This window comes from Coregonus lavaretus, assembly GCF_964263955.1.
Source record: "Coregonus lavaretus genome assembly, chromosome: 9".
Lineage (NCBI taxonomy): Eukaryota > Metazoa > Chordata > Actinopteri > Salmoniformes > Salmonidae > Coregonus > Coregonus lavaretus.
Genome location: NC_139996.1, coordinates 43,853,450 through 43,925,538, shown reverse-complemented (window position 1 = coordinate 43,925,538; position 72,089 = coordinate 43,853,450). Strand labels below are relative to the sequence as shown.

The 72,089-nt window shown below is 42.3% G+C and overlaps 2 protein-coding genes across 2 annotated transcripts; both read right to left on the bottom strand.

The window, feature by feature from the left end:
- Positions 1-24,195: 24,195 nt before the first annotated feature.
- On the bottom strand, positions 24,196-34,017 carry spam1 (sperm adhesion molecule 1; the record flags this gene model as incomplete). The annotated part of the gene is made up of 3 exons (XM_084169051.1): positions 24,196-24,525; positions 32,767-32,856; positions 33,085-34,017. 3 exons carry the CDS (start codon positions 34,015-34,017, stop codon positions 24,196-24,198), a joined length of 1,353 nt encoding a protein of 450 aa, XP_084025177.1.
- An 8,633-nt stretch (positions 34,018-42,650) lies between these two features.
- On the bottom strand, positions 42,651-54,523 carry LOC311135151 (hyaluronidase-4-like). The gene is made up of 4 exons (XM_084169049.1): positions 54,418-54,523; positions 45,771-46,767; positions 45,216-45,305; positions 42,651-44,536 (listed from the first exon to the last, which is right to left on the bottom strand). The coding sequence occupies exons 2-4, from the start codon at positions 46,758-46,760 to the stop codon at positions 44,075-44,077; spliced, it is 1,542 nt and encodes a 513-aa protein (XP_084025175.1). The 5' UTR covers positions 46,761-46,767; positions 54,418-54,523; the 3' UTR covers positions 42,651-44,074.
- Between the last annotated feature and the right edge of the window lie 17,566 nt (positions 54,524-72,089).

Sequence of the window (72,089 nt, the reverse complement as noted above, 5' to 3'; positions counted from 1 at the left end):
CTCAGTCTCCTCCTGTACTCCCTGTTCACTCATGACTGCATGGCCAGGCACGACTCCAACACCATCATTAAGTTAGCCGATGACACAACAGTGGTAGGCTTGATCACCGACAATGACGAGACAGCCTATAGGGAGGAGTTCAGAGACCTGGCCGTGTGGTGCCAGGACAACAACCTCTCTCTCAACGTGATCAAGACAAAAGAGATGATTGTGGGCTACAGGAAAAAGAAGAGGACTGAGCACGTCCCCATTCTCATCGACGGGGCTGTAGTGGAGCAGGTTGTGAGCTTCAAGTTCCTTGGTGTCCACATCACCAAAAAACTAACATGGTCCAAGCACACCAAGACAGTTGTGAAGAGGGCACGACAAAACCTATTCCCCCTAAGGAGACTGAAAAGACTTGGCATGGGTCCTTAGATCCTCAAAAGGTTCTACAGCTGCACCATCGAGAGCATCCTGACTGGTTGCATCACTGTCTGGTATTGCAACTGCTCAGCCTCCGACCGCAAGGCACCACAGAGGGTAGTGCGTACGGCCCAGTACATCACTGGGGCCAAGCTTCCTGCCATCCAGGACCTCTATACCAGGCGGTGTCAGAGAAAGGCCCTAAAAATTGTCAAAGACTCCAGCCACCCTAATCATAGACGGTTCTCTCTGCTACCGCACGGCAAGCGGTACCAGAGCACCCGTATACGGGACACCGATCCCGTAGAGGTTAATGAATATTTGATTTATTTGATTTATTGTGTGACATTATTGGGGTCTTTTTATTTTGGTTTTAAGATGCTGTACACAAATGACATTTTCAGAAGTTTCTATTGTCAGAGTTTTGGGTGCACACATAAACATTCTCTTGATTAGAAGAAATGTACTGAAAAACCCTATGTAAACCTGATACAAAAAAATGTTTGAAATGTTTGAAATATCTTTACATAATGTCTGAGGTAGAGTAAAACAAACACTCACTTAATAGGCTTGTCTGACCTCTGACCTCTGTTCTGACTTCCTGGTGAGGCCTGATCACCATCACTAGAAAGACTGGAGACATTGGGTGAGATTTAAATGTGCTATGTAAACACTAATAATTAGAAGAAGTTTATAATTTATGAATAGTCCCATGTGTGATTCGGACCACAAGAAGATTGAGAGCACTGCCCCTGAATGAGGGACAACTTTCTCAGACTTTAGTTACATAGGATCTACTTTTTCCACCCTCTTCCTAACGCGGTCTACCCCAATATTAAATAACATTTAACCTTATTGATTGGATGATTTGCACTGCATGCTGTCAGCAAGCATTATTTTTGAAAAAATCAAACAATGTTTCTGCTGCCTCTAAAAAGGCCTATTTTACAATTTGAGCTGGGCCTTGTAAAGATCAATTGTTGGGCAGCTAGTTGAGACTTAAACTCTTTTACTTTTCTCTTACGTAGTTCACTTTTAGCTGGAAAGTCACTTTCATATTTCTTGTGAACAGTTTTGAAATGCCTCTCGACATTTCCCTTCTTCGTTTGAATGGCAGATCAGACACACACATTTAGAATTTGTTGTGGTGAAAAGATAATCTTCCTCCCGCTCACTGTGAAAGTGGTAGATTTTCGGTTTCTTGCTGCTTGGTCCAGCAAAACATAACCGCAACTTCATCGAAAAAAAACATAGTAAAAAAACAACTACCAATGGAACAACAAATCATATTATGTTACAGGTCTCACAAGTGTGGAAATGTAAATGTACCAACTGCAAACGGTTGCTATGGTAGCGACAGTTTGGAAAACAAATGTAGCAACTACAGTGCCGCAGGTTGGTCCAATTTGATGTCAATCAAGCCGTTTTTTTTATATTTTGGCTGTGCAGTAATATTTGAGAAAGAAGCTAACCTGTAAGCAAAGCATACGGTGCTTCAGAACTGTGGACCTCATTATTTTTAAACAGACTCGATGGTAACGCTGTGAATTGCCAAAATATATATTTTTAGTGTGCACATTTTGAAAACTTTTATGCGGTCTACTAGAAAAGACGTCCTGGGCACCAATGCCTTATGCGATACAATTATTTCCTTATGGAGTTATCAAGAGTTGTAATTCTAATTTTATTTGTTATTCTAATTTGTTCATTTTTTATTTAACAGGCATTGTTGTTGTTTTTTTAGACGAATGAATCACGATGTAAATCATGTGTGCAAAGGGGGAATTACCAGTCCCCTGGGGCCCTTTGGAAAATACGCAAATTGGTTTTCTTCACATGCCTGCCTGTAAAAGGAACAAATATTTGTTGGTAATAGTTGACAGTCACTCCAAACGGATTGAAGTTTTCTGTTGTTGTTTTCTTTTCTTTTCTTTTGTTATTGCTTCAATAACAAATCTCACCAGATTGGGTCTGCTGGTATGTTGGGATTTCTCCCCAAGGGTTAGCCCTCTAACTCCCTGACCTGTAACTCTGCAGTGAGATCGCCAAGATGATAGGGGAGTACAGTGAGGGGAAAAAAGTATTTGATCCCCTGCTGATTTTGTACGTTTGCCCACTGACAAAGACATGATCAGTCTATAATTTTAATGGTAGGTTTATTTGAACAGTGAGAGACAGAATAACAACAAAATAATGATTTGCATTTTAATGAGTGAAATAAGTACTTGACCCCCTCTCAATGAGAAAGATTTCTGGCTCCCAGCTGTCTTTTATACAGGTAACGAGCTGAGATTAGGAGCACACTCTTAAAGGGAGTGCTCTTAATCTCAGTTTGTCACCTGTATAAAAGACACCTGTCCATATAAGCAATCAATCAATCAGATTCCAAACTCTCCACAATGGCCAAGACCAAAGAGCTCTCCAAGGATGTCAGGGACATGATTGTAGACCTACACAAGGCTGGAATGGGCTACAAGACCATCGCAAAGCAGCTTGGTGAGAAGGTGACAACAGTTGGTGCGATTATTCGCAAATGGAAGAAACACAAAAGACCTGTCAATCTCCCTCGGCCTGAGGCTCCGTGCAAGATCTCACCTCGTGGAGTGGCAATGATCATGAGAACGGTGAGGAATCAGCCCAGAACTACACAGGAGGATCTTGTCAATGATCTCAAGGCAGCTGGGACCATAGTCACCAAGAAAACAATTGGTAACACACTACGCCGTGAAGGACTGAAATCCTGCAGCGCCCGCAAGGTCCCCATGCTCAAGAAAGCACATATACAGTTTGCCAATGAACATCTGAATGATTCAGAGGAGAACTGGGTGAAAGTGTGTGGTCAGATGAGACCAAAATCGAGCTCTTTGGCATCCACTCAACTCGTGGTGGTTGGAAGAGGAGGAATGCTGCCTATGACCCCAAGAACACCCTCCCCACCGTCAAACATGGAGGTGGAAACATTATGGTTTGGGGGTGTTTTTCTGCTAAGGGGACAGGACAACTTCACCACATCAAAAGGACGATGGACGGTGCCATGTACCGTCAAATCTTGGGTCGTGGATGGGTATTCCAGCATGACAATGACCCAAAACACACGGCCAAGGCAACAAAGGAGTGGCTCAAGAAGAAGCAGATTAAGGTCCTGGAGTGGCCTAGCCAGTCTCCAGACCTTAATCCCATTGAAAATCTGTGGAGGGAGCTGAAGGTTCGAGTTGCCAAACGTCAGCCTCGAAACCTTAATGACTTGGAGAAGATCTGCAAAGAGGAGTGGAACAAAATCCCTCCTGAGATGTGTGCAAACCTGGTGGCCAACTACAAGAAACGTCTGACTCTGTGATTGCCAACAAGGGTTTTGCCACCAAGTATTAAGTCATGTTTTGCAGAGGGGTAAAATACTTATTTCCCTCATTAAAATGCAAATCAATTCATAACATTTTTGACATGTGTTTTTCTGGATTTTTTTGTTGTTATTCTGTCTCTCACTGTTCAAATAAACCTACCATTAAAATTATAGACTGAACATGTCTTTGTCAGTGGGCAAACTTACAGAATCAGCAGGGGATCAAATACTTTTTTCTCTCACTTAAAATCTATGGCTAGGCCTGAAAATGGTTTTCTAGCAATGATCAACAACCAATTTGACAGAGCTTGAAGAATTTTGAAAAGAATAACGTGCAAATGTTGCACAATCCAGGTGTGGAAAGCTCCCAGAAAGACTCACAGCTGTAATTGCTGCCAAAGGTGCTTGTACAAAGTAGTGACTCAGGGGTTTGAATGCTTATGTAAATGAGATATTTCTGTATTTCATGTTCAATAAATTAGCAATACATTTTCACTTTGTCATTATTGGGTATTGTGTGTAGATGGGTGAGAGAAAAATATATATTTAATCCATTTTGAATTTAGGCTATATTACAACAAAATATGGAATAAGTCAAGGGGTAAAAATACTTTCCGAAGGCACTGTATATGCCTAGAATTATGCTTTGTTAATGTCAGTATTGCCTTGTAACTTAAATTGTATGCTTTGTATGTGAATCCATTTATTTAAAAAAGTTATTAAATAATACTTGCTTTGATATTTGCTTATCATGACCATTCCTTGATCTTAGTCACCTAAATGCATAGTACTTTATTGCACAGGGTTTTACTATAATGTTAAATGGAGTCAGATAAACATTTTAATAGGCTAATTGCATAGTCTTATCCTGAGTCGCATGTGAGGTATATATAATATGCATACAGTGCCTTCAGAAAGTATTCATACCCTTGATTTATTCCACATTTTGTTGTGTATAGCCTGAATTCAAAATAGATTAAACAGATTATTTTTCTCACCCATCTATGCACAATCATTACCAAAGGATCCAATCATTCTGGACCCCATTTTATTTTATATGCATCTTATAACAAGCCTATGTAATAACAAGTGCACATACCCACGCACGCACACACACAAACACATAACTTCTGGCCCTATAATGGAAAATCCAATAAATCATGTTCCATGTAAACACAATCCAAGCACTTTATCTCACTGCCCTTTACTTTTCACAGGAGTCCTGCTTCGCTGCCAGACACCACCTGGAGAACATCATGAATCCGTACATCTTGAATATTTCCACAGCAATACAGCTGTGCAGCAAAGTATTGTGTCAGGCGAATGGCCACTGCATAAGAAAGCACTGGGACAGAGACTAGTATCTACACCTTGACCCAGATACCTTCCAGATCAAGAGATACAAAACAGGCAAACTGGCAGTGAAGGGTAAAATGTCCAATATGAGATTAACTGGGTTGCTGACAGATGTGACTGTTTGTGCTACTCTGAGGAACCATGACTCTGAACTCCATCCCCAACTTTGTCCAAAGCAGTGGAACTCCCAAATAATTCCAACCGCTTCTCATTCTGGCTTCTATTGCCTTCAGTAATCAAGGTTTATCACAGGAGGCTGGTGAGGGGAGGATGGCTAATAATGGCTGGAATGGAGTGAATGGATTAGTATCAAACATATGGAAACCATGTGTTTGATACATTCCATTAATTCCGTTCCAGCCATTACTATAAGCCTTTTTTCCCCAATGAAGGTGCCACCAGCCGCCTGTGATGTACATGTATTGTGGACAAAAGGAGGTGCTGTGTTGTGCTGTCACTTGGATTTTCCAGAGCTTCTTGGGTTTATGTTTGGGATGCAAGTTTGGGTTGCTACTGTAGGTATGTGTCAATATTTTTGAATATACCAAAGGGTTATGTAAAAGACATGAACACACTGTACTTCAAGCTGGTGAAAATGCAAAAACATAACTGAAACTGCTGTGAAAAGTGTGAATATATTTGATGGTGATGTAAAAGTACAGGTGATGGTGAAAGACCATTTCAAAATGAAGACAAGAGCACAACAAGTGTGAATGGATATATGGACTAATAACTTAAGGTTACTTGCATAAGCCCAGTTCTCAGATAATATGAGTGAGATGTATCAGTATAGAGATTTGCTTGGGGGATCTACTACGAAGAACCCAATCTCACAACGTTTGTCGGAGATAGACAGGTTCGAGTGGTGAATGAGGTGAGCGCCTTCCTCCTTATAAGGCGCCACTCACCCACCCTCTGGTCATTCTCAAGCATGCCTCTATTCCTTGCGCTCTTACGAGCAGGGAAGTGCGGTGATATATCTCACTCATATTATCAGAGAACAGAGGTTACACAAGTAACCTTAAGTTCTCTTTCAAATACTTGTTTCAATGTATCACTATGGGAATATGGCCAACTCCTGTATCGCAGACATGCTCTCCGAAGCCAGGGTAGTCCCAACAGCATCACCACTCAGAGGCTCCGACACTGAGGACAGTATGCGCCAACCAAGGTTTAGTGGCATCTAGTCGCTAAAACCACAAACGTATGAGGGATGGCCCAACATGCCGCATCGCACATCTCTTTGGTATTTTGGTATTTTATTAGGATCCCCATTAGCTGTTGTGAAAGTAGCAGCTACTCTTCCTGGGGTCCACACAAAACATGAAACATGACATAATACAGAACATCAATAGACAAGAACAGCTCAAGGACAGAACTACATAAATTAAAAAATGGCACACGTAGCCTACATATCAATGCATACACACAAACTATCTAGGTCAAATAGGGGAATAGGGAAGAGGCGTTGTGCTGTGAGGTGTTGCTTTATCTGTTTTTTGAAACCAGGTTTGCTGTTAATTTGAGCAATATGAGATGGAAGGGAGTTCCATGAAATAATGGCTCTATATAATACTGTATGCTTTCTTGAATTTGTTCTGTATTTGGGGACTGTGAAAAGATCCCTGGTGGCATGTCTGGTTGGGTACAGTTGAAGTTGGAAGTTTACATAAACAAGTTTTAATGACTCCAACCTAAGTCTTTCAACCACTCCACAAATGTCTTGTTAACAAACTATAATTTTGGCAAGTCGGTTAGGACATCTACTTTGTGCATGACACAAGTAATTTTTCCAACAATTGTTTAAAGACAGATTATTTCACTTATAATTCACTGTATCACAATTCCAATGGGTCAGAGGTTTACATACACTAAGTTGACTGTGCCTTTAAACAGCTTGGAAAATTCAAGAAAATGATGTCATGGCTTTAGAAGCTTCTGATAGGCTAATTGACATCATTTTAATTAATTGGAGGTGTACCTGTGGATGTACAGTGAGGGAAAAAAGTATTTGATCCCCTGCTGATTTTGTACGTTTGCCCACTGACAAAGAAATGATCAGTCTATAATTTTAATGGTAGGTTTACTTGAACAGTGAGAGACAGAATAACAACAAATATATCCAGAAAAACGCATGTCAAAAATGTTATAAATTGATTTGCATTTTAATGAGGGAAATAAGTATTTGAACCCTCTGCAAAACATGATTTAGTACTTGGTGGCAAAACCCTTGTTGGCAATCACAGAGGTAAGACGTTTCTTGTAGTTGGCCACCAGGTTTGCACACATCTCAGTAGGGATTTTGTCCCACTCCTCTTTAAAGATCTTCTCCAAGTCATTCAGGTTTCGAGGCTGACGTTTTGCAACTCGAACCTTCAGCTCCCTCCACAGATTTTCTATGGGATTAAGGTCTGGAGACTGGCTAGGCCACTCCAGGACCTTAATGTGCTTCTTCTTGAGCCACTCCTTTGTTGCCTTGGCCGTGTGTTTTGGGTCATTGTCATGCTGGAATACCCACCCACGACCCATTTTCAATGCCCTGGCTGAGGGAAGGAGGTTCTCACCCAAGATTTGACGGTACATGGCCCCGTCCATCGTCCCTTTGATGCGGTGAAGTTGTCCTGTCCCCTTAGCAGAAAAACACCCCCAAAGCATAATGTTTCCACCTCCATGTTTGACGGTGGGGATGGTGTTCTTGGGGTCATAGGCAGCATTCCTCCTCCTCCAAACACGGTGAGTTGAGTTGATGCCAAAGAGCTCCATTTTGGTCTCATCAGACCACAACACTTTCACCCAGTTCTCCTCTGAATCATTCAGATGTTCATTAGCAAACTTCAGACGGGCATGTATATGTGCCTTCATGAGCAGGGGGACCTTGCGGGCGCTGCAGGAATTCAGTCCTTCACGGTGTAGTGTGTTACCAATTGTTGTCTTGGTGACTATGGTCCCAGCTGCCTTGAGATCATTGACAAGATCTTCCTGTTTAGGTTTGGGCTGATTCTGCGTTTTTCTGGATTTTGTTGTTGTTATTCTATCTCTCACTGTTCAAATAAACCTACCATTAAAATTATAGACTGATCATTTCTTTGTCAGTGGGCAAACTTACATAATCAGCAGGGGATCAAATACTTTTTTCCCTCACTGTATTTCAATGCCTACCTTCAAACTCATTGCCTCTTTGCTTGACATCATGGGAAAATCAAAAGAAATCAGCCAAGACCTCAGAACATTTTTTGTAGACCTCCATAAGTCTGGTTCATCCTTGGGAGCAATTTCCAAACACCTGAAGGTACCACATTTATCTGTACAAACAACAGTACGCAAGTATAAACAGCATGGGACCACGCAGCCTTCATACCGCTCAGGAAGGAGACGCGTTCTGTCTCCTAGAGATGAACGTACTTTGGTGCGAAAAGTGCAAATCAATCCCAGAACAACAGCAAATGACCTTGTGAAGATGCTGGAGGAAACAGGTACAAAAGTATCTATATCCACAGTAAAATGAGTCCTATAATTGACAGAACCTGAAAGGCTGCTCAGCAAGGAAGAAGCCACTGCTCCAAAACCGCCATAAAAAAGCCAGACCATGGTTTGCAACTGCACTTGGGGACAAAGATCGTACTTTTTGGAGAAATGTCCTCTGGTCTGATGAAACAAAAATAGAACTTTGGCCATAATGACCATCGTTATGTTTTGGAGGAAAAAGGGGGTTGCTTGCAAGCCGAAGAACACCATCCCAACCGTGAAGCACAGGGGTGGCAGCATCATGCTGTGGGGGTGCTTTGCTGCAGGAGGGGCTGGTGCACTTCACAAAATAGATGGCATCATGAGGAAGGGAAATTATGTGGATATATTGAAGCAACATCTCAAGACATCAGTCAGGAAGTTAAAGCTTGGTCGCAAATGGGTCTTCCAAATAGACAATGACCCCAAGCATACTTCCGAAGTTGTTGCAAAATGACTTAAGGACAACAAAGTCAAGGTATTGGAGTGGCCATCACAATGCCCTGACCTCGATCCTATAGAACATTTGTGTGCAGAACTGAAAAAGTGTGTGCGAGCAAGGAGGCCTACAAACCTGATTCAGTTACACCAGCTCTGTCAGGAGGAATGGGCCAAAATTCACCCAACTTATTGTGGGAAGCTTGTGGAAGGCTACCCGAAACGTTTGACCCAAGTTAAACAATTTAAAGGCAATGCTACCAAATACTAATTGAGTGTATGTACATTTCTGACCCACTGGGAATGTGATTAAATAAATAAAAGCTGAAATAAATCATTCTCTCTACTATTATTCTGACATTTCACATTCTTAAAATAAAGTGGTGATCCTAACTGATCTAAGACAAGGAATTTTTACTAGGATTAAATGTCAGGAATTGTGAAAGACTGAGTTTAAATGTATTTGGCTAAGGTGTATGTAAACTTCTGACTTCAACTGTAAGTTTGTGTGTCTGAGCTGTGTGTAAGTTGACTATGCAAACAATTAGGAATTTAACACATTAATGTTTCTTATAAAAAGAAAAAGTGATGCAGTCAGTCTCTCCTCAGCTCTTAGCCAAGAGAGATTGGCATGCATAGTATTTATGTTAGCCCTCTGATTACAATGAAGAGCAATACATGTTGTTCTGTTCTGGACCAGCTGCAGCTTAACTAGGTCTTTCTTTGCAGCAGTCGACCTCACGACTGGACAATAATCAAGATAAGACAAAAGTAGAGCCTGCAGGACTTGCTTTTTGGAGTGCGGTGTCATAAAAGCAGAGCAACTCTTTATTGCGGACAAACCTCTCCCCATCTTTAGAACCATTAAAACTATATGTTTTTACCATGACAGTTTACAATCTAAGGTAACAACAAGTAATTTTGGCTCCTCAACCTTTTCAACAACCACGCCATTCATTACCAGATTCAGCTAAGGTTTAGAACTTAGGGAATGATTTGTACCAAATACAATGCTCTTCCTTTTAGAGATGCTCAGGACCAGTTTATTACTGGCCACCCATTCCAAAACAGACTGCAACTCTTTAATGGTTTCAGTGACTTCATTAGCTGTGGTTGCTGATGAATATATGGTTGAATCATCAACATACATAGACACACATGCTTTGTTTAATTCCAGTGGCAGGTCATTGGTAAAAATAGAAAAGAGTAGAGGGCCTAGAGAGCTGCCCTGCAGTACACCACACGTTACATGTTTGACATTAGAGAAGCTTCATTAAAGAAAACCCTCTGAGTTCTATTAGATAGATAACTGCCATATCTTGGATTCAGAGTTTTCTCAACAACCGGTTATGGTCAATAATGTCAAAGGCTGCACTGAAATTTAACAGTACAGCTCCCACAATCTTCTTCTTATCAATTTATTTCAACCAATCATCAGACACATGTTGAGTGCCCTTCTCTATAAACATGCTGAAAGTCTGTTGTCAATTTGTTTACAGAGAAATAGCATTTTTTTCCAACAGTTTGCTAAGAGCTGGCAGCAAGTTGATAGGTCTGCTGTTAGAACCAGTAAAGGCCGCTTTACCACTCTTGGGTAGTGGAATGACTTTGGCTATCCTCCAGGCCTGAGGACAAAGACTTTCCTCTAGGCTCAGATTGAAGATTTGACAGATAGGAGTCAGCTACCATCCTCATTAGCTTTCCATCTAAGTTGTCAATGCCAGGAGGTTTGTCACCTCTCCCACACTAACTTTACAAAATTCTAACTTGCAATGCTTTTCTTTCATTATTAGTTATTTTTTTGCATGAGTACGATGGCTCACTGTTCATTGTTGGCACTATGCCAATGAAGTAATCATTAAAATAATTGGCAACATCAAATGGTTTTGTGATGAATAAGCCATCTGATTCGATGAAAGATGGAGTTGAATTTGTCTTTCTGCCCATAATGTCATTTAAAGGACTATTTTTTTTTTTTTTTACATCATTCTTTATATTATTGATATTGGCTTCAAGAATACCATTATTTTTTCATTTTGTCGAGTTTAGTCACATAATTTCTCAATTTGCAGTAAGTTAGCCAGTCATATGTGCAGACAGACTTATTAGCCACTCCTTTTGCCCCATCTCTTTTAATCATACAGTTTTTCAATTCCTTATCAATCCATGGCGCCTTAACAGTTCTAACAGTCAGTTTCTTAACAGCTGCATGTTTATCAATAATTAGAAGAAGCAATTTCATAAATTAATTGTCACGCCTACTCCCGCTCCCTCTCTCCAGCGCTCAACTTCGCCGGCCCTGGCAACCATTATTACGCACACCTGCTCCCCATCATTACACACACCTGGACTTCATCATCACCTTGATTACCTTCCCTTTATTTAGCCCTCAGTAGCCTCAGTCATCAGGCAGTATTGGTTTGTTTTCATCCTCAGTACACATCCCCTGTTTTGTTCATTTGCCTTGCTTCATTGTTATTAAACTCTCCTTCTGCACTTCCTTCGTGACTCCCTGTGTATACGTGACAGAATACTGCCTCGCATTATGAAAGCAGCAGAGGAAAAAAAACATCTTCCAGAAGGTCAAGGAACAGGGTCATCTACTCCAACACCATGACCAGCTGGCGCAACTGGATACGGCCATGGAGAAGGTCCTTCGCGTTCTCCACTGCCTCGACACCACCAGCGAGGCTCTCCATACCCCTATCAGAGGGCCTCCTATCACAGCGAGCCAGTCCCCCAGCCTATCCAGCCGTCCGCCCAGGTCAGCGATGCCCTACTGGCCCTTCCAGAGAAGTATGACGATACTCCATCAAAATGCTGTGGCTTCCTACTCCAGTGCTCCCTCTATTTCACCCATCAGACGGGAGCCCCCACCATCGAGAGGTCCAAGGTTGCCACGGTCATTTCCCTGCTGACTGGATGGGCGTTGGAGTGGGCTACGGCCGTCTGGGAGAGAGGAGCGGAGGAGCTGGGTTCCTATGAGAGGTTCAGGGCGGTCTTCGACCATCCTCCAAAAGGCTGAGAGGGAGGTGAGCGACCTCCAACTCCAGCAGGGTGCCCAAGGTTAAGGCAGGCAAAGAGTCGTAATCCAAATCAGAGTCAGGCAGGTACAGGACAGCAGGCAGGATCAGGGTCAGGACAGGCAGAAAGGTCAGAACTGGGAAGACTAGGAAAAACTAAAACTAGAGCACAGGGAACATGCTGGTAGGACTTGACAGAACAAGACGAACTGGCAACAGACAAACAGAAAAGGCAGGTATAAATACACAGAAGATAATGGGGACAAATGGGAGACACCTGGTGGGGGGTGGAGACAAGCACAAGACAGGTGAAACAGATCAGGGTGTGACACCTACAGTGTTTTACTATTGAAATTACAGAAAAGTCTTACAGTGCATGAACAAAGAGATGCCTTCTAGGACAGAGGCCTAGAAGCCTAGGAAATTAGAAAATATAATGCAACCGTTCTCCGATGGACAGGATAAAGGATTTAATTCAATTTATAACATCTGAAGGTGTAACTGTTCCAAACCAAAACCAACCACCATTGACGAATCAAACGATACCAAGTTTACAGTAACCTGATCACCCAGGCCCATTCTCCACAGGGTGTCACAGCGTCTAAAGGCTTTTGTGAGAGATGAAACCAATGTAAATAAGACAGAATTCCTGAGAGGACAATAAAACCCCTTTGCATAGAGTCATTTAGAGTTCAACCTGTACAGATACAAGTTACCACAGAGATCATACATCCATATAGATCGCTTCATAGTTCTATTCAGAGGACACGTTTTAGAAGCTACCAAACATGGCTGCTGCAGGATAATTCTATAACACATTCCAGTAATCAGTCCTCTGGATAATATAGAGAGAGAGAGATACATTTTGGCCCCTCAGAGGGGGGAAGGGCATACTGAATTGTGTTTTGTGTTTTGTTGAGCCATTTGCCATGCCGCCGGAAGTGACAGAGAGCACATACATTAGGACTGAGCCTACAGGGTTCAAGTCTGGAGACTGAGATGGCCATTGCAAAATGTTGATTTCGTGGTCAATTAACCATTTCTTTGTGGATTTTCATGTGTATTTGGGATTGTTGTCTTGCTGGAAGATTCACTTGTGGCCAAGTTTTAGCCTCCTAGCAGAGGCAACCAGGTTTTTGGCTAAAATGTCCTGGTACTTGGTAAAGTTCATGATGCCATTTACCTTAACTAGGGTACCAGGACCAGTGGAAGCTAATTAGCCCCATAACATCATAAATCCACCAGCATATTTTATAGTAGGGATGAGGTATTTTCTGCATTGTTCTTTCGAAGGCCAAACCCACTGCAGGTATGAGTGGCCAAAGACCTCTATTTTCGTGTCATATGACCATAGCACTGGTTTCAATCCAAGTGCCAAATGCTGTTGGCACTTGGCAAACTCCTGGCGGTGCTATGGTCAGGTGACATGAAAATAGAGCTCTTTGGCCACGCACACCAATGATGGGATTGGCCTTCAAAGTAACAATGCATATGCAGAAAATACCTCATTCCTACTATAAAATATGGTGGTGGACAATGATGTAATGCAGTTTCTCTGGAATCCAGCAAGGTCAGAGTTCACCCCCCTAAAATAGTTTTTTTTTTTTTATGCGTCAGCCAGACAGCCACTCACAAAGGTTAGGCTACCAATCTCTGTCCATGGCACTGAAATTGTGACATGTCTATGCGTCTGCCTATCGAATCAATGATAGGCTTTTTGTGATACCAGGGCATGTAGGCTATAGCTTTGCTTTAGCTAATGGATAAAAATGTTTATTGGTAGGCCTATTTGGTCGTAATTTTTGTTCATGTTAAGCCTATACATTTCACAAAGCTATACATGGTGTCGCTGGCTGGAGGCAATAATGTAATTACTTGTTCAGTAATTACAGTTTTTCTCGATTGCTAAGACACATTTCTTGAAAGCTGCTCTCCTTTTCTCTTAACTGTGAACACAAAACCCAATTTTCAAGCTACATTCACAAAACCTCAGACTCTTCTTGCAAAACCAAACTTTCACCTCAAAACAGTTCAATCTGTGCTCAAAACTGAACTATGTTGTCAAATCGTGCCCCGAGTCAATCAAAATTAAAAACACTACTGAACAGTCACTAAACACTATGTAGAAAAATAGAAAACACAATGCTCAGGACATGAAGCTGGAGAAATAAATGTTTATTGTTCACTGTAGGCTAAATGCATGTTGCAAAACAAAAAAATCCTGTGCATTTAGCACTTGTACAAAAAGACAAAACAGAAATATTGTGCATTTACATGTAGCACTTGTAAAAACAAACAGAAATCTTATGCGTTTGCCACAGTAAGCCCATGTAAAAATAAAGTACAAAAATATACAAATAAGTGCATGGGCGGTGTGTTCAATAGGGCGATATGGGCGACGCACTGCCAAACGGGAAAAGGAAGGGATTTTTTTTCTAATCAATTATATCATGGCAACAGTAGTTCAGTGTTCACGTCTGATCTGCCAGCCACTAAATGTCCAATCAGGCTAAAGTCGTGCTTCAAATGTCCCCGCCCGTTTTGGGGCGATTTCAGTCAGGTTGAAAATCGCCCAGAAGTCTCTCATAGCCTCTAATGTAAAATATTTTTTTTTCAAATTTCTGAGCTTTCAATACATTCTCTATGGGTGTCTGAGGGCTTGCACTTACGCGCTTTCGTCATACGTAACGTAACGTAACCATGAACGGCAGACAGCAACGCTTGGACAGCGACTGGTGTAACCGACATGCACCATCTTTCAGAAAAGATTAAGAAAAATGAGCTGTCAAAGACCCACATTGATAGCTGTTTGAGATTGTCTGCTTTGGTGAGAGTGAATATTGCCACTCAACTGGATGAGGGATACAGGCTAGCTGTCCGCCGCCACAACGATGAGGTTAGCAACAGCAGAGTCGTGAACACTGTCTACGAGAATCGAGACGACCTCATAGAATGTTTTGAAGCCATCCGGACGGGTTCATTGGGTTCATTTGACCAGCCCACCGTACCAGAAGCTACAGAATAAGGACATCGATGCTGTCTTTATCAAACGTGCCCTCGACAGCTTCGCAAGCAGTGTGCAGGCCATAAGGTAAGATAAAGATTAAACAATATCATTCGATCTTTCTCAAAGCAGAGCTTTATTTGAAAATGTATGCATGAAAGGAGACTGCATTTGTGTTTGAAATTACATTATTGTCATTATATATGGCCAGTGGTGTAATCTATCTTATTTTATATACTATGTGTACTGTACAGTGGTGCTCATAAGTGTATGAACACATTCTAAAGCTGACTAAAAAGAGGAATAAAAAAATAAAAAAATCATCTTTTGGAAATTGATCTTAATGACTTAATTAAAAAAGTTGGAAAATCCAACCTTTAAGGACACCAATTTTCTTTTATTTTTTATTCCTCTTTTTAGTCAACTTTAGCATGGGATCATAAGCTTATGAGCACCACTGTATACTGTGCTGAACATCCAGGCTATGTGAGACACAAAGGCTAACTTAAACACTAAAGACTTTATGCATCCCTGCCCATTTTAAGTGGAACTGAAGTATTTGTACTATACATGGATACATTGCATATACCTGTGCATCACATAGACAACAATACTGTACAAAGCCAACAAACACATTGGTCTGTTTGCCTTCAGGGACTCCTCTCAACAGCAGCTGCAAGAAGCAACAGGAGCCAAAAGACCCAGAACAGCTTTGAGAGAAGAGGAGAAGCAGAGGCTGTCTGAAGAGGTCTGCAACACCATCCTGGATCACACCAAAGAAAGGTTCTCTTTCTCTGGCCACCTTGTGAGTGCTACCTTACTGCAAGCAGACATGTTTGAAAGGTACTGCCATTCAAAAAAATAAAAAATCTGTTCATGTTCATTTTTACAAATCTATACAATTGGCCAGAATATGGTTGTTCATATTTACAAATCTATACAATTGGCCAGAATATGGTTGTTCATTTTTACAAAGCCATACATATTGTTTATGCAGTGTTGAGGAATGTGAAAGAACACCCTTGATTATTTTTACTGTGATAACTTATTTTGCTTTTGTAAGCCAACAATTTTGAGATCAGTCAATAAATGCTTCTGGTATTGACTTATATGCTGCCCCTGTCTTCATGTTGTTGCTGGACATATCTTTTTAAAAATGTGTGTAGGTCACCTAAATCATCAGAAAAATTGCCCCTCCTGAGAATTTTTTCAGGAGCCGCCACTGAATAAGTGCATTACTCAGCCACAGCATCATGTCTCCGTACTGGGTCAGGCCACAGGACTTCATCCACATCTCAGGCCACATTTTGTCTGGCCAGGCAACGGGGGAAAAAACCCCTGGCATGCCGTATCCAGGCTTGGCATGCCTCCACACCTATGTCACCACAGGCAAGTCCCATGGCTTGCAGGAGATTTACCCTGGTGTAAGGTTGGCGTTCATATACCTTCCACAGCCATGAGGAGAATAATTCCTCAATGGGGTTTAGGAAAGGGGAGTACGGTGGAAGGCAAAGATTGATAAAACCTTGGTTCATATTGTACCACTCTCTAACCTGGAGGGCTCTGTGAAAACTCACATTGTCCCAAACAACAACATAGATGGGATGCTCATCCTGCTGCCCTAACAAAGCATCTCGCATGTGATTGAGGAAAATGAGGAGCTGGTGAGTGTTGTAGGGCCCCAGGTTGGCATGATGGTGGACAACCCCATGATTGCTGATGGCAGCACATAATGTGACATTGCCACCACGCTGCCCAGGAACACCAATCACATTACGGCCTCTCCTTCTCCTTTTGGTGAGATTAAACCCAGCTTCATCCATGTAGATGTATTGATGGGGTCTTTCCATTGCATCCAGTTGAAAAACCCTCTGTAGAAATAGATATAGTTTTGTAAGTGATACGGAAAAAGTGATTTAGGCCACTACAGTAAATCACTACTTAGAGTAATCAACATTGAATGTGTCTGGATATATGCCAACCTGTACATACTGGAATCGTTGCTCTTTGACTCTGTCTGAGTTGCGATCAAAGGGCACTCTGTATAGCTGTTTCATGCGCAGAGGCTGACACTGTTGATACCCTCAAAATTTAAATGGTCCTCAATGATCTTCTGCTGAATTTCGCTCAGTTTAATGGCATTGTTCTCACGGACCATATCAACAATTAGGGTCTCTTGGTGTGGGGAGAACATACCTGTCCTCCCACCCCCATGTGGCAGTCTTTCAATTCTACAAAAAGAGAACATGGAGTTACAAAAAATATACATGGAATACTAGGCCTACAAACAGTTAGACCAACCCTCCATTACAATACTACAGTACATTGGTACAGTGATGTACTGAAACATATATTTACTTACAGTATACTGTGGTACAGTATATAGTATGTCATACAGTAATTGCTGTCAACATTTACATACTGTACTATAATGTCAAAAAAAGGTAATTACCTGTTCTCTTCTCTAAATCTTCGGATTATGGTGGACACAGTGAATCTACTGATGTTTGATTGTACCCTTTGTCCAGCCTCCCTCATGCTCATACCATGGACAAGAACATGGTCAATCACAGTAGCTCTGATTTCATCAGATATTACTGTTCTTTGTCATCGCTGACCACCTCGACCACCTCGGCCTCCTCTCACACGAACTCTTCCTCTCAGATTTCTATCCATTGTAGGGCCTCACAAACTAGTGCTCTCTGAACTGGCTTACTGTATATGTTCCCTCACATCATTAGCCACAAGTGTGATCAATTTTGAGTTGTTGTGTTCAAGTGGTGACACCTGTGCTCTAATTGTGTTTGACTTTTGTCACCTGTGCTCACCATTATGCAGCACGGGTGCATCACAATGAAAATGTGTTGGCAAGTTATGTCTAAACAGGTGAAAAGTGCTTATGGTTTTGCCAAAAGAGTGATTGATTCAATCAGTGGGTTCAGGCAACTGAGCATTTGGTTCAGACAATAGGGTTTAGTGTTTTAGCAATTGAGAAAAACTGTAAAGTTGGAAATTCAAACATTGCAGATTGTAAAATAAATGTTCGATACAATATCATACTGATCAGCAACCAATTGTAGAAAAATAAAAATACAACTGTCCTGTATAGCCTGCCTGAACCTGCATGACATGAGCCGTCCTCACACTCTCTCCCATCTTGGATAGAAAGCTTTTATGCGTAAAACCAGTCTATTAATTCCAAATAATACAGTCAGTCGACCCTCAAAACACTAGCTTACTAAGGATTGTTTCATTATGCAGTGTAGCCTACTATCTATAGCTGTATACTGTATTTAGCTGCTATTTTGCTGCTATTTATAAACATTTTATACCAATTACACATCAAATAGCCTAACAAGGGGAAAAAGTAGTCGGCTAGAGGAACATTTTTGCCACTATTTAGTATTGAACTCAGCAGGTTTTGTCTGGCTAATAGCTTACGCAAATGGGCTGCAATCAAGGTAAGTTAAATCCAACGTGAGAGACTCCCGTGGTCTTCTGAAGTCCTCCTGAGACATTGTGCATTATATGCCCATTGCGCTGCACACAATTTAACCTTAGTCTTGAATGATGAATGCCAAGATATACAGTACCAGAGATTAGATAAGGGCTTGTTGATATTGCAACCACACAACTCAAACACCGGTTCAGCAGTATGAAGAAAATCGCAAACAGTTTTTTAGTTTGAGCCGTCAAGAACTGTTGTCCACTAAAGATGATAATCTGTCCAGTATCCAGACGACCTGTCCTATAAAGTGAATCACTTTCAGTAACATGTTGAAGCTGGCAGTTAAGGAGAATGCGAGAGGCTCAATTAAAGATGCTGCAGAACTGCTGTATTTGAATCACCTCTCCCTTCTGCCCAGTTTCATGGATGTTGTTATGGCAATCAAGCTGTTTTTAGCCATCCCTTTAACTTTCACTTCTGCGGCGAGATCGTTTTCTAAACTAAAACTCATAAAGAACTACCGTATTTTCCGCACTATAAGGCGCACTTAAAAGCCTTTAATTTTCTCAAAAAACGACAGTGCGCCTTATAATCCGGAGCACCTTATATATGGATCAATTGGTTAATTGGTTGATCCATACTGGTTGTACACGGCGCTCAAGGCGCTCTGTCAAAATGTTTCAGTATGAAAAACCAATAAAAACAATTTAATAATAATGAAATGTTTCAGTACGACTGGTAAACTACAAAGCCGCACAGCTTGCAGCATTACGGCTACCGTAGTCAGTAAACACCGGTACTGTGCTTACTCACAGTCCCACACCACTTGTGTGTGTATAAAGACCCCAAAATCGTTGTCAGAATGCTTAATAAAGTTTGACTTTATCTGACTGTTTTGTTGACATTCCCTTTAGCACAGCTCCATCTAGTGGATGCATAACGCAACCCCAGTCAAACGTTTGACTGCAGTATCTTCTATTCTATGGGCCTTATAATCCGGTGCGCCCTATATATGAAAGCAGTTCTAAAATAGGCCATTCATTGAAGGTGCGCCTTATAATCCGGTGCGCCTTATAGTGCGGAAAATACGGTACCTAAGAATTAAGCATTAGGCTCTCGGTCTGATATGCGCTTTTGAACGCCTTCAACGTACATTTCTCCTGTGTCCTCGTCCACATAAAGGAAGAGGCTGAAACAGTCGGTGTAGAAAATGGAGATGCTTTGGTTGGCAGACTTCAAAGTGCTGCTCACTACTAACTGAAAGTGGGAGAGGTCGAGACCCATGCCAAATCTGGTCTTGCAGAGTTCTGTGGGAGAGTTTCACATGAAGAGGAAGGGGTAGTCAGGATCTATGGGTGGGTCTGTTTTGGGTAGCGCCCAGTTGAGTCATGAGAAAAAAACATTGCCGTCCACGAAAGGAGACTCTGTGCCTTGTTCCTTGAAAATGAGAAAACAGAGCAAAATCAATCAGTTATTGCGAGAACCGTATTTTCCGCACTATAAGGCGCACTTAAAAGCCTTTAATTTTCTCAAAAAACGACAGTGCGCCTTATAATCCGGAGCACCTTATATATGGATCAATTGGTTAATTGGTTGATCCATACTGGTTGTACACGGCGCTCAAGGCGCTCTGTCAAAATGTTTCAGTATGAAAAACCAATAAAAACTATTTGATAATGATGAAATGTTTCAGTACGACTGGTAAACTACAAAGCCGCACCGCTTGCAGCATTACGGCTACCGTAGTCAGTAAACACCGGTACTGTGCTTACTCACAGTCCCACACCACTTGTGTGTGTATAAAGACCCCAAAATCGTTGTCAGAATGCTTAATAAAGTTTAACTTTATCTGACTGTTTTGTTGACATTCCCTTTAGCACAGCTCCATCTAGTGGATGCATAACGCAACCCCAGTCAAACGTTTGACTGCAGTATCTTCTATTCTATGCGCCTTATAATCCGGTGCGCCCTATATATGAAAACAGTTCTAAAATAGGCCATTCATTGAAGGTGCGCCTTATAATCCGGTGCGCCTTATAGTGCGGAAAATACGGTAATATGTTTGAGCAGTATCAATAGCAAGCACATTCAACCAAGATACAACATAGGTAAATGTGTTCTATACTATCTACTTGCCAGGCTGTGGTTAGGTTTTCTTTTCAAAGCAGAAGTATTGTTTTTGTTTGATGCCATTTTGGCAAATACAAACATAACTCACATCATTGATCAGCAGTGTTCAATTCAATTTAAATAACTTGCATTTTCCTGTGAGGGAACATCTTGAATGGAATGAAATATACAACAAAACACAGCACAAATTGTAAAAATAGAGGCAATACGAAAAATTTGAAAAATGCTGTAACTGTGATTGCTCAACTGCCTAAACTTCAATTCCCTCCACATTAGAATTAAGAATAATATGAATGTCCATTATGGTAAGGGAGACCAGGGTTGGTTGTCACACTTTCTACTCTCTTGTGTATTTCTCAGCAACAGTATACACTGAGTGTACAAAACATTAGGAACACCTTCCTAATATTGAGTTGCACCCACTTTTGCCCTCAGAACAGCCTCAATTCGTCGTGGCATGGACACTACAAGGTGTGAAAAGCGTTCCACAGGGATGCTGGCCCAAGCTGACTCCAATTTTTCCCACATTTGCGTCAAGTTGGCTTGATGTCCTTTGGGTGGTGGCCCATTCTTGATACACATGGGAAACTGTTGAAAATGTTTAACCCAGCAGCGTTCCAGTTCTAGTAGGTGCGCCTGCCACCTACTACCATACACTGGTCAAAGGCACTTAAATATTTTGCTTTGCCCATTCACCCTCTGAATGGCACACATACACAATCCATGTCTCAATTGTCTCAAGGCTTAAAAATCCTTCTTTAACCGGTCTCCTCCCCTTCATCTACACTGATTTAAGTGGATTTTACACATGACATCAATAAGGGATCATAGCTTTCACCTGGATTCAATTTGTCAGTCTATGTAATGGAAAGAGCAGGTGTTCCTAATGCTTTATAAGAGAACGACCAAGGTCTTGGGTTGACATGGGGACCGTTTTATTCTCATATCTTTTTCCAACATGGAGTTGTAAGCCACGCTGTCCACTTGTGACAACCAGCCCCATCGCTAGGTTGGATGTCACACAGTATAGAGTTGGTTGTCACAATGTTTGCTAGTAGCTTATTCCTTTTGTAGCAGGAAATGAAACAATATAGCATAGCTTTTCTTGAATCGAATGATATTCCTAAATACATTCAGCATTTTATGCCTAGAGAATAACTTTTGACATTTTGAGTAAATGTTTGTTTGTATGCATGTGTTTCAAATCAAATCAAATTGTACTGGTCACGTACACATATTTAGCAGATGTTATTGCGTGTGAAGCAAAATACTTGTCTTCCTAACTCCAACAGTGCAGTAATATCTAACAATACACAACAAAACAAACAAATAAAAAAAATTGAGAATGGAATTAAGAAATATAGAAATATCAGGATGAGCAATGCCTCCGGAATACACACACACACACACACACACACACACATATATATATATATATATATATATACAGTTGAAGTCGGAAGTTTACATACACCTTAGCCAAATACATTTCTACTCAGTTTTTCACAGTTCCTGACATTTAATCCTAGTAAAAATTCCCTGTCTTAGGTCAGTTAGGATCACCACTTTATTTTAAGAATGTGAAATGTCAGAATAATAGTAGAGATTTATTTCAGCTTTTATTTATTTCATCACATTCCCAGTGGGTAAGAAGTTTACATACACTCAATTAGTATTTGGTAAAATTGCCTTTAAATTGTTTAACTTGGGTCCAATGTTTCGGGTAGCCTTCCACAAGCTTCCCACAATAAGTTGGGTGAATTTTGGCCCATTCCTCCTGATAGAGCTGGTGTAACTGAGTCAGGTTTGTAGGCCTCCTTGCTCACACACGCCTTTTCAGTTCTGCCCACAAATTTACTATAGGATTGAGGTCAGGGCTTCGTGATGGCCACTCCAATACCTTGACTTTGTTGTCCTTAAGCCATTTTGCCACAACTTTGGAAGTATGCTTGGAGACCCATTTGCGACCAAGCTTTAACTTGCTGACTGATGTCTTGAGATGTTGCTTCAATATATCCACATAATTTTATTTCCTCATGATGCCATCTATTTTGTGAAGTGCACCAGTCCCTCCTGCAGCAAAGCACCCCCACAGCATGATGCTGCCACCCCCGTGCTTCACGGTTGGGATGGTGTTCTTCGGCTTGCAAGCAACCCCCTTTTTCCTCCAAACATAATGATGGTCATTATGGCCAAACAGTTCTATTTTTGTTTCATCAGACCAGAGGACATTTCTCCAAAAAGTACAATCTTAAGTAGGAAAAGATGCAAAATCGGCAGTGTATGAAATACTTGTTCTCCCCACTGTATAAGTGAAATAATCTGTCTGTAAACAATTGTTGGAAAAATCACTTGTGTCATGCACAATGTAGATGTCCTAAACGATTTGCCAAAACTATAGTTTGTTAAAAAGAAATTGATGGAGTGGTTGAAAAACAAGTTATAATGACTCCAACCTATGTGTATATAAACTTCTGACTTCAACTGTATATATACACTACCAGTCAAAAGTTTGGACACACCTACTCATTCAAGGGTTTTTCTTTATTTGTAGAATAATAGTGAAGACATCAGAACTATGAAGTAACACACATGGAATCATGTAGTAACCAAAAAAGTGTTAAACATATCAAAATATAGTTAAGATTTGAGATTCTTCATATAGCCACCCTTTGCCTTGATGACAGCTTTGCACACTCTTGGCATTCTCTGAACCAGCTTCATGAGGTTCTCACCTGGAATGCATTTCAATTAACAGGTGTGCCTTGTTAAAAGTTAATTTGTGGAGTTTATGTCTTTCTTAATACGTTTGAGCCAATCAGTTGTGTTCTGACAAGGTATACAGAAGATAGCCCTATTTGGTATAATTTTCTATTTATCAACTAACGTGAATTCAATGTGAAATCAACAAAACATTTCACCATGTCATTAGACTTATGTTAAAAGTTGGTTGAAAAAAATATGAAATTCCCTTGCGTTGATGACTTTTAACGAATCCAATCAGTTTTCCACGTTGATTCAACGTCATCACATTGACTGTTTTGGTTGAAATTACATGGAATCAACGTTGATTCAACCTGTTTATGTGCAGTGGGAAGGAATGATTTGTCCCTAGTATCTTTCCCTCTATATGCTTGGTCAGCTCAAGTTGGAAATTCACTGCTGAGTAATTGTAGATACTTAGCCAGTAATTTTATAATATCTTAACTAAATATGTTAAAACACACTATTTCTTCAATGTAATCATCCCAGTACCATTACTCAAAGCCCTTAAAAACGTTGGGGTTATTGGGTTAAAGGTTACAGGCTCTGCATACTTTCCAAAGGATACCAAATAATACTCACAATTTTATTTTGACACAAATATGTAATTTTTTACTTTAATGATCCAGACCTATAGTGCAGGATTCCCCTCCAAATACTGTTAATCTAAAAATGAGAAACTTGATTAATGGCTTCAATCATATACACATACCCTTACTGTGAACGCAACAAAGTGTATGTTTTTTAATTAGTCCGATTTTCTGAGAGTGAAACCCCAGGGAGGCTATACTTGAATAACCATAGGGTTCATGGGATGTGATAAGTGGGGTGAACAGCTACTGCCTGTGTAGCACTGGCAGGTGAACTTGTCTGCTAAAGTGAGGAGGTCAGCGGAGGAGGGTATTCCGATGGCCACGTACTTCCCCTGGGACTTTAGGAGGCGGAAGTTGTCCAGGTTCAGGTGCAGGTAGTCATTGGAGTTGTAGTCCTTTCTGACACAGCGGCCATTGCCCTGGCAAAGGACATCACTACAGAGTTTGGTGGCAGCGGTCACGTTAGCGATGTATGGGTTGAGGGTGGAGGTCAGGTATGTGGATAATGCTTCACATGAAGCCTGAAATGAGAAAGAAGGGGGCTACAAATATATATGTAATATCCAAGTGATGTACCTCCTGACAACATGTGGAAGCTGATATGATAAACATAAACATGATTTACTTTCCGTTTTTTACATAAATAGCAATTGGGACATTGTGCCATCATTGTTCAGCATTTCCTTACAGGAAAAAAACATGAATTTCACTTGTGAACATGTGATTTAATGTGAAGTTAATGTGATAGCAGGTGACAACATGTGAAGCAACGTGATAACATAAAACTACACGTGACAATATGTGAACACATGTAAAATAAATGTGACAACATGGTGAAGCAAAATGTCAACATGTGATAACATGAAACTAGACGTGACACCATGTGAGCACATGCGAAAACACGTTCTCGTGAAATAAATGTGAAGACATGGGGACCCAAAATTTCAACATGTGATACCATGTGAAAACCCAGGTGTCAAATGTAATTTAGAATATTTTACTTTCAAAGGCAAAATTGACGTTAATTCAATTTAAATAGTCATGGTCCCCTGCAAGTTTTGTCTAGTTCCCGGTTTGTTCCAAGGATGTCCCAAAGGACATTTCTAGGACATTCTTAAAACGTTGAGTCAGGGTGCACTGGAGGGTTTTTTCTAGTTGTGGTGAAAATATGGTAAATCTACAACCAGTTACTGTATTTTTACAGCTAAAGTGAGGTGTTAATGTTGAAGCTTAGTATGTTGATTACAACCTCACTTAGATTTGAACTCACAACCTCTTGATTGCTAGCTACCTGAAGTTCCTTCTGCCCCACCAGGACTGTGGACAGAATGAAGATTGGCAAGAATACATTTCTGCACTTTGCCTAAAGTTGCATTAAAAATAAAGTTAATATATACAACAACTTTAAGGTGTTATTTCTATAAAATGTATTCTCATTTAAATTACTGTAAAATCTTTGACTGTGACTAAGCCTTAAAATCGGATTTGAACGTACAACCTCTTGGTCCCTAGCAACCTGAAACAGGGGGCCTGAAACCTGCTACAGTGCAGCTACCCCACCAGATCTGTGAAAGAGATATGGCCACAGACTTATTGGCAACAATGCATTTCTGCACTTTGCTAAAAGCAGCCCAGAATCAAGTAAATAATTGTCCAATTATCAGTTTGTGCCATAAGCGCATTTAAAGTATCCTATAAGTTTAAATGCAATTGCAAGTGAGGCATGCCAAGTTACTGTAATTTGCAGGACAGGCCAAAAAGTATCCAAGTGCTTTGCGATTGACAGTAAATGAATAGCAAAATACTAATACAGTATCCTATTACTGTAGAAATTGACAATATAATGACTGTAAAATTGACCACAAAATTAACAGCAATAAAATTCAAGTGAAAATGTGTTTTTGTAACACTTCACATGCAATTCCATGTGTTATCACTGTTCAGCTAAAATATGACCCCAACTGGGATTTGAACTCACAACCTCTTGATTTCAGATACACTGATCTTTGTGATGCACCAAAAAGTCTATATAGTGTTCCCCTAAACATGCGTTACCTATAATACATAAAATCAAATCAAGCTTTATTTATACAGCACATTTCAGACATGGAATGCAACACAATGTGCTTCACAGGAAAAAAACGGATAAAAAACAATGAAATATTTACTACACAACAAACACAAGATAAAAACCTTAAGAATCACAAAAACTAAAAAGCACCCTAAAGAAAGCTACAAATATGTGTTTTAAGATCTCTTTGAAATATGTACACAGTTTCGGCCCCCCTAAGGGTCTCTGGCCGGCTATTCTAGAGGCTGGGGGCATAATAACTAAATGCTGCCTCTCCATGCCTCTTGGTCCTAGGCTTTGGGATAGTTAAAATGCCAGTACATTTTAGTCATTTAGCAGACGCTCTTTTCCAGAGCGACTTACAGTTAGTGAGTGCATACATTATTTTTATTTTTGACTGGCCCCCCATGGGAATCGAACCCACAACCGGTGTAATGTGTGCTCTTCGTCTGTTCTTGTTTTGCAGTTGACCAATGGCTTTCTTGGGTAGACCAGACAGGAGAGCATTACAGTAGTCAAGCCTGCTTGTAGTAAAAGCATGGATGAGTCTCTCTGTATCAGCCTGAGCGAGAAACAGCCGCACCTTGGCAATGTTCCTCAGGTTGTAAAAAGCTATTTTGGTCACATTCCTAATGTGTGATTCTAAATTTAGTTCAGAATCGAAAATAACACCTAGGTTTTTTACCTGGTGTTTTATCTTTATTGCCTGATTCTCTCTCTGTGCTTTGGCTCCAACAATAAGTACCTCGGTCTTGTCTTGATTTAGCTGAAGGAAGTTGTGAGCCATCCAAGTATTTAAATCACTGATACAGTCTAATAATTTATCAGTGGAGTGAAACTCCTCTGGTGACACAGAAATGTACAGTTGTGTATTTCATGTGTAGCAGTGAAAATCAATGCTGTGCTTTCTGGTAACGCTGGCATATATAAACATATAGACTAAACAGTACTGGACCCAGAATCGAACCTTGTGGAACAACACAGGTGAGATGTATTTTCTCTGAGTTATGTTCACCAATGGTGACAAAAAACTCTCGACCAGTCAAATATGTCCTAAACCAATTTAGAACTGGACCGGAGAGGCCAACCCACCTCTCCAGTCTGTCCAGAAGGACACCATGGTCAACAGTATCGAATGCAGCACTTAAATCCAAGAGTAGAACAGAAAGCTGTTTGGCATCTGTGTTGGCTCTAAGATAATTTACCACTTTAGCTAAGACTGTATCTGTACTGTGGTGGGCACAAAAACCAGATTGGAATTTTTCCTAAATACAGTTTGTATTTGTGTTTGTATTTATTAGGGATCCACATTAGCTGCTGCCAAGGCATCACATATAAAACAAATGATAAAACACTACATCATATAACATTATTACACCACTACATATCTACAATACAAAATGTATAATACCACCATAAAACAATATTACAATGTATGTGTGTGTAGAGTGTGTGCTAGCGCTTGTGTGCGTATGCGTGTCTGTACCTTTGTGTGTGTCTCTTCACAGTCCCTGCTGTTCCATAAGGTGTATTTTTACCTGTTTAAAAAAAAATCTGAATCTACTGCTTACATCAGCTACCTGATGTGGAATAAAGTTCAATGTAGTCATGGCTCTATGCAGTACTGTACGCCTCCCATAGTCTGTTCTGGACTTGGGGATTGAGAAGAGACCTCTGGTGGCATGTTTTGTGGGGGTATGCATGGGTGTCCAAGCTGTGTGCTAGTAATTTAACTTCTACGGGATCGGTGTCCCGTATACGGGACGGTTGAGCTTACATGCGCTAATGTGATTAGCATGACTGTTGTATGTAACAGCAAACTTTCCAGGACATAGACATGTCTTATATGAGCAGAAAGCTTACATTCCTGTTAATCTAACTGCACTGTCCAATTTACAGTAGCTACTACAGTGAAAAAATACCATGTTATTGTTTGAGGAGAGTGCACAACAAAAAAAATAAACGTATCACGGCAACTGGTTTGCTACATTCACCTCTGAAGATAAATAATGTACTTACGTTCAGTAATCTTGCTTTGATTTGTCATCCTAAGGGTCCCAGGGATAAAATGTAGCATAGTTCTGTTTGATAAAATCAATTTTTATATTAAAATGTAGGAACTGGGTTCTACAGTTTGAACCACTGCTGTCTCTGGCTCCACACCCACCCCGCCCGGCTATCTAGATGTGTGAACGTTAGTGTATAAGCTAATGACCATCATGTATGACATTCCTGGGAGTGTGTAAATGTACCTTTTGTATTACCATACCATTTTTGTATGTTCTCTATAGTTATGTACTTGAAAATGAATCAATTGATCAATTCGGCACTTTTGGGCAGACTTGATACAAAAAAAAATGCTTCACTGGATCAATCTGAAACTTTGCACACACACTGCTGCCATCTAGTGGCCAAAATCTAAATTGCGTCTAAACTGCTATATTATATTGTGGCCTTTTTCTTGTATTTCAAAGATGATGTAACCTAAAAAAAATAGAAAACACATGATTTTCTGTTTGTATTATCTTTTACCAGATCTAATGTGTTATATTCTCCTACATTAATTTCACATATACACAAATTTCAAAGTGTTTCCTTTTGAAATGGAATCAAGAATATGCTTATCCTTGCTTCGGGTCCTGAGCTTCAGGCAGTTAGATTTGGGTATGTCATGTTAGGCGAAATTGAAAAAAACTTTCCGATCCTTAAGAGGTTAAACAGACAGCTCGGTACATTCAGCTTGTCAATACTTCATACAAAAAAAAGTAGTTATGAAGTTAATCTCTCTTCCACTTTGAGCCATGGGAGATTGACATGCATGTCATTAATATTAGCTCCCAGTGTACTTTTAAGGGCCAGCCGTGCTGCCCTGTTCTGAGCCAATTGTAATTTTCCTAAGCCCTCTTTGTGGCATCTGACCACAATACTGAACCGTATTAGGACCTGCCTTGTTAAAAAGGCAGAGCAGCACTTTATAATGGACAAACTTAAATTTTAGTCATTTATCAGATGCTCTTATCCAGAGCAATTTACAGGAGCAATTAGGGTTAAGTGCCTTGCTCTAGGGCACATCGACAGATTCTTCACCTAGTCGGCTCGGGGATTAGAAACAGCAACCTTTTGGTTATTGGCACAATGTTCTTAACCACTAAGCTACCATATTAGCTACTGTTGTATCAATATGTTCTGACCATGACAGTGTACAATCCAGGGTTACTCCAAGCAGTTTAGTCACCTCATCTTGCTCAATTTCCACATTATTCATTACAAGATTTACAGTGCATTCGGAAAGTATTCACACCCCTCGACTTTTTCCACATTTTGTTACGTTATAGCCTTATTCTAAAATTGATTAAATTGTTCAATATACACACAATACCCCATAATGGTTTCATCAGACCAGAGAATCTTGTTTTCATGGTCTGTGAGTCTTTTGGCAAACTCCAAGTGGGCTGTCATGTGCCTTTTCCTGAGGAGTGGCTTCTGTCTGGCCACTCTACCATCAAGGCCTGATTGGTGGAGTGCTGCAGAGATGGTTGTCCTTCTGGAAGGTTCTCCCATCTCCACAGAGGAACTCTGGAGCTCTGTCAGAGTGACCATTGGGTTCTTGGTCACCTCCTTGAAAAAGGCCTTTCTCCCTCGATTGCTCAGATTGGTCGGGTGGCCAGCTCTAGGAAGAGTCTTGGTGGTTCCAAACTGCTTCCATTTAAGAATGATGGAAGCCACTGTCTTCTTGGGGACCTTCAATGCTGCAGACATTTTTTGGTACCCTTCCCCAGATCTGTGCCTCGACACAATCCTGTCTCGGAGCTCTACGGACAATTCCTTCGACCTCATGGCTTGGTTTTTGCTCTGACATGCACTGTCAACTGTGGGACCTTATATAGACAGGTGTCTGCCTTTCCAAACAATGTCCAATCAATTGAATTTACTACAGGTGGACTCCAATCAGTTGTAGAAACATCTCAAGGATGATCAATGGAAACAGGATGCACCTGAGCTCAAGTTCGAGTCTCATAGCAAAGGGTCTGAATACTTATGTAAATAAGGTATTTCTGTTTTTTATTTTTAATGAATTTGCAAACATTTCTAAAATACAGTTTTTGCTTTGTCATTATGGGGTGTTGTGTTTAGATTGATGAGGAAAAGTTTTTATTTCATCCATTTTAGAATAAGGCTGTAATGTAACAAAATGTGGAAAAAGTCAAGGGGTCTCAATACTTTCCGAATAGACTGTAGTAGAGGTTTAGGGTTAAGTGAATGATTCGTACCAAATAAAATCATCAATTTCTCTCAGCCAATCATCAGTCTTTTTTGTAAATGCTTGTTGAATGTCCTTCCCTACATAAACCTATAAGCATGCTGAAAGTCTGTTGTCAATTTGTTTACTGTAAAATAGCATTGTATCTGGTCAAACACAATTTTTTCAAAAAGTTTACTAAGGGTTGGTAACAGGCTGATTGGTCGGCTATTTGAGGCAGTAAAGGGGGCTTTACTCTTCTTGGGGAGTGGAATGACTTTTGCTTCCCTCCAGGCCTGAGGGCACACACTTTCCAGTAGGCTTAAATTGAAGATATGGCAAAAATAACTTCAGTAATTTTCCATCAAGGTTCTCAGACCCCAGTGGCTTGTCATTGTTGATTGACAACAATAATTCTTTCATAGTATCATTTATTTTGATTTAGTTTAGTCACATGATTTCTCAATATGCAGTACGTTTGCCAATCGGTTGCGCTGCCAGACTTATTTGCCATACCTTTTGCCTCATCCCATTCAACCATACAATTTTTACATTTCTCATCAATCCAAGGGGAGTTAACAGTTATTACAGCCATTTTCTTAATGGGTATATGCTTATTAGTAACTGGAATAAGCAATTTCATGAATGTCTCAAGTGCAGCGTCTGGTTGCTCCTCATTGCACACCACAGACCAGCAAATATTCTTTACATCATCAACATAAGAATCACTACAAAACTTATTGTATGACCTCTTATACACTATATTAGGCCCAGCCTTTGGAACTTTGGTTTTCCTAGATATGGCTACTATATTGTGATCACTACATCCTATGAATTTGGATACTGCTCTCCTTGGTGAGGATCAAAGGTGCCAGATCAGCTTGGCAAATGGCTGACAGATAGCCAGACACCTCCCCCCTTCTCCCCCACAGGAGGGGTTGACTTAACATGTTTTTTGACTTAACATAAATAGTTTGCAGAAAATGACTCCTTTTGGTCTCCATTATGGGAAGAAAGAAATCTCTTTGTTACAGAGAGACTCTTGCTGCCTAAAAACTCTAACATCAAAAGATTGGACATTGGAACATTGTTGTTGATCCTGAGTGGCGCAGTGGTCTAAGGCACTGCATCGCAGTGCTAACTGTGCCACTAGAGATCCTGGTTTGAATCCAGGCTCTGTCGCAGCCGGCCGCGACCGGGAGACTCATGGGCGGCGCACAATTGGCCCAGCGTTGTCCAGGGTAGGGGAGGGAATGGCCGGCAGGGATGTAGCTCAGTTGGTAGAGCATGGCATTTGCAACGCCAGGGTTGTGGGTTCGATTCCCACGGGGGGCCAGTATAAAAAATAAAATAAAATAAAAAATGTATTCACTAACTGTAAGTCGCTCTGGATAAGAGCGTCTGCTAAATGAGTAAAATGTAAAAAATGTTGAGATCCAAATGTTTGGTATGGTCGGTGGGGATCTAAAGAATAATCATGTTATATTGTTTATTGTTTTGTGATGTTATTAAGGATGGTATTACTAAATAAAAAGTGAAAGTGTACACATTTCATTGATCAGGTTTGCATCTAAATGTTGTTTAAAATATATGATTAAGTATGAGAATACGTTTGTAAGATAGCAATGTAATTTTAGCCTTCTAAATGAGAATTGTTTTTCATAGAAACTTTTGCCAGTCAGTAACCACGCCCAAGTGAGCACAGACATTGGGTCGGCGTGATGGAACGCCCCTTTTTCCCCGAGGATAAAAGCCTTGGGGACTAAATTTACATTTAGACCAGGAAGCGTGGAGTGGCGACTGCACGTTTAGAATGGTTCGAACTTTGAATGAGAAAGACCAGCCGACGTGAAGCGCGAGCTTACGTTACAAATCAACAGATTTTTCACCTTGTCAGCTCAGGTATTTGAACCAGCAACCTTTCGGTTACTGGCCCAACACTCTAACCCAGGGATCTTCAATCCTGTTCCTGGAGAGCTACCATCCTGTAGGTTTTCCCTCCAACCCTAATCTAGCGCAACTGATTCTAATAATTAGCTGGTTGATAAACTGAATCAGATTAGTTATAACTGGGGTTGGAGAGAAAACCTACAGGAGGGTAGCTCTCCATGAACAGGGATGGCGAGCCCTGCTCTAACCGCCAGGCTGCCTGCCGCCCTGCCAAGATCATCACATGTGAGGTGTTCCAAAAACATATGATTTTACATGTGCAAAATGTGTAAATGTCACATGAAATCATGTGATTTTTCTGTAAGGGTACTGCACCACCACTCAAAAAAGCTTTTTAGATTGAAGTATTCAATTACATTTAAATAATTTCATTTTCCTGTGAGGGAACTTCTTGTGTGAAATGATACATACAACAAAACATAGTACAAATTCAATAAGTGTACTTAATATGTTATCATGGGACATAAAATAAGAAATGTGGAGAGGTGTATGTGAGATTACCTTGTCAGTATAGTCGGCACTGGCCCCCCAGAGCACTGACCCGGAGGCCCCCAATGCTGCACTTTCTCCAATACTTCTGATCAGATCCTCCTGGGAATGACAGACATACAGTATGACAGAAACTCCTGCATGAAACTCACCTGAAGTCAAAATACATTTGTAATAATGTGTGCACTGCATGTCTTAATAATGTTCTTGTGAGTTATCGGCATTTAGTGACCACACGTTTTAATAGCACAAAGCTAAAGATAACATAAAAGTCTATTGAAATTGCATAGCAATTTTAACTATTAAGTAATTGAAATCTAATGCCCTCACCGTACTGAGAAACTTTTGGTCACGGAGTGGGCGTGAGTACACATAGATGGGCACAGTGTAGGGGCGTTTGGGCAGAGCTGCCACCCTCACTGCCTCCTGAACGAGGTTTCGGACGAAGAGCGCCACCTTAGAGCTGTTGTTCAGCGATGCAGGCAGGTAGATTGAAGGGTATAGAGCCGTGCTGGACTCCCAAAGCCACAGAAGCTCGTCGTTCTGGCTCTTGGTCTTGTCGGAGCACTGCCCTGTGTAGTCTGGCTTCTCCCAGCCATAGTTGTAGCAGTCGGGGAACAGATAGAACCCCCATTGCTGGATGGGCCGCTGGCTGGTACCTAGCATCATTGTTCCCTCCATGTACTTGCGGGCTGCAGTCTGAAACTGCTTCTTGGCCTCATTGGTTGCTTGTGATGGGGACAAAGAGGGGTCCTTCTCTCGAGCGTAGGCGATGGACAGTTGACGGTAAATATCCTTGGACCCCCAGTTTCTGTCCCACAGGGGGCGCCATTCTTCCCAGTCAATGACAGCCAAACCCGGGGTTGTGTAAGAGGGGATATAATGATTGATGTCACCATAGGCCTTAATAAGGTGGGCCGTCAGGTTGCCCTTTTGGGGGATGCCGCCATTGAACTGGCGATGGTTGTTGGGGTCAACGTAAGGGTACAGGCCCAGGCGGTCAGAGTAGAACAGGGTGAGGAACTGACCAGGAACAGCAGCAGGCGTGGTCACTGCCTTGAAGGACCAGGTGTCCAGTGGGATCTCCAGCCTCTTGCATGCAGGGGTCGGGGCATTCCATATACCCACAAAGGGATAACCGTCAAACAGTGGGGGCTCCGTTGTAGGTAGGGGGGAGACGAAACTAAGACACACCAGAAGGGAGAGGGCAAGGGTGGGGAGTAGCTGTGGCGTGCACCTTTTCATCTGGGTGAACTGGTCCATCGTGACTACTCTGTGAAAAAAAAAAAAAAATACATGTATGTGGCCACTGGCAGTGGAGGAATATGACTTCCCAACAATCTCTGTATAGCTACAGTGAGGTACTGTATTATGTGTCTTTTCAGCTATCTTTAAACCTTACAGCCAGTGCAGAGAGAAAATGTACTAGAGCCAGTGGTGGCAGTTATTAGAACTTTTAGTACATAAGCTGTTGATGACAATGTTCAAGTATTACAAAGTCGGATGACAGACTAATATTACGGATATTACAAAGAAGCCAAAAGACAGCCTACTAGTACTTACCTGTGCGTAATAAACATTTGGAGTGCACAGGCAGAGTAGAGAACACATATTTTTATACCATGGGGGTAATCTATTCCATTTGATGTCATTTTGGGTCAAGTGCTCGTTAAACATGGTCCTGTTTGTTGTACATTGTGATTTATCATTCAAGAGCTTTTTCCGTGGTTCCATGAATGACTGTTATTGACTATTTAATAGACTGATTAGAGAGAGACGGGTCAGAGCAAGGACATGCAACGGTTCATATTTGCAGAATTTCAGTCTGGCTGTCAAGGTATACTTGTCTCTGGTATCTGAAAATTACAGGAGATTATGTATCACCTGTTATTGTAAAGCTATTGCTCAACGTTTTGAGAAACCTCTGGTCTAGACAGAATTCTTGACATATGAAATGGGAGAACAAAAACCTAGTATTATAGGCCTAAGTTCCAAAGCTGGGCCGATTGGATAATATACCCTATGCATTTATACTGTTACGTTCTGCAAATCAAACATTTTCCATGACCTAATAGATAAAAACGGGCACATTAAGAATGTCATTTTAATTTTTTTGTCCTCTGGATTGGAGCAAGTTGCGGACACGTCAGGCTCCGAATCAGGTTGCAGGCTTTGGGGCGAGAGAACAGTTAAGTGCTATCATCAAGCAGCTACCACACTTATGTCAACCAGTACAACAGGTCCTGTACATTTCTGTGAAACTATTGTTTTTACTGTTATCTGGTCTCCTATCTCTTTTCTGTACTCAGGAAAACACAGATGCCCTTCAAGGCACCTGACCTCTGGAGTGTGCGGAGGATATCAGTGTTTGTCTGCAGTTATCAGCCTAATATACACTGTTACATTGCATGCGTGTAAGAGAGAGAATGTGGCCAAATAATCATACAATAGAATCCAAACGTTAAGGATCACTTTAAGGGTAATTTAAAACCTCTTAAGGATCGGACCCTTTTTTTCAATTGTCGCCTGAAATGACATACCCAAATCTAACTGCCTGTAGCTCAGGACCTGTAGCAAGGATATGCATATTCTTGATACCATTTGAAAGGAAACACTTTGAAGTTTGTGGAAATGTGAAATTAATGTAAGAGAATATAACACATTAGATCTGGTAAAAGATAATACAAACAAAAAACATGTGTTTTCTATTTTCTTGTTTTGCTCCATATAATATTGCAGTTTAGGCGCAATTTAGATTCTGGCTACTAGATGGCAGAGTGTGTGTGCAAAGTTTCAGATTGATCCAGTGCAATACTGGACTATTTTGTATCAAGTCTGCCCAAAAGTGCCGAATTGGTCAATTGATACATTTTCAAGTACATAACTATAGAGAACATACAAAAATGATATGGTAAATCAAAATGTACGTTTACACACTCCTAGGAATGTCATATATGATGGATCATTAGCTTATACACTAACTTTCACACATCTAGATGGCTGGGCGGGGTGGGTGTGGAGCCAGAGACAGCAGGGGTTCAAACTATAGAACCCAGCTCCTACATTTGAATATAAAAATTGATTTTATCAAACAAAACTATGCTACATTTAATCTCTGGCACCCTTAGGATGACAAATCAGAGCAAGATTACTGAATGTAAGTACATTATTTACCTTCAGAGGTGAATGTATCAAACCAGTTGCCGTGATACGTTTTTTGTTGTTGTACACTCTCCTCAAACAATAGCATGATATTTTTTCACTGTAGTAGCTACTGTAAATTGGACAGTGCAGTTAGATTAACAAGAATGTAAGCTTTCTGCCCATATATGACATGTCTATGTCCTGGAAAGTTTGCTGTTACTTACAACAGTCATGCTAATCACATTAGCGCACGTTAGCTCAACCGTCCCGTATACGGGACACCGATGCCGTAGAGGTTAAGGGCTACTAAGGGCTGATTTAAGGGCTACTAAGGGCAGAGAATCTTGGAGAATCGTCATTGATACATTGTCAATTGGAAAATAGTCACCCATGGTTCTTGATATCAGCATCCATTTACTATAATTTTATTAAGTTACTTCAATTAGGAGGAAAATGGAGAGACAAATTAATGTGGGCAAAATGATTGACATTTTTGGTAACACTTTATTTTAAGATGCACATATTACCTACACATTTGTAGTGTATAAGTGAGTATACAAGTAGCTAATAAGGCCTTTATTATGTCTTATTAGCCATATATAAGGCATTCATTTGTGTTTTTTCTTATTCAAACATTATAAGTAATGTGTTAATTGCCAATCCTTAATAACCTCATTGTTAGTCATAATAAAGACATATTAGTATTTAATAAAGAGCAAGTTACACAATAAACAGACTCATAGTATGCTGTCTCAATGTAGAACTAATACAAGCGTAGTACCTTTACATGTGTTCCCTATACTAAAGTGCTACCTTAAATTCTATAAGACATTGACATATACACTGCTCAAAAAAATAAAGGGAACACTTAAACAACACAATGTAACTCCAAGTCAATCACACTTCTGTGAAATCAAACTGTCCACTTAGGAAGCAACACTGATTGACAATAAATTTCACATGCTGTTGTGCAAATGGAATAGACAACAGGTGGAAATTATAGGCAATTAGCAAGACACCCCCAATAAAGGACTGGTTTTGCAGGTGGTGACCACAGACCACTTCTCAGTTCCTATGCTTCCTGGCTGATGTTTTGGTCACTTTTGAATGCTGGCGGTGCTTTCACTCTAGTGGTAGCATGAGACGGAGTCTACAACCCACACAAGTGGCTCAGGTAGTGCAGCTCATCCAGGATGGCACATCAATGCGAGCTGTGGCAAGAAGGTTTGCTGTGTCTGTCAGCGTAGTGTCCAGAGCATGGAGGCGCTACCAGGAGACAGGCCAGTACATCAGGAGACGTGGAGGAGGCCGTAGGAGGGCAACAACCCAGCAGCAGGACTGCTACCTCCGCCTTTGTGCAAGGAGGAGCAGGATGAGCACTGCCAGAGCCCTGCAAAATGACCTCCAGCAGGCCACAAATGTGCATGTGTCTGCTCAAATGGTCAGAAACAGACTCCATGAGGGTGGTATGAGGGCCCGACGTCCACAGGTGGGGGTTGTGCTTACAGCCCATCACCGTGCAGGACGTTTGGCATTTGCCAGAGAACATCAAGATTGAGTCTGGAGACGCCGTGGAGAACGTTGTGCTGCCTGCAACATCCTCCAGCATGACCGGTTTGGCAGTGGATCAGTCATGGTTTGGGGTGGCATTTCTTTGGGGGGCTGCACAGCCCTCCATGTGCTCGCCAGAGGTAGCCTGACTGCCATTAGGTACCGAAATGAGATCCTCAGACCCCTTGTGAGACGATATGCTGGTGCGGTTGGCCCTGGGTTCCTCCTAATGCAAGACAATGCTAGACCTCATGTGGCTGGAGTGTGTCAGCAGTTCCTGCAAGAGGAAGGCATTGATGCCATGGACTGGCCCGCCCGTTCCCCAGACCTGAATCCAATTGAGCACATCTGGGACATCATGTCTCGCTCCATCCACCAACGCCACGTTGCACCACAGACTGTCCAGGAGTTGGCGGATGCTTTAGTCCAGGTCTGGGAGGAGATCCCTCAGGAGACCATCCGCCACCTCATCAGGAGCATGCCCAGGCGTTGTAGGGAGGTCATGCAGGCACGTGGAGGCAACACACACTACTGACACTCATTTTGACTTGTTTTAAGGACATTAAATCAATGTTGGATCAGCCTGTAGTGTGGTTTTCCACTTTAATTTTGAGGGTGACTCCAAATCCAGTCCTCCATGGGTTGATACATTTGATTTCCATTGATAATTTTTGTGTGATTTTGTTGTCAGCACATTCAACTATGTAAAGAAAAAAGTATTTAATAAGATTATTTCATTCATTCAGATCTAGGATGTTGTCACGTTCGGTGAAGGACTGGTCGAACCAAGGCGCAGCGTGATATGCATACATGTTTATTTGACTATTAAACACATCGACAAAACAACAAACGAAACATGAAGTCCAAGGCAGCACAACACAACATACCTTAACTGGAACAAGATCCCACAACCCACTAGTGCCAATAGGCTGCCTAAGTATTGTCCCCAATCAGAGACAACGAGCTACAGCTGCCTCTGATTGGGAACCACACCGGCCAACATAGAGATACACAACATAGAACATACACACCCTGACTCAACATTTAAGCGTCCCCTGAGTCAGGGCGTGATATGCATACATGTTTATTTGACTATTAAACACATCGACAAAACAACAAACGAAACATGAAGTCCAAGGCAGCACAACACAACATACCTTAACTGGAACAAGATCCCACAACCCACTAGTGCCAATAGGCTGCCTAAGTATTGTCCCCAATCAGAGACAACGAGCTACAGCTGCCTCTGATTGGGAACCACACCGGCCAACATAGAGATACACAACATAGAACATACACACCCTGACTCAACATTTAAGCGTCCCCTGAGTCAGGGCGTGACAGTACCCCCCCCCCCCCCCCCCCCCCAAAGGTGCGGACTCCGACCGCACAACATAAACATAACAGGGTAGGGGCCGGGTGGGCATTCCGCCTCAGAGGCGGATCCGGCTCCGGGCGTGACAACCACCGATTCTCCGCCTCCCTGTTGCGCCCCTGGTCTGGTCTGGACCTCGGCGCGCTGCTTGCCCTCTCCTTCCTCCCACGAAGTACCAAGCCCTGTCTGGACCCTGGAGTGGGAGACCCCGAACCTGGAGAGGGGCTGACGTCTGGGTCTGGACTGGAACAGCTGACTGGTGCTGGACCCGACGACGGTGGAGCGAACTGCTCTGGCTCCGGAGTGAAGCCGCTGACCGGAGCTGGATCAGGCACCGGTGGAGCGGACTGCTCTGGCTCCGGAGTGGAGCCGCTGACCGGAGCTGGACTGGACCCCGGTGGAGCATATTGCTCTGGCTCCGGAGTGGAGCAGCTGACCGGAGCTGAACTGGGCACCGGTGGAGCAGACTGCTCTGGCTCCGGAGCGGATCCACTGACCGGAGCTGGACTGGACCCCGGTGGAGCGGACTGCTCTGGCTCCGGAGTGGAGCAGCTGACCGGAGCTGGATCAGGCACCGGTGGAGCGGACTGCTCTGGCTCCGGAGTGGAGCAGCTGACCGGAGCTGAACTGGGCACCGGTGGAACAGGCACGGGCCATGCCGGACTGGACACACGCACCACTGGCTTGGTGTGAGGAGCAGAAACAGGCCGGACCGGGCTGGCGACGCGCACCACTGGCTTGGTGCAGGGAGCAGGAACGGGCCGTACCGGACTGGCGACGCGCACCACTGGGCTGGTGCGAGGGACAGGAACAGGCCGTACCGGACTGGCGACGCGCACCACTGGCCTGGTGCGAGGTACAGGAACAGGCCGGGCCGGGCTGGCGACGCGCACCACTGTCTTGGAGCGAGGGGCAGGAACAGGCCAGACCGGGCTGGCGACGCACACCACTGACTTGGTGCGATGGGCAGGAACAGGCCGGGCCGGGCTGGCGACGTGCACCACTGGCTTGGTGCGAGGGGCAGGAACAGGCCGGGTCGGGCTGGCGACGCGCACCACTGGCTTGGTGCGAGGAACAGGAACAGGCCGGACCGGGCTGGTGACGCGCACCACTGGCCTGGTGCAAGGAGCAGGAACGGGCCGGACCATACTGCGAAGGCGGACTGGAGGTCTGGAGTGGAGAGCTGGCACAACCCGTCCTGGCTGGCTGCCCATTTTTGCACTACACGTGGGGGGCGCTGGCACAGGACGCACTGGGCTGTGCAAGCGCACTGGCGATACAGCTCGTAGAACTGGCGCAGGATACGCGGGACCGAGGAGGTGTATTGGAGACCAGGAGCGTTGAGCTGGCACACCTCGCACCAAGCCAGTGGTGCGCGTCGCCAGTCCGGCCCGGACTGTTCCTGCCCCTCGCACCAAGCCAGTGGTGCACGTCGCCAGCCCGACCCGGCCAATGGACATTAGAATGGTGGAAACTTGTCCTTTGGTCTGGAGTCCAAACTTGAGATTTTTGGTTAGTGTTCAAGACTGTTGGAAAAGCATTCCAGGTGAAGCTGGTTGAGAGAATGCCAAGAGTGTGCATAGCTGTCATCGATGCAAAGGGTGGCTATTTGAAGAATCTCAAATCTCAAATAGATTTTGATTTGTTTAACACTTTTTTGGTTACTAGATGATTCCATACAGTGAGGGAAAAAAGTATTTGATCCCCTGCTGATTTTGTATGTTTGCCCACTGACAAAGAAATGATCAGTCTATAATTTTAATGGTAGGTTTATTTGAACAGTGAGAGACAGAATAACAACAAAGAAATCCAGAAAAAACGCATGTCAAAAATTTTATAAATTGATTTGCATTTTAATGAGGGAAATAAGTATTTGACCCCCTCTCAATTAGAAAGATTTCTGGCTCCCAGGTGTCTTTTATACAGGTAACGAGCTGAGATTAGGAGCACACTCTAGTGCTCCTAATCTCAGCTTGTTACCTGTATAAAAGACACCTGTCCACAGAAGCAATCAATCAATCAGATTCCAAACTCTCCACCATGGCCAAGGATGTCTCTCCAAGGATGTCAGGGACAAGATTGTAGACCTACACAAGGCAGGAATGGGCTACAAGACCATCGCCAAGCAGCTTGGTAAGAAGGTGACAACAGTTGGTGCGATTATTCGCAAATGGAAGAAACACAAAATAACTGTAAATCTCCCTCGGCCTGGGGCTTCATGCAAGATCTCACCTTGTGGAGTTGCAATGCGGTGAGGAATCAGCCCAGAACTACACGGGAAGATCTTGTCAATGATCTCAAAGCAGCTGGGACCATAGTCACCAAGAAAACAATTGGTAACACACTACGCCGTGAAGGTCTGAAATCCTGCAGCGCCCGCAAGGTCCCCCTGCCCAAGAAAGCACATATACAGGCCCGTCTGAAGTTTGCCAATGAACATATGAATGATTCAGAGGAGAACTGGGTGAAAGTGTTGTGGTCAGATGAGACCAAAATGGAGCTCTTTGGCATCAACTCAATTCGCCGTGTTTGGAGGAGGAGGAATGCTGCCTATGACCGTAAGAACACCATCCCCACCGTCAAACATGGAGGTGGAAACATTATGCTTTGGGGGTGCTTTTCTGCTAAGGGGACAGGACAACTTCACCACATCAAAGGGATGATGGACGGGGCCATGTACCATCAAATCTTGGGTGAGAACCTCCTTCCCTCAGCCAGGGCATTGAAAATGGGTCGTGGATGGGTATTCCAGCATGACAATGACCCAAAACACACGGCCAAGGCAACAAAAGAGTGGCTCAAGAAGAAGCACATTAAGGTCCTGGAGTGGCCTAGCCAGTCTCCAGACCTTAATCCCATAGAAAATCTGTGGAGGGAGCTGAAAGTTCGAGTTGCCAAATGTCAGCCTCGAAACCTTAATGACTTGGAGAAGATCTGCAAAGAGGAGTGGGACAAAATCCCTCCTGAGATGTGTGCAAACCTGGTGGCCAACTATAAGAAACGTCTGACCTCTGTGATTGCCAACAAGGGTTTTGCCTACCAAGTACTAAGTCATGTTTTGCAGAGGGGTCAAATACTTATTTCCCTCATTAAAATGCAAATCAATTTATAACATTTTTGACATGCGTTTTTCTGGATTATTTTGTTGTTATTCTGTCTCTCACTGTTCAAATAAACCTACCATTAAAATTATAGACTGATCATGTCTTTGTCAGTGGGCAAACGTACAAAATCAGCAGGGGATCAAATACTTTTTTCCCTCACTGTATGTGTTGTTTCATAGTTTTGTTGTCTTCTCTATTATTCTACAATGTTAAAAATAGTAAAAATAAAGAAAAACCCTTGAATGAGTAGGTGTGTCCAAACTTTTGACTTGTAGTGTGTGTATATATATATATATATATATATTATATTTTTTTACACATATTGTGGGGGTCGTGGAGCAAAATGGAGGCCACTTTTGTGTTCGTGAGAGTCTCATCTTTCTATAGAGAGATTTTTGGGATGACAAACATCGCTGTATCTTTGCCACCTTCCACCGCAGTTGCGGAAGGCCGCCATAAGCGGATGTGGTGGATTGAGAAACAGCCCATGCAACAGATATTTCTGTAGCTTAAACTAACAGATTTTTATGGGGATTTTTTTATTATGGTACTTAGATTGACGCACCGGTACGTCAATAGACTCTAGGGGTAAGGATTGGCCAGTTACACATGACTTATAATGTTCGATAAAGAAAACACTTAATAAAGGCCTAATATATGACTAATAAGATGCAATAAAGACCTTATTAGCTACTTATATACACACTTACAAACTACAAATTAGTGTCTAATATGTGTCCCTTAAAATAAGGTGTACCATTTTTATTTTATTTTTTGCAGTGCATTTACATTCAAGCAACACTTTTCACATGTTGCATAGTCCTTGTATATTTGTTTTACTATCTTGGAATCTTTGAACAAAAAAAGGTACGTGCGGTTTACACAAAAGCACACCATGGCTACTATGGCTGAGATGAGTAAATTACTGTGAGCCATCATCACTTCACTTGATACACTTAATATACTGTATGTGCCAACTCCTTTGCCTGTCAATCAAGACTGATGTGATTCTGAGATTAAATCATCCACTTTGAGTCAATGCTCAATGCTCAAAAGTAGACATAATGATACATCTCATTGATCACAGTTCAAAAAGAACCAAACCTTACTTATTACTCTGACATTGAAGCTTGAAGCTCAGATAGGCAGTGGGTAACACTAACCAGCAATTGAAAAGACAAGGTATGTACAACATGCCCTTTGCCTTTCCTCCTTAGTACATTGTCAATACTATCAGGACACTTAGAAAGCAAAAAATTTGCAACACATAGATGTGATCTGTCATTCTACCCAGTAACTCTTGTAAATGTGTGAATACTTAGTGTTAAAATTATTTATGTACAATTTTCATAGGTTTTATATTCCAGTATAGTATGAAAATTGTACATAAATAATTTTACACAGTTTCACACATTTCAAGAGTAACCTGGGTAGAAGACAGTCACTTTGGTGTTGCAAAATTTTTTGCTTCTAAGTGTCCTGATTAGTATTGACAAAGTACTAAGGAGGAAAGGCAAAGGGTGTTGAGATTACATACCTTGTCTTTTCAATTGCTGGTTAGTGTTACCCACTGCCTATCTGAGCTTCAAGCTTCAATGTCAGAGTAATAAGTAAGGTTTTGGGTTCTTTTTGAACTGTGAATCAATGAGATGTTCAGTCTAAATATAACTTTGCTTGAACACCAATGTTTGCAAAAAGGTGTGGGAAAGAAACAACTGGCAACCTGTTTGCAAAAAGGTATGGGAAAGAAACAACTGGCAACCTCCATAGCACCTATGTTGCACAACATACTTATATGTTGCCTATTACACAGTGTTCCATGTTGAAGGCCATGTGGCCCATACTACATTTTCGATAAAGATACACCAATTTGATAAAGGCTTTTTCAAATTGCGCAGTGTTTTAGAATTGTTCTACTTTATTGTTCCTTTATTAGTCAAATTAGATAATCTATTCAAATTAATTCTCATTCAATGATAGGCAACCATAAAAAAATGAACACATTTGAGTTGTGTAAATACCACGCTTATTGCTATATGAAACTGCACAGTATTAGGGGAGATTGGAGCAAGACTCCCAGATACCTTTTCATTGTCAGTGCTTACAATGATACCAATAGTGATAGCGGTGAGGTGACAATTAATAGCTAGGAGAAGTTCAATAGGAGGAGCAACACCATCAAGCCAAGTGTGTTCCCAGTTTGTGGAGCGGCACTTTCCCTCTGCTCCTCCTCCCTGTCCTCCGCCTCTCCCCCCTCCTCCACCTCTCCCCCCTCCTCTTCCTCCTCTTCTTCCACCACCTTGTTCAGGCTATCACACTTGTCCCCGGCGTGTCCCTCATAGCAGTGACAGTGGAACCTCTTGGCCAGTAGTTGGAGCTCATGCTGCGAGTGCCAGCCTGTGACCACAAAGTCCCCGTCCCCCGAGGGCTGAATGTGGTAGCTGTCTCTGCTCAGGTGGAGGTAGTACGGGGAGTGGAGGTCCCTACGGACACAACGGCCGTTGCTCTGGCACAGGAAGTCACTGCAGACCTCTGCGGCCCGCGTCACATTGGTGATGTACTGACCCAGGCGGAGGTTTAGGAAGGACTTCACCTTTGTGCAGTTGTGCTGGAGATGGGGGGGTGGGGGGGGGGGGGGGGGGGGGGGGGTAGGGGGGTTAGCAAGAAAGAAAGAATAACTAAGATAAAGTCAAACGACTGATGGCATTGTGCAATTCACAATAATCTGTTGAAATATTTACTTTAGCGAACGCTACCCTACTGTTAGAACTATTCTCTGTGGGTTGTCAGCTATTGTCAACCAACTATTGTCTCCCTCTTTATCTTTATAGCAGTATGCCTTTTTTCCTGATTTTTGAAATACTTTCTACAGCAACTCAAGCTCCAAGAGAAGAATGTTTGGAATACATTTAGGAATGCATGACATTTCTTCTCAAAGCCTCATTTTGAATGGCAGATGTACACAGGCCTTGGAGGTGTTGACAGCTAAAATAAGTCAAAACAAAATTAAATAGATGTACAGCAGATGTTCAACTATGCTGCCCCTAGGGAGCACTTTATTTTCATAGCTTTAATTAAGGATTTTCCTTTGTAAGAACTGTTAATTGCCTTATCGCCAGTCTCTTTAGCTCTACTCTATTCTAGCTTGTGTAACACTTGGATAGTCAAACTGTAACAGTAATTATATATTATTCAACGGGTGGGCCTAATCCTGGAAACTGATTGGTTAAAATCGCATTCCAGCTGGTGATAGATCATATACAGTAAAGTTATATAATGAGACTCACTTTGGATGAAGTGAGGTTGAGGTCTCCCCAGATCACAAAACCAGCCGCACCCAAAGCAGCACTCTCGCCAATGGTGTGGATCAAGTCTGTCTGCAATACACACACACACGCACACAGGATAATTACACCACATTCTGAACTTCTTTATGGAGCCACAAGATGGTGCTAATGGCTCCTCAAGAGAGGCAGGATTGCCTGCACACAACTGATTAGACATTACACTAAATAGTGTTGACTGCTGAGAGGAACAGAGAATGGCATGATAATTTAAATAAATAGTTAAGAAATCAATTATGTCTAAACTGATCCTGTATATAAAACACGGGTTTGTTGTATGGAGTAATTACAGCCCCATTTGGATCATGTATCATGTTTTGTTTTTGCCCAACAGCAATACACTTGGTGGCCTTGATGATTAGTCAATTTGTTGAATCAGATGTGTTAATGATGGTGTGGATAAAAAAACAGCACATCCTGTAGCTCTCCAGGACCAGATTGATAACCAACTGGTCACCTGATTTTAGACCTTTGGGTTACTAAGTATAGCAGTCTTACCGTGGTGAGGAAGGCCATAGCCTCATCCCTGTACCCTAGGCGTGTGTACACGAATGTGGGCAGCTCAAAGTCGTGCGAGGTAAGCCCAGCTATCCTCAGAGACTCTAGCACCCTGAACTGGGAGAAATGGAGGTTGCTGACACTGTCTGTTTGACTCTTCCTGATAGCCACTGAGGGGAACAGTGCTGTGCTGCTATTCCACAACCAGAGCAGCTCGTCATTACGCAGGCTCTCCAGCAGGGGGCAGGAGCCTGTGTAGTTGTGCTCATGCAGGTTGTAGTTGTGGCAATCTGGGTAGAGGTAGAAGCCCCAGAGTCCGTTGGGGCGAAGGCGCGTCCCTAGCTGGACCGTCCTCTGCATGAATGCCCGGGCGCTCTTCTCAAAGCGTTTTCGCGCCAGCTCCTCGATTTCTGATGGCGTCACGTTGACATAGGCCTGTGCGATCAGCTCCCGGGACTGGCGTCGGTAGATGTCCTTCTTGTGCCAGTTGCGGTTCCACTGGGGCCGCCAATACTCCCAGTCGATGACTGCCAGTCCGGCAAAATCCTCAGAGGGGATAAAATGGTTGATGTCCTTGTACGTCTTGAGGAGGTGGGCCTCCAGGCTGCAGTTCTGGGGGAGGCCTCCGTTGATGGGGATGCCATAGTCCGTGTAAAAAGGGTAGAGGCCCAGCCGATTGGCATAGAAAATGGTGACATTCTGGCCAGTGCGGACGACCCGCGGACTGCCACTGATGTGGAAGAGGTGCTCCAGGTTGGCCTGGACATTGTACTTGACAGTGCACAGGTCCAGCGGTGCGTTCCAGGCAGCAATGAAGGGCTTGCGGCCCAGCAGGGGCAGCTTGGCGGGCTTCTGGCCGAAGGCGGCGTGAAAAAGTAGCAGGAGCCAGGAGCAGGTGAGGGTGCAGGCCACAGGCACGACGTGGTGATGTTGGCCACCGCTGACGGGCAACATGAGCATCCTGGGGCTTGATTCAACTGGAGGAGCCATCAATCATCTTGGAGAGAAAAAGGAAGAAGAGCGAGAGAGAGTAAGAGAGTGAATGATTCAGACAGAAGAAGAAAAGAGAGAGAAAGGGAGGGAGAGAGGGAGTGAATGATATAGAGTGTTGACGAAGAGAGAAAGAGCAGGAGGGTGAGGAAGAGAGAGAGAGAGGGGCAGAGTGAGTGAGAAAGGAAGACAGAGGACATTACAGATCATAGAGGCCATTTTAGGTTAGGAGTTGTTTTATCATGTAGTGTTTCACAACAATGTTAATCGGCTTAAAGAATATGAAATACTTTACAGCAATGTTAATCAGATTACAATATAGCCTTTACGACAGTGCAGGATGTTTCCACAGAGGTGAAGAGTTTGCACCTGTGCTTGAAGTTTGCTGCTGTTAAGTTTGCTACGAGTCAGTAAGCAAGATGAGTGATTAAGTGAGTGAGTGAGTTTCTGTTTCTATTTCATTTATTAGCAATAGACATGTTTCATACACAAACTGGAAATACAGAATTCCTAGTGTAGTCACCATAAATAAATCAGAATGTTGGCCTGCATGTTGCCAAGACGCTTACAGATCCGAGGTCATAGGCAGGATGTCAGTTGACACCCAGGGATCTGACTAAACCATGGGTTGGGCAGATTGCTCATGTCCTCACCACATCTAGCTGTACCCTGGCCAGAGGGAAGCCCACATAGCCATAATCATGCCTGCCCAGCCGCCAAATGCCTTTTCCTAAAGCTTCATCGCTTTAGGAAGAGGCATTTAACAGTGTTTAACGACAACTGCTCCCAGCATTGTACCTGCTGATTTACCTGTTTGAGTCAGTCTCAAGCCCAGAATAAAGTACCAGTAATGTCACGCCCTGACTCAGAGGACGCTTGTATGTTGAGTCAGGGTGTGTATTTTCCTTGCTGTGTTTTGTTCTATGTTTTGAATCTAGTATTTCTAGATCTATGTTGGCCGGTGTGGTTCCCAATCAGAGGCAGCTGTCGCTCGTTGTCTCTGATTGGGGACCATACTTAGGCAGCCTATTGGCACTAGTGGGTTGTGGGATCTTGTTCCGTGTAGGTATGTTTTGTGTTCTACCGTGGACTTCACGTTTCGTTTGTTTATTGTTTTGTCAGTTGTTTATTCATTATAATAAACATGTACGCATATCACGCTGCGCCTTGGTCCGTCCCGTCTGTAAACGAACGTGACATGTAACACATACAGTATCTTAAAAAGGCAAAATAGAGAGTTAATGGAATTAATTGTAACATTACATGATAACTTCATATCATGCTTCATAAGTCATATAAAACAATGTGTTACGGTGTACAGTTTCTTACCTCCCGCTTATAGATGGATAAGTCAACACCCAAGCCACAAGCAGTACTAATGTCACCTGCTGAACACCCCAGCCCCCCCACTAGGTCAACCCTCTTACCTTGGTCTTGGGTTGAAAACATTGTTTCATCCAAAAATCCAAAGAACAAACTAAAGTCCCCTTCTTTTTTGTATTATTCTTTTTTTTGTCTTTTGTTTTTATTATAAAAATATCACATTCATTATATATAAGTAAAACACAATCCAATACCAAATAGCAGCAGGTACAATTATTAGCAGAAAATGCAGTTAATGTACAGTTAGCATTATAACTTGGAGACAAATAGCAGCAGAAACAATTTCATAATACAGTTATATTTTCAGAGCTTCGAATCAACTAGTACAATTATTATAATATATTTTTTGTATTTTTTTGTATATTTGCTGGGTCTCAGGATGCCCGGACATCTTTTAAAAGCTTTTTGCAATTAAGGACTGTAGAGGAGACCAAACTTTCAGGAATGTGGGACTGCGATTCTGTAAGTTCATTATACATTTGTTTAATGCCAAAAAATCTGCAACTTGTTTTACCCACAATTGCAAAGTGTGTGGGTTTTAATTTTTCCAACACATAACAATATATTTCTTTTCAAAGTATGAAATAGTTATCAGCAACCTTGTCTTGTCTGAGTCAAGCTTAATATTTGGCATTTGATTAAGGAGGTAAATGTTTGGAGATTATACCAATTCTATATCTAAAATTATCTCAGCGAATGTATGAATAAAACAGCAGAAATCCAATTAGCTTATTTCGTTGCCAAAATACGTGCAGAAAGGTTCCTTTTTTGGTCCTACATTTCGGGCAATTTGGTGAGGTGTCTGGGAACATACTTAAAAAAGTAAAACTTGAAAATGAATTTGTAGTTAGATTCCTTAATATAAAAAGTAATAAGTGGGTATAGTATCTTATTACAGATCTTAAGCCATACCTCATCAAATTACATTTTTCATACTGGCCCCCGTGGGAATTGAACCCACAACCCTGGCGTTGCAAGCGCCATGCTCTACCAACTGAGCTACAGGAGGCCTACAGTACATCTTAGTTATTGTTACTGTGATGGATACAGTACCAGTCAAAAGTTTGGCCACACCTATTCATTCAAGGGTTTTTCTTTATTTTTACTATTTTTTAGATTGTAGAATAATAGTGAAGACATCAAAACTATGAAATAACACATTTGGAATCATGTAGTAACCAAAAAAGTGTTAAACAAATCAAAATCTATTTTATATTTGAGATTCTTCAAATAGCCACCCTTTGCCTTGATAACAGCTTTGCACACTCTTGGCATTCTCTAAACCAGCTTCACGAGGTAGTCACCTGAAATGCATTTCAATTAACAGGTGTGCCTTCTTAAAAGTTAATTTGTAGAATGTCTTTCCTTCTTAATGCGTTTGAGCCAATCAGTTGTGTTGTGACAAGGTAAGGGGATATACAGAAGATAGCCCTATTTGGTAAAAGACCATGTCCATATTATGGCAAGAACAGCTCAAATAAGCAACGAGTAACGACAGACCATCATTACTTTAAGACATGAAGGTCAGTCAATCCTGAAAATTTCTAGAACTTTGAAAGTTTTTTCTTCAAGTGCAGTCGCAAAAACCATCAAGCGCTATGCTCCTGTCAATCGCTCTGAATAAGAGCGTCTGCTGAATGACTAAACTGTAAATGTATTTTCACGCATAATAGAGAGACACGTGATCATATACAAATGTAAGCAAGGTTTTAAGTTATTATGTTTTAGTCAAATATGATATCTGTTTGGGCTTCTTGCGGTCAATTCTCAGTCTACAAATTATTTGTAATTATGTTCCGGCCCCCCGACCATCCGCTCAAGAAGAAATCGGCCCGCGGCTGAATCTAGTTGATGATCCCTGGTCATGGGGTTGATTGGGTGATGGTCAGATCCTTGATGTATGGGTACACCTAATTTACATTGACATTTAAATCCCCCCATCGACATTAATGTATGGTGTCAGGATTTCAGCGAGTGATGCAAACTGCTTTTACACTGTCATTTGTTTATGACCTCACAAGTGTTTTTCTTTGCCAATACTTCCCTGTAGTTTTTATTTTACGGTAAACATTTTGTGAAAAAGAGCTGCTTTCGAATTTTAAAGACAGCCTTTGCTAGAGTTGGAATTCAGCAGTATATAATGACTGGCACTAAAAGGAGCTTTCCATTTCAGCTGATGAGGGAAACCACTTTTTCTGAATGATGTTTGAAATCTTGCAGGGGGATGGGGATCAATGTAGACTTCTGATTCAGTCTGCTCAGGGATTGGTGGTGTGTGTGGGGTGGGGTGGGGTGGGGGTGTGTACATCACAGGAGGTTGGTGGCACCTTAATTGGGGAGGGCGGGCATGTGGTAATGGCTGGAGCGGAATAGGTGGAATGGCATCAAATACATCAAAGATATGATTTCCATGCGTTTGATGCCATTCCATTAGCTCCATTCCAGCCATTATTATGAGCCATCCTCCCCTCAGCAGCCTCCTGTGGACATGCTTCCAGACACACAGACTCCTTTAGACAGACACCACACTTATGGAACTAATCACCAGTAACCATGGTGATAATAACAATGTATCTCAACTTTATTAGTTCCAGAATCAGAAGGTTGAACTGTGTGAGTGAGTGAGTGAGTGAGTGAGTGTGTGTGTGTGTGTGTGTGTGTGTGTGTGTGTGTGTGTGTGTGTGTGTATGTATGCATTGCGGGGAATAGCGGGGATGAAGGACAACAGAGGAATCCCTTGGTGTTTATGTTATTGAGTGGAAAATGCCTGGCTGAAAGCTGAAAGACCCTTTTTTCTGAGGCTCTGGCGTCTAGTGTATAACCAAGAGCGGGAGAGATTAACCACATCCTGTGAAATCAGTCTATTCCTTTTCAGTAAGCCCCATGGGTTAACGTTATTGTATATTACATACAGTTGGTACAAACTGTTTTCAGTACAGTTTGTTTTAGACTATAATAGGAATGGGTAGAATAAATATGAGTTGTTTAATTGTACATTACCTGTCTTAATGATCATCAATATTGACTAACACTAACACAAAGTGCAACCAGTTTAGACATTTTGGTGAGAGAATGAATAATATTTGAATAAGTGCAATTCAATGCCTTTTGTAGATGTTCTTGAATGTTATAACATCATAAACATGCCTTTTCCAAGAGGAAGCAACCACAGATTTTGTGTATCGGAAGGAGCCTGTAAGTTTGGCGGACTTATCTTCACTGCCCGGAAACCATAGCCCTATCTGGTAGCAATTAAGATAAGAGTTTGTTGATGACTGTGGTTTACATAGAACCCTTCTGACCAACATAAACAACTTTTAAAACTAATACGTCTCTGTTCTAGCCAATACTTTTTTAGATTTTTTTGGACAATTTAAAATACATAAAAATGTTACACCCGGCAAAAGATACATATACCAAATAGTGTCAAGGATATAAACACAGTAAAGTCAAAATGCTTGCTTCCATTGTGGTCCTCTTTGTAGGCAAGGGCAGCAAAAACAAGTGACATGGGCAACAATGTCCAAATATTTACAGATATAGTGGGGTCGAAATTATTGACACCCTTGATAAAGATGAGCAATAACGACTGTATGCAATAAATCATTCAAATACTGAGCTATATTGTATTGTCAAACAAATGATATTATTTTATACTTATACTGTTGCTCAGAGAAAGAGATTTTGTTTGACAAGTAATATTTGTTTTTCTCTCAAAAAGGTAGGGGTCTAAATGATTGATTCTTATAAATAAAGTAGTATTTGCTGCCATATTCCTAGCATGTAATGACTACATCAAGCTTGTGACTGTACAAACTTGTTGGATGCATTTGCAGTTAGTTTTGGTTGTGTTTTAGATTATTTTGTGCCCAATAGAAATTCATGGTAAATAATGTATTATGTCATTTTAGAGTCACTTTTATTATAAGAATAGAATATGTTTCTAAACACTTCTACATTAATGTGGATTAATTATGAGTGAGAACGTTACAGAGGGTCAAAGATCATACCCCCAAGACATGCTAACCTCTCACCATTACAATAACAGGGGAGGTTAGCATGTCTTTCGGACCCCACTGTATACACACTTAGCAAGTCACTTAATAGCGCAGGGTGGTTTACATCATTAACCAAGCCCTGCAGGAGTGTTTGAACCTCTGACTGGCAGAAACAGTTTTTATCGCAGTAGGGAGTTTTATATACCACTGCCGTATATAAAAACATGGTCTGCCCAGTGCAACTCTTAGCCTAATGGTGGAATGGCATCAAGTACATCAAACATATGGTTTCCATGGCACATCTACCTAGCCTAATCTTAGAACCAAATAATAATGACTCCATTTTCTCCAAATGAAGAGACAATTTGTTATCGGACAGCCAGTTACTGATACTGTCCAGTTATGCACTAAGCTGGTTTTCTACCATACTCTTGTCTTTGTGTGAGACCGAAAGAGCTTGGTTTTCTGCATTCAAAAAAGCTGACACTAACAAGCTGGAACAAGCTCATTTCATATCTTTTATATACCATCTACGATTCACAATCATTGTTTAATCATCCCTGCATACCTTACTCAATGTTTATATATGAAAGCACGAGTGTTGGAACATCTATTGGATCACGAACTCTCACTGTAAACTCAAATGTAAACTTCAAGTGATTTGTAGGAGATATCGTGACTAGAGATGTTTATTCCATTTCAGTTTCGAAATAGGTTGGAGCAGCACCCAGCATAACCAGGGGTACTGAGAGGGGGGGATTGAGAAATGTTGAGCTAATATACTGTATTTTATTGGTTTGAGGTGGATTGTTCCCTGCTGGATGGCTACAATAGCTGGATGACCTCAGAGAAACCATAAAGACAGTACTTTTGGTGATTAGATCAGCTGACCACAGCAATTTTGTTTTCCCAAGGACAGAGAAAGGAAACATAAAAGGAAATGTAACAGACAGACAAACAAAAATTGAGAGCAAGAACAAAGACATATAGAGAGAGAGATAAAGAGGGTGCGAGAGAGAGAGAGAGAGAGAGAGAGAGAGAGAGAGAGAGAGAGAGAGAGAGAGAGGAGAGAGAGAGAGAGAGAGAGAGAGAGAGAGAGAGAGAGAGAGAGAGAGAGAGAGAGAGAGAGAGGGGGGAAGAGAGAGAGAGAGAGAGAGAGAGAGAGAGATAGCTAAATGTAATTGTAAGACAGAGCACAGGATGAGAGAGAGAGTGGCAGACAGACACAGAGATTAACGCAACACCTCAGGTTGTGCCAGTACCTTTACCCCTCGGTGAACTGTTCCCTACAGGAAGCAGCCCAAACATTGTCAACACAATCGGTCAGTCCTGCAGCGTGTCTGGCCCATCTCTCTGCTTGTGTGGGGGCATAACTCATCCCTCGTCACTATTATCCCAGAGAAGCGCTTCATCCACGAGCCAAAATCCCCTCAGGTATTTAGTTAACTATCTCTCCCCTCAGAGGCCGTTGTTAATACTCTTATTTTTGACCCAATAGGAGGCATTCTTACTGTTTGGTTTTAAATGTGTGAAGAGAAGATGAAAAAATATGTAACCCTATCTGGGGCGGCAGGTAGCTTAGTGGGTAAGAGCGTTGTGCCAGTAACCGAAAGGTCACTGGTTCTAATCCCTGAGCTGACTAGGTGAAAAATCTGTCGATGTGCCCTTAAGCAAGGCACTTAACCCTAATTGCTCATGTAAGTCGCTCTGGATAAGAGCGTCTGCTAAATGACTAAAATGTAAAAATGTAAATGCAACCCTAAATAAAATGACAATTTAATTCCACTGTTAAACATGCTTGTCTCACCAACCTCACACTCATCTCTTACCTTCCCGTTTGAACTTTGAAATGTCTCTTTTATGTTCGGCATTAAGTATGAACATGAACAAAGATGCCAGACATTAAAAGATGTTGTAGGAACGAGAGCTGTCTAAGACACAGTGACTGACTTGTAGTGTGTAGTAGTGTCCCCCCAGACACACCCCCTGGACTGGCCCGAAAACAGAACGTTTCCCATGCTACAATGGCATCCTTAAGGCCACCTCTCCCTGCCACTGTAGAGTGTATTCAAAAATACCTGTGTTATCTAGAATGGTGTGATCCAAGTCACGCTGCTGTTGTGCCTCTACAACAACTTTTGACCTAAGTTGGAAAGCTGTTTAGTAAATGCTTAGAGTTTAAAAACACAAGTTATTTGTTGTTCCTTTTATATTACATGGTTTGTTTGGTGTGTTAGGGCCATGTCAGAATATGACAAATCAGAAAGATCTCTCACCTGTAGATTCTGCATGGCGACCATCACTATCAGCCAATCCAGGGGGGGCACAGGGATTGTGCCCTTCTCCATCTGTCCCACACTCTGGCATTCCTTTACTCTGTCTGACACACAATCCACCCACCACACTTATATACAGTGAAGGAAGAGAGCAAGGGAGAGAGAGCAGGAGGGGGAAAGAGAGAGAGTTTCCTGTGACGGAGGAGAAACCACCACCAAGCTTGATCTTACACCACAACACAGCGATTAGAGTAGGGAGGGAGGGAGGGAGGAGTGGAGGAGGAGAGAAGGATGAAGGGAGAGAGAGCATAGCCTTAAATCCCATTGACTGATCTGAATGTGTAAGTCTGATCCTCTCTAGAACTTCTTACAATCATCCACATCAATCAGTATTAGCCGGTCAACGTAGGGATGAGTGTGAGTGTGTGTGTGTGTGTGTGTGCCTATGTGCAAGTGTGTGTGTGTTTGAGGGTCTCCTGGCACTCGTGTGAGCGAATGTGCTTTCATGTCGCAGAATTAGCCAACCTTTGTTGTGGGACAACCTCTACAGCGAAAGGTACAGTAGAATGAAAATGTAATAGTACGCATTTTAAGCAGGCAATGTGCTTTGCAAGTTATACTTGCTTTATTTAGTGTGTCATTGGGCTAATTAATTGCTATTGCATACGCACCCTGTCATTTAACTTGGCTTTACCATAAGATTCCAATGGTTAACCACACTAATTTATCATGAGAAAAAGGAAAACCCAAACAACGTTTGCTGAACACAGTTTTCAGTAACTTCCGTCAAATTGTAAAATGTGCTCTAAGTCAATGTACACATTTCACCACATATTATATCACTAAAATGAACCATATGTGAAAGCACTTGTCTATTACAACCAACATTTTAAAATCTGAAGTGAGTATAGTTATTGGCCTGTAATACAGTATCAAAGATCCACAGGCTGTGAGTGCCTATACATCTAAGTTCCTTGTAAAACAAACATTTATTGAGGTAAGATATAATAAATGTTTGTTTTGCTGTAGATACTATTCATCCTCTGTATGACCTCATACTCCTTAATCCTCAGTTTACCATTTTAAAGTTTTTAATTTTACAGGGATATTAACTAAAATATTTCCAGGAAACATAATTTATTTTCAAGTGTTCTGCTATTACATGTTGATAGACAAGGAAAACCTTTGTACGTTGTGATCCTTTGTAAGTTAAGGCAACCAATGAGGGACTATGACATAATGTTGACATCTAATGAGGACTGATAACAGGTTGTAGGCCTGGGCATTCAGAAAGCCAATAGGAGGCAGTATCAGCTATGATGGCTGTAATTAGATGGATGCATTTCATATTGTGAGTAGGAGTAATGAGTGTTGCCGCGTTCACGTGCTATCAGAGTTATCAGGAGCTCCTAGTTCCCAGTGGGAAATTTCAATTGAATGACCCTCCAAGTCGGAATTACAAGTGGGAAACTCAGAGAAAATGTTGTTACCCGAGTTTCCGAGTTGTGACGTTTCACAACTGACCTTTTACCTTTTCATCGAAAAGATGACAACAAATCTGTGTTTGACAATTACAACCTTATCAATATGGATAATGTAGCTAGTCTGACCATATTGTAAATGTTAAGCAAGCTAGCTAACTTTATTATTAGCAATGTTAGCAAGCTTTTCAAGCTAGCTAAAATCTTATAATTTGAAGACTTGTTCCAAATTCAAAAGCACTTGAACACAATCATGTTCGACTTACCACTTCCCAGTTCTCAGTTTCCTATTTCCCACTAGCATGTGGAGTCAACATGTTTCTGAAGAGAGAAGGAAACCCAACATTATAGGAACAAATCGTCTCCAGCATTGTTCAGCTTGTTTGTTTCCAGTACTGTAGTTAAGAGCTATTACAATGCAAAACTTGTGTCACAATGTGTCAATGTAACAATACCATTACAGATGTAGGATCTTAAATTTGATAACCCTGTTGCAGGAGAACCTTCCTACAATACAGGAAATGTAAAACTTGTAGTGTATTTTAGGTTTTAAAAAGCATTCTGAAGTTTGTAATTTCGACTTTGAAATTTCAGATTTTAGTTTCCCCATTAATTATAATCCACATAATAAGAGGTTCACATATCTGCACCAAAACATATTACAAATGGCAATGAGTCTTAAATAAGGAAAGACATACACAAGTAATATAATATTAATCCATCAAGAAATTTATCAAAATAACTTTATTGAGGGGAATACATTGTCTCATTCAAACCTGAAAACAAAGTGCAAGTTACAGTACATCGAAAATGGGAATTACAAAATAATATAAGAATAAGGCATATAATAATGTCACGTTCGTTGAGAGACGGGTCAGACCAAGGTGCAGCGTGGTATGCGTATGTTTATTAGAACAAATAAACACTCGACAAAAACAACAAAAGCAACGTAACGTGAAGCTCACTATTGCTACACACACAAGCCAAACAAGAGACAAGATCCCACAACTAATGTAGGCAAAATGGTTGCCTAAGTATGATCCCCAATCAGAGACAACGATCGACAGCTGCCTCTGATTGGTAACCACACCGGCCAACATAGATCTAAACATACTAGATCTCCACATAGAATTACACATTACATAGAATACTCACACCCTGACCAAACCAACTAGCGAACTCTATGTCAGGGCGTGACAAGTAACAATAATTGGCTTTTGCAACTTCAATTTCTTCTGTACATACATTCAACAAGGCCTATATGCACGAAGAGTCAGAATGGGAACAAATGAAAAGCATGCAAGGGAGGCGAAATGACCAGTGACAATCTGAGCTACTGGGTGAAGACTAGGAGTCCCTTTACTAGTGCCTATGTCTGCAATGACTCACTCACTGGAGAACCACAACCTAACACCATTTTGGTCCCCTATGATGCATAACTGCTTTCCCTTGCATTCTGGTGCAACAGAAACAAACCACGTCATATCCTTCTTTCTATCTTTCCTGTAACAAAGCCAACAATTTCTAGAGTAGTCCTCCAGTAAATTGAAGTTCACCTAGGCTCAACTAGGCTGTGAGGGTGAGGATGTGATGACCCTCAGCCTTGTCTGCAGCCTCAGCAGCATGTTGTCCAGTCTCTCCATCCCCTGTCTGTCCTTGACACCATGGGGACATCTTCTATTGACTGCCTGGTGCACTGGTATGATGTTTACAGTATTGTCCTCATCAGAAATGTCTGAGAGCTGACAGTCCACCAATGTCCTACAGACAGACGGAAAGGGAGAGAGAGAGTATTTAAAAAACATAGACCTAATGTACATTATATATTGTGTAGGCCTAATAGTACACAACAATAATACATCATTGACAGTTACAGTGGCTTGCAAAAGTATTCAACCCCCTTGGCATTTTTCCTATTTTGTTGCCTTACAACCTGGAATTAAAATAGATTTTTTGGGAGTTTGTATCATTTGATTTACACAACATGCCTAAGACTTTGAAGATGCAAAATATTTTTATTGTGAAACAAACAAGAAATAAGACATCAAAACAGAAAACTTGAGCATGCATAACTATTCACCCCCCAAAGTCAATACTTTGTAGAGCCACCTTTTGCAGCAATTACAGCTGCAAGTCTCTTGGGGTATGTCTCTATAAGCTTGGCACATCTAGCCACTGGGATTTTTGCCCATTCTTCAAGGCAAAACTGCTCCAGCTCCTTCAAGTTGGATGGGTTCCGCTGGTGTACAGCAATCTTTAAGTCATACCACATATTCTCAATTGGATTGAGGTCTGGGCTTTGACTAGGCCATTCCAAGACATTTAAATGTTTCCCCTTAAACCACTCAAGTGTTGCTTTAGCAGTATGCTTAGGGTCATTGTCCTGCTGGAAGGTGAACCTCCGTCCCAGTCTCAAATCTCTGGAAGACTGAAACAGGTTTCCCTCAAGAATTTCTCTGTATTTAGCGCCATCCATCATTCCTTCAATTCTGACCAGTTTCCCAGTCCCTGCTGATGAAAAACATCCCCACAGCATGATGCTGCCACCACCATGCTTCACTGTGGGGATGGTGTTCTCGGGGTGATGAGAGGTGTTGGGTTTGTGCCAGACATAGTGTTTCCCTTGATGGCCAAAAAGCTCAATTTTAGTCTCATCTGACCAGAATACCTTCTTCCATATGTTTGGGGAGTCTCCCACATGCCTTTTGGCAAACACCAAACGTGTTTGCTTATTTTTTTCTTTAAGCAATGGCTTTTTTCTGGCCACTCTTCCGTAAAGCCCAGCTCTGTGGAGTGTACGGCTGAAAGTGGTCCTATGGACAGATACTCCAATCTCCGCTGTGGAGCTTTGTAGCTCCTTCAGGGTTATCTTTGGTGTCTTTGTTGCCTCTCTGATTAATTCCCTCCTTACCTGGTCCGTGAGTTTTGGTGGGTGGCCCTCTCTTGGCAGGTTTGTTGTGGTGCCATATTCTTTCAATTTTTTAATTATGGATTTAATGGTGCTCCGTGGGATGTTCAAAGTTTCTGATATTTTTTTATAACCCAACCCTGATCTGTACTTCTCCACAACTTTGTCCCTGACCTGTTTGGAGAGCTCCTTGGTCTTCATGGTGCCACTTGCTTGGTGGTGCCCCTTGCTTAGTGGTGTTGCAGACTGGGGCCTTTCAGAACAGGTGTATATATACTGAGATCATGTCACAGATCATGTGACACTTAGATTGCACACAGGTGGACTTTATTTAACTAATTATGTGACTTCTGAAGGTAATTGGTTGCACCAGATCTTATTTAGGGTCTTCATAGCTACCTTGCCTTGATTTTTGGCTGACTGTCTACTCGGCTTGTTATCAGAAGTTCATTTCACAGACTTATCTCTTATCAATAGTTTCTTACCTTACAATTGTTTTCCTGATTTCAATGACAAAGCTGTCAAAGTTGTGAGAAATGTTTCAGGATTCAGCATTCATTCACACTGATAGTCAGTCAATTAGCCCATGTCAGCTACAATTTTTAGATTGCTAATTTATTTTATCTAAAATTGTTATCATGTTCGAATTGCCGGCTAGGGGGCCTCCATTGTTTTTGTTAGTCAGTCTCACTCATATACCATATTAAAAACTGCAAACATTTCTCCTACCCTATGGCAAAATGTGTATAATTGCAGGAAATGAGTCCTAAAATGTAGTCCTTAAAATTGAACCCTACTGAATTTGGTATTGATATCTCAATAAACAAGGAAACTATTAACAACTCATTCTTTGCATATGTAACGCTAATTCTCAAAATCCTTTGCAATCATCTTCTCAATATGTCAGATTCACTCCAGATTTTGTATTTATATGCATTACATCAGTCTTTAATGGTTTTAAGAAATAACAGTTGCTGCATTCAAATATGGCTGCACTGTACATATAGATGCAGGTTAGCACATATGCTAAAGCTAAAAATACTTTTAAAACTTATTCTCATAAGTCAAATTGACTCCTGATGTAGTATATAGACTAAATGAATTAGCCTCTAATGAATTTGAGAATGATTAGCTGCTGCATTCAAAGTCGGCCACGCTACACCACTAGATCGCACCATATCACACCAGGGCTATAAGAACTGATAGACATTGGACCATGAAATTTGGTATATGTGACTCGTTTCAGGAAACTAGGCGTATGTCGCGCGTCACTACTTCACATGAGAGCCATTTGAACATAAACATGTTTTTTTTATCAAAATGCATTTTTTGGCAGTAATGCCTTCTGGAACATGTGAACTTTCATGTGCCTAAATAACAAACTTGTATGCCATCTGTAAATACGAATAAAATTGGTAAATTACGAGCCTAGTTGGTTTAGCCACAGAAAAAGACAGCAACCTTCCCACTAGCCATGATTGGCTGAGATAATGAGTGGGCTGGACATGCCGAGAGATCAAGTTTTGAAATCAGTGGAAGTAGAGTATGATAGCTAAGGAGATGGAGAAAACACCTGTCTCCAGATTACATCTTCAAATTAAGGGCAACCATGGCATCCATGACAGAGAGGGAGAAGCGTCTATCCATGTATACGGGTAAGATAGTCAGGCTAGCTACATTGTCAGATATTACACGTTTCTCATTTTGTCAGAAAGTCATTTTCATTTCAAGTTAAAGTGTACTGTTAGCTAGCTAGTTAACATTACATGTATGATCTGTGTAGTAATATTATTCATATCTCAGAGCCATTTGCTTTGCTAGTTATAGCCTAATGATAGCTAGCTAACGTTCAACCTGGATGGTTAGCTACTTGCAGATTCATGCAGCTAGTAACATCATGAGTTGGGATTATGGTTCATTGTTTAGCTAGCTAGCTAAACATGTCTTAACAAAAGACTCCACTATGCAAGCAACCATTTCAATAGAATGTTATTGATGTCAATGCGACAACAGTTGATAGACGTAGCTGGTAAATTTGCTCTGGCTATCTACTCTCGTCTGAGTGTGCCAGAGCACAGAATAACTGTCAAATTTACGAACACTCAACACCCGTTGAATATGGCCAGTGTCAATAAACGTTGGCAAAAAAGCATAAATTGTTGCCAGCACCAAAGGTGCAGTCACCAACTCTCTGCATCACATAAAAACAGCCTAACCAGCTCTGTTGGGGCGAGTAAAATGGCAGAGTGAGCTGTTCTCTCATTTGTGTCTGGAAGTTACTAGCAAGCTAGCCAACTTTAGCCAGTTAGCTTGTGTGCTTGATCAAATGCTCTGAATCTACGAACGCACAATCTGACAACGCTCTGAGTTTACAGGCGGGGCTATAGTTTAAGAGGGTGTGAACGATGCTGAATGGGTGTAGACAAAGAAGAGCTCTCCAGTGGGTGTACCAAAACATTCAAAGGCCATTTTTTCAAAAGTGAAGTTACAAGTTCATCAACTTACAAAGCAGAATTACTTTCCCATTGTTCGTCAACTGTAGTGTATGATATACCATTTTCTAGCTCTGAGTCTCTACTTTTATCCAATGTAAAAAACACCCAAAAAATGTTTGCTACATAAGAATGAATCGAACCGTTCGGTCACATATGTCCTTAGAAGATTACCTGCTCCATTCAAAGATAACCTTGCGTCATCCTTGTGGTATTGAGAGAGAAACATGGTAATGCTTTCACTGATTCCACATAAAGGAAGATAGTGCATTCGGAAAGTATTCAGACCCCTTGACTTTTTCCACATTTTGTTACGTTACAGCCTTATTCTAAAATAGATTAAATCAGGAGTCATGTGGGACCACCGAAAAATATGGCAGCACTTTAGAGCGCTCCTAATACCCGCATGTAAATACTGAAATTCAACGGCATACATTTTCATTTTTGTCTTAATATATTGACTTGAAGTACAGTTTAATATAAAGATTATTAACATTTTGAAACATCCAGCTAAAGTGGCGTTATTGGAATGGCTATACATGCTAAAAACTTATTCAAGCCTAACACGTGGTATTCACAGAAGGTCACATCGACCAGCAAACAAACAGCAAGTCCTCCCGAATCCCCCCACCAAGACATGGATAAACATGTAAACCCAGATAAATCGGTAAATCTGAAGGATCTATTTGAGCAAATGGGAAAGATGAACACGATTTTGTTGGATGTTGCATCCGATGTCTCTACGATAAAAACAACAACTACCGAGCTAAAGGAAGAAGTTGATGCGATACAAGAGAGGATGGATGGGGCAGAGGGATGGATTTTGACAGTGGAGGATGCCATCTCCCGTCTGGAGAAGGGTAATGAGAATCACGAGAAAAAGCTGGACATATTGTGAAATCGTGTCGAAGAACTTGAGAACAGAAGAAGGAGAAATACGGTGAGATTGGTTAATCTGAAAGAGGGGAGTGAGGCTGGCGGTGGACTAATCTCGTGTGTACAGAATATCATTGCAGAAGGATTTGGATTTGACGACAGGCACGAATTCGAAATTGAACGAATCCATCGCAGTTTAACCATGCCTGACGAGAATGGCCCACGAGAATGGTTCTCATCCGCTTCCTAAACTCTACAGCCTGGGACAAGGTACTTAAAGCAGCTAAATAAAAGGGTGGCGTTCAGTGGGAAGGCCGCCAGCTGTCTTTTTTCCTGGACCTGTCCAAGGATCTGGCAATAAAGAGGAAGACGTTTGCAACAGCGAAGAAACAACTACACAAGAAGAACGTCAGGCACACACTGGCATTCCCAGCGACCCTGCTCTTTACTTGGAAGGGAAATAAAATAATTTTCAAGGACAACGTGGAGGCAGAGAGATTCTTTCTAGAGCCAGGTGTTTAGCCTAGATAAAGAAGAGGAGACAAGGTAAAATACAAGTTCAATTGTATGCCGTTTACTATACAAATGAAGGTAGCCTATCTGTTTGCGGGACTCTGGGGAGTGTTGCTAATTTAGCATTTCAAGAGCCTTACGGACCATAAGGAATTTTGAGTTGAGACTGCAGGTTATTTTCTGCAGCATCAAAGGCAGTTCTGTGATGATTGGCTATTGGTTTTCTATGTTTATTTACACTGTTTTATTGTACAGCTGGAGCATATATCGTGAAATGTTATATAATGATGTTCATTAGAGTTGTCGCGTGTGTTAAATGGGACACGTCACGCTCACAGGCTATAACTACTCAGCGCAAATATGGCTAATGGTTATGTAAACATAATCTCTTGGAACATAAATGGTTGTGGTAACCAATTGAAGAGGAAAAAGATTTTGACATATTTAAAATCAAAACTGGCGGATATTGTGTTCATACAGGAATCACATTTAACAGATACAGAGGCAATATAATTTAGACGAGGCTGGGTTGCAGAAGTGTATCATAGCTCATTTAATTCCAAACAAAATGGGGTGATTATTCTGATAAGCAAAATACTTAATTTTGTAATGTTTAAGCAACACTCTGATGAGTTTGGCAGGCTCTTATAAATGGGATTAAGGTACTGTTATGCAACATATATGCTCCCAACAAGGAGGACCCCATTTTTTTTCATGAGGTCAAAGTTATACTGGGAAATATGGAGGGCAGGTCATCCTTGCTGGAGACTTTAACCAAGTGATGGACAATATGAGTGATAGAAGTATATTTACAGGTAACTCCACGCCAAAGGATAGACTTGCAATACATATGATAGCAGAAGATATGGGCCTTACAGACATATGGAGATTAGTCCATCCTAATGATAGAGAATATACTTGTTTCTCCCACTGTCATAAAGCACACCCCAGAATAGATTTATTCTTGATATCTAATTTCATGGTTAATAATGTGATTAATTGCAAGATTGGGCCCATTGCCCTCACATATCACGCTATACTAGAGTTACATGTTTATGTAAACTCTGAAAATGTGAGGAAGGGTAGATTTAGACTCAACACCATGCTATTACAGGATTAGACATTTAGCCAATCACAAGCAGATGATCTTAGATCCTTTTTTGAGATCAACATAGGCTCAACTGAAAAGATTTCCACAGTATGGGAAACCTCTAAAGCATATATTAGAGGGAAAATAATAGCACATGCGTCCAAAAAGAAGAGAGAAGGGGCTGAAGCAGTAAAAAGATTAGAAACATAGATATGTGTCTTGGAAAGGGATTTGGCAAGGCATTTCCAAGATAGCACATTTCAAATCGCCTGCAAATTGAAATTTCAGTTGCACGAAATGTATAACAAAAAGGCAGAATATGCATTGTTTAGACATAGAACCAGTTTTTATGAGGTACAGTGAGTGAAAAAAAGTATTTGATCCCCTGTTGATTTTGTATGTTTGCCCACTGACAAAGAAAGGATCAGTCTATAATTTTAATGGTAGGTTTATTTGTGAGAGACAGAATAACAACAACAAAATCCAGAAAATGCATGTCAAAAATGTAAAAAATGTATTTGCATTTTTATGATGGAAATAAGTATTTGACCCCCTCTCAATCATAAAGATTTCTGGCTCCCAGGTGTCTTTTATACAGGTAACGAGCTCAGCTTGTTACCTGTATAAAAGACACCTGTCCACAGAAGCAATCAATCAATCAGATTCCAAACTCTCCACCATGGCCAAGACCAAAGAGCTCTCCAAGGATGTCAGGGACAAGATTGTAGACCTACACAAGGCTGGAATGGGCTACAAGACCATCGCCAAGCAGCTTGGTGAGAAGGTGACAACAGTTGGTGCGATGATTCGCAAATGGAAGAAACACAAAATAACTGTCAATCTCCCTCGGCCTGGGGCTCCATGCAAGATCTCACCTCGTGGAGTTGCAATGATCATGAGAACGGTGAGGAATCAGCCCAGAACTACACAGGAGGATCTTGTCAATGATCTCAAGGCAGCTGGGACCATAGTCACCAAGAAAACAATTGGTAACACACTACGCCGTGAAGGACTGAAATCCTGCAGTGCCCGCAAGGTCCCCCTGCTCAAGAAAGCACATATACAGGGCCATCTGAAGTTTGCCAATGAACATCTGAATGATTCAGAGGAGAACTGGGTGAAAGTGTTGTGGTCAGATGAGACCAAAATCGAGCTCTTTGGCATCAACTCAACTCGTTGTGTTTGGAGGAGGAGGAATGCTGCCTATGACCCCAAGAACACCATCCTCACCGTCAAACATGGAGGTGGAAACATTATGCTTTGGGGGTGTTTTTCTGCTAAGGGGACAGGACAACTTCACCGCATCAAAGGGACGATGGACGGGGCCATGTACCGTCAAATCTTGGGTGAGAACCTCCTTCTCTCAGCCAGGGCATTGAAAATGGGTCGTGGATGGGTATTCCAGCATGACAATGACCCAAACCACACGGCCAAGGCAACAAAGGAGTGGCTCAAGAAGAAGCACATTAAGGTCCTGGAGTGGCCTAGCCAGTCTCCAGACCTTAATCCCATAGAAAATCTGTGGAGGGAGCTGAAGGTTTGAGTTGCCAAACGTCAGCCTCGAAACCTTAATGACTTGGAGAAGATCTGCAAAGAGGAGTGGAACAAAATCCCTCCTGAGATGTGTGCAAACCTGGTGGCCAACTACAAGAAACGTCTGACCTCTGTGATTGCCAACAAGGGTTTTTCCACCAAGTACTAAGTAATGTTTTGCAGAGGGGTCAAATACTTATTTCCCTCATTAAAATGCAAATCAATTTATAACATTTTTGACATGCGCTTTTTTGGATTTTTTTGTTGTTATTTTGTCTCTCACTGTTCAAATAAATCTACCATTAAAATTATAGACTGATCATGTCTTTGTCAGTGGGCAAACGTACAAAATCAGCAGGGGATCAAATACTTTTTTCCCTCACTGTAGGTGAGAAGACAGGCAGGCTACTAGCAAGACAACTAAAAATGGAGAACACTTCTAATGGAATCCCAGCAAATAAGAAGGGCAATAAGATGGTGACCTCATCCAAAGAGATAAACAGTGTGTTTCATCGTTTCTATGAAGATTTACATACAGTACCAGTCAAAGGTTTGGACACACCTACTCATTCAAGGGTTTTTCTTTATTTTTACTATTTTCTACATTGTAGAATAATAGTGAAGACATCAAAACTATGAAATAACACATATGGAATAATTTAGTAACCAAAAAAGTGTTAAACAAATCAAAATATATTTTATATTTGAGATTCTTCAAATAGCCACCCATTGCCTTGATGACAGCTGTCACACCCTGGTGTTGGGACTCATTATTGTTTATCCAGGGTGTGTGCAGTCTATGTGTTTGTGTTCTATGTTGGGTGTCTAGGTTGTTGTTTTTCTAGGTTTGTTCAATGACTCCCAATCGGAGGTAACGAGTGTCAGCTGTTCGGCTCGTTATCTCTGATTGGGAGCCATATTTATTTCTGTATGTTTTCCTGTGGGGTTGTGGGTTTTTGTTTCCGTTACGGTGAGTGCACCGTGGAACTTCATGATCGTGGTTTATTGTTTTGTCGTGCTTTAACTTAATAAAGTCTACGATGTTCACTCAACACGCTGCGCGTTGGTCTGCTCCTTCACACGATCGTGACAGAAAAACCCACCAAAAGAGGACCAAGCAGCGTGTCCAGGAGCCGAGGGTCTGGACATGGGAAGAGCTTTTGGACGGAGAGGGGTCCTGGACGTGGGAAGAAATCCTGGACGGTATGGATCGCCGTCCATGGAGCGAGACGGTGGAGAGGCGACGGCGAGAGGAGCAACGGCGTCGGCAGAGCCAACGTCGTAAGGACGAGAGGCAACCCCAAGAAATTTTTGGGGGGGGGGCACATGGCTTGGGCGACGGAGCAGCAGGAGGCTGCCACAAGGGAGAGTCAGAAGGCGGCCAGGTTAAGGGGGCTGACGGAGGCAGAGAAGGGTAGGATTCAGTGGGCTACCAGGTCAAGGGGGCTACTGGGTAAAGCAGAGAGGGAAGGTGTTGAGGCACGGCGTGAGGTACTGGGGTGTGTAACCAGTTCGGTCCGGCCCGTTCCTAGTCCCAAGGTGCAGCCAGTAGTGTGTGTTCCTCGTACGGTACAGCCTGTTCCGGTCCCTCGCACTAAGTGTAAGGTGCGCGTCGCCAGCTCAGCCCGGCCTGTTCCTACTCCACGCACCAGGGATACGGTGCGCTTCGCCAGTCCAGCCCGGCCTGTTCCTACTCCACGCACCAGGGATACGGTGCGCTTCGCCAGCCCAGCCCGGCCTGTTCCTACTCCACGCACCAGGGATACGGTGCGCTTCGCCAGCCCAGCCCGGCCTGTTCCTACTCCACGCACCAGGGATACGGTGCGCTTCACCAGCCCGGCCCGGCCTGTTCCGGCCACTCGCACCAGGGATACGGTGCGCGTCGCCAGCCCCGCCCGGCCTGTTCCTGCTCTCCGCACTAGGCGTGAGGTGAGTCCCCAGGGTCCAGCATGCCCTGTTCCGGCTCCCCGCACTAGGCGTTATGGGAGTCCCCAGGGTCCAGCATGCCCTGTTCCGACTCCCCGCACTAGCCCTGAGATGCGTGTCCTCAGCCCGGGACCACCAGTTCCGGCACCACGCACTAGGACTTATGTGCGTCCCCAGGGTCCTGCATGCCCTGTTGCTGCTCCCCGCACTAGCCCTGAGATGCGTGTCCTCAGCCCGGGACCACCAGTTCCGGCACCACGCACTAGGACTTATGTGCGTCCCCAGGGTCCTGCATGCCCTGTTGCTGCTCCCCGCACTAGCCCTGAGATGCGTGTCCTCAGCCCGGTACCTCCTGTTCCGGCACCACGCACCAGGCCTACGATGCGCCTCAGACGGCCAGAGTCTGCCGTCTGCCCAACGGGGCCTGAACTGTCCGTCTGCCCAACGCCGTCTGAACTGCCCGTCTGCCCAACGGCGCCTGAACTGCCCGTCTGCCCAACGCCGTCTGAACTGTCCGTCTGCCAAGCGCCGCAGGAGCTGCCCGTCTGCCATGAGCCTGCAAAGCCGCCCGTCTGCCATGAGCCTACAGAGCCGTCCGCCAGACCGGAGCCGCTAGAGCTCTCCGCCAGACAGGAGCAGCCAGAGCCTTCCGCCAGACAGGATCAGCCAGAGCCTTCCGCCAGACAGGATCAGCCAGAGCCGTCCAGCCGGGATCCGCCAGAGCCGTCCAGCCGGGATCCGCCAGAGCCGTCCAGCCGGGATCCGCCAGAGCCGTCCAGCCGGGATCCGCCAGAGCCGACCAGCCAGGATTCGCCATTCAGCCTGGTACTGCCCCTTAGTCCGGTACTGCCCCTTAGTCCGGTACTGCCCCTTAGTCAGGTGCTGCCCCTTAAACCGGTGGGGGTCATTTGGAGGAGGCTACATAAGCGGGAAGTGACTATGGTGGGGTGGTGGTCTAGGCCGGAGCCAGAACCACCACCGTGGACAGACGCCCACCCAGACCCTCCCCGAGACTGTATGCTGGTGCGCCCGGAGTGCGCGCCTTTAGGGGGGGGTACTGTCACACCCTGGTGTTGGGACTCATTATTGTTTATCCAGGGTGTGTGCAGTCTATGTGTTTGTGTTCTATGTTGGGTGTCTAGGTTGTTGTTTTTCTAGGTTTGTTCAATGACTCCCAATCGGAGGTAACGAGTGTCAGCTGTTCGGCTCGTTATCTCTGATTGGGAGCCATATTTATTTCTGTATGTTTTCCTGTGGGGTTGTGGGTTTTTGTTTCCGTTACGGTGAGTGCACCGTGGAACTTCATGATCGTGGTTTATTGTTTTGTCGTGCTTTAACTTAATAAAGTCTACGATGTTCACTCAACACGCTGCGCGTTGGTCTGCTCCTTCACACGATCGTGACAACAGCTTTGCACACTCTTTTACCAAATAGGGCTATCTTCTTAGAGTTACTGGGTTTTGGACCTGACTTTTGTAAATGGATAGGGGTCCTCTATTCCAATCCTAAATGAACAGTATTTACGAATATAATTATTATGTCTCCTTTTTGTAGTCTTTCCCTAGGCACAAGACAGGGTTGCTTGCTCTCCCCTCTACTGTTTACCATAGTTTTAGAGCCTCTTGCGACAATGATAAGAACAGATCCAGAAAGTAGGGGTATACATGGAGGAGGAAAAGAACACAAGCTGCTTATGAATGCAGATTATCTGATCCTCTGTACCACGATTACTTTATTGTATTGAATCATATTCTAGTATGTCAGGCTACAAAATTAATTGGAATAAGTCGGAAGCAATGCCAATTAATGTCATATGTTACTCTGGAACCGTTTAGGAAGAAGTTACTACTGGGATGAAATATCTGGGTATTAAGTTGAGCTCAAATTTGGAGGAAGTGATGGGACTAAATTTTGAGCCACTACTAGTCAAGATTAAGACCAATTTAGAAATATGGTAAAAGATACAACTTTCTTTATGGGGAAAGATCAACATGATTAAAATGGTTGTGGTCCCACAATTTAATTATATCTCTGCAATGTTAACTTTGAATATTCCAGACTGGTACAGGATTAATATGAAGAAGTTGTGCTCACCAAGGGATGTAGAAGGCTTGGCTTCACCAGATGTTAAATTGTACAATTTATCATTTGAAATGGCTAAATTTGAGAATTATTGGGGCAAAAGGGATGCTGGCTTGGATTGGATAACAATAGAACGGGAACTAAGTTATCCTTTCACCCCTGTTGATACTCTGTCATACAGTCTTACAGGGGAGAGGTCTGTTGAAACTCCCACCCCAATTTTGTTACACTCAGAAGAGGTGTGGAGAACAGTACACAAGATATGTGGAATTTCACATCTAAAACAAGGATACTCATCACTGTGGCAGAATCCTTGGCTACGGATAGGAAAGAAGTCTGTGTACTGGAAACAGTGGCTAATGAAAGGAATTCATACTATAGGTGATCTGTACCAGAGCATATGAGCGGAGTGGAGCGGTGAGAATCTCAGCTCCTCGCTCACGGAGCTGTTCACCCCTCCGCTCCCCCCGCTCAAAGCCACATCAGGCCAGTCCGCTCATTATCGCTCAGCGCTCAACGCAGTTTGCATCGCGCTCCACTCAAATCGCCCCCCGCTCACTCCAAAAAAAGAACAAAATCTGCATGTATTTCACTTTTAGCTTAAACCACAGCCTTACTTTATCTCCCCGAATTTGTTGCGTACAGACTCATCTCGGATTATCCATTCTGTCTTGAAACGGGGATCTAACACTGACGCTAAAATGAGATGTTAATCAGTATAGTATATTCCATAGCGAATTGACACGTTGTTTGCCAATGTTTCTGCAAAAGCAGCGATGCCCATTGGAAGTGCAGCGTGAATGTAATCGGTGAGCAGGGATTTGATTTCTGTGACAGCAGGGAGGATCATCCCCAGGTTCCCCAGTTCCTTCTGCATTTTGTCTGTGAGATCTGCTAGTGGTGTCAGCACACTGACAAGGTGCGTCAGCTGCCGTACTTGATTCAGGGTGATGTTAGCAACATTAGACTTGAGTTAGTTTTGCCATAACGGGTCTTTTTGGAACAACCGGATGAACGACTGAATCATCCGCAGCTGGCTGCTCCATCGAATGGCGCAGGCATTTGTGGGGCGGACACCTAATTGGTCGGTTTCCTCTGTGCTCTTGCGTACACTTTTCACCAGGTGCCCGACTTTCACTAACAGCCTATTAATGTTGTCGTGCTCGTTAAAGGCGTTTTTGATCGCCAGCTGAAGCATGTGAATGGGGCATCTCAGATGTAAATTTGACAAAGTAAAGTACTGATTTATCATAGTTTCTTGGGGGGGGTGTAGCCCGGTTGAGCTGCGCTGGCGAAGTGTTGCATCCCTTCGCGTTCTCCTTTACTCAGCGGTTCATAGTCCATGAAAATCATTTCAAAAAATGCTACATCCAGCTCTCTTTTTCTCTCCCTTGTTATGGTTAGGCCTTTGCGTGCAGTGAATAAACTTTTGAATTCCCTTTCTCTTGTTGCTGCTGCTGCTCCTCTCGCTCTATAAAATACAAATTCATGGACGACACAAATTAAATTAAACAGATGGATTCTGGGTCAGGCTTGAGCATGCTTCAGACTTGTGGTGTGAGCGAGCGAAATTGGAGCGGGACATAGGGCGACGCTCCGTCCTTTTAAAAATGCCGCTCTGCGCTCTGTTCAAAATCCGTCCGCTCACGCTCCACGCTCGCTCCCGCTCCACTCCGCTCATATGCTCTGATCTGTACAATGAAGATGTTTTAATGTCATACTCAGATTTGGTACACCAATATGATGTGGGAGACAAGGGACATTTCTGGAAATATTTACAATTGAGAGAATGTTTGTTAACCGGCTATCAACAAAATCCAGGAAAGAACCCATTAGCTGAGTATTTGGAATTACCCAAACATAAAGCAGCCATCCTTTACTCCATATTTAGTCATCTGCAGAGTAAAGACTGTAAAAACCTCAGAACAATATGGCAAATTGACCTTAAGTTTGAATGATACCTGGTTGAAGATCTTGTCCAGCTCAGGGAGGAACATAAGGGAAGCCAGGGGGAAACTTACTCAATATAAGATACTACATAGGTTTTATTGGACCCTAACAAGCCTTCATAAGATGGGTCTGACCAACAATTCTCTGTGTTGGAAATGCCAAAAAGACTGGGACATTTTTACACGCAATATGGGAATGTACAGTTGTATTCAAAAGATTTGAGAATGACACAAACATTAATTTTCACAAAGTCTGCTGCCTCAGTTTTTATGATGGCAATTTGCATATACTCCAGAATGTTACGAAGAGTGATCAGATGAATTGCAATTAATTGCAAAGTCCCTTTGCCATGTAAATGAACCTAATCCCCCAAAAACATTTCCACTGCATTTCAGCCCTGCCACAAAAGGACCAGCTGACATCATGTCACTGATTCTCTTGTTAACACAGGTGAGAGTGTTGACGAGGACAAGGCTGGAGATCACTGTCATGGTGATTGAGTTAGAATAACAGACTGGAAGCTTTAAAAGGAGGGTGGTGCTTGAAATCATTGTTCTTCCTCTGTTAACCATGGTTACCTGCAAGGAAACACGTGCCGTCATCATTGCTTTGCACAAAAAGGGCTTCACAGGCAATGATATTGCTGCTAGTAAGATTGCACCGAAATCAACCATTTATCGGATCATCAAAACTTCAAGGAGAGTGGTTCAATTGTTGTGAAGAAGGTGTCAGGGCGCCCAAGAAAGTCCAGCAAGTGCCAGGACCGTCTCCTAAAGTTGATTCAGCTGCGGGATCGGGGCACCACCAGTGCAGAGCTTGCT

Coding starts and splice junctions, on each gene's coding strand:
- LOC311135151 (XM_084169049.1), bottom strand. CDS start 46,760: ATGGCTCCTCCAGTTGAATCAAGCCCCAGGATGCTCATGTTGCCCGTC. Junction 45,306..45,770: donor CTATGGCCTTCCTCACCACG/GTAAGACTGCTA, acceptor TGTGTATTGCAG/ACAGACTTGATCCACACCAT. Junction 44,537..45,215: donor TCAACCTCACTTCATCCAAA/GTGAGTCTCATT, acceptor CCCCATCTCCAG/CACAACTGCACAAAGGTGAA.